This window comes from Artibeus jamaicensis, unplaced genomic scaffold (genome assembly GCF_021234435.1).
Source record: "Artibeus jamaicensis isolate MK-2021 breed Jamaican fruit bat unplaced genomic scaffold, CSHL_Jam_final contig_415, whole genome shotgun sequence".
NCBI classification, from domain to species: domain Eukaryota; kingdom Metazoa; phylum Chordata; class Mammalia; order Chiroptera; family Phyllostomidae; genus Artibeus; species Artibeus jamaicensis.
In genome coordinates, this window is record NW_026521823.1 from 24,044,138 (window position 1) to 24,116,226 (window position 72,089).

A 72,089-nucleotide genomic window follows, 5' to 3' on the forward strand; every position below is an offset into this window, starting at 1 on the left:
TATGTGAGGCTAAATTGAATTTCAAGTCTACAAATGCTTAAAAGAGCCATATACATGGTAATAGAGATAAAACTTTGGAGCAAAGTTATGCTTATTCTTATTTACTAAAACAAATAATAGTTTCTTGCATTTTCTAAATTTACTGTATTTTGCTCTTTATAGTGCACTCTTGTTTATGATATGCACCCTCATTTTTGGCCCAAACTTTCAGGAAAAAAATCTTTCATTGAAAAATTTTAATTCATTTTTTTACTTATTTATATTTAGAAACAAAGCTGATTACCATATTCCAGGGTATTATTTTGCATACAGATATCATTATTGCTTTTTAGAATTATGCTTTTAATATATAAGCATAAATAAAAGAATTTAAAACATTTCTATAGTTATAAAATTAGTACTACCCATGTATAATATATATCCTTATTTTTCCCTCAAAAGTTCAGGCAAAAATGTGTGCATTATACATGGCAAAGTGTGGCACTTTGGAATTTAATGTATAAAACATAATGGATACTGAATTTTTATTAGGCAGATGTAAAAATCTTCAGATACTGTAATTTTACCTTTTTTAATCATTCTAAGTATACAAAATCATAAATATTATGAATGCAATGAACTATTAAGATCTATGGCCACACTAACCATCAAGAACTACCAGAGTAGTAGTTCTATGTAGTATGTTTTATGTTGTATAGGAAGTAATAAAGAAATTAAAATCACTGAAAAAGGAAGGAAAATATGGAGCATTTGCCTGTGCTTTAGGCCTCTGTGGACAGCCATCTGCAGGGAGTGGCATCTAATGCTTTTAACTAATGAGAATCTCAACAAAGAATCCTGCTGCATGTATGTATACGTGGCTTAGCACATGTGGTTAGAAGAGGAGAATATGGAGGAAGATAAGAAATCAGTTTACATCCGAAGGGAATGACTGCTTGTAGGAAGGTAGGAGGGATTCCCAATGAGAAGTATGTCCCAAGCAAAGGGGACTTTATGAACTGATGACATCACTCTAGAGAACAACATCAAAGTTATCCTTAGTGGGAGGGTATAGATACATTATGTCCTCACGAGAAAATAATAACAGTGGAAGGTACTGAGAGTTATTCTGGAGATAAAACATCAATACATAAAAGAGCTACTACAAAAGTTATAGTCATTTAACACAATTTTGATAATATTACCAATGTTCTATCACTTTACATCTTGGAACTTATGTAGGTTGGGTCCTCCAGGAAGCAGATGCTGGAATAAAGTTACAAATTTAAGAGATTTATTGGTGGGGGGGTGGGGGTTAACATCTGTGAAAGCAGAAAGGTTTGGGCACGGAGAACTGTCACAATATACTGCAGAGCTGACAAAGTCTCTGCCAGTTCAGCAGGGACCTCTGAAGCAAAGATTACCCATTAATGGGGTCCAGTGTCAGGCAAAAGTGGCTAGACCTGTGTCCTCACCTGCTCAGTAAATGGCCAAGTGCCACCTGGAAAATAGCATGACCTCAGGTTGAAAGCTAAAGGAAACCCTTATAAAAAGGCTGGAGTTTGCTGATTACTCAGACTCCTTGTTGTTGGGTAGAGTGTGCTTTCTTGACAAGAAATCAGTCTGCCTATCTCCATGTCCGCCCCAGCACTGTAGTGTGGCACTCATAGAATTTGGGTGGCTGTGTATTTGGAGATGAAAACTAAGTAGGCCTGAACAGGAGGTGTTAGTGAAGTGCACTAAAATTCTAAAATTCCAGTTGAGGTAGTTTATAGTGGTACACCACCACCCATTCCTTAGGTAACTAGAGCGGTGGCCACCAACAGATTAGGGATTAAAACTATTGGATGTCGTGTGAGGAGTCTAAAATGGTAAGACTATTGTTATTCACATTTCATCCCACATAACTTGCTCCTAGTGGGAGAACTCAGGGCCTCACTTGTGATGGCCTGTTACTGGTCAAGCTGCCTTAATTGTGCAATGGGCGAAAGGAGTTCAGAATGGCTTTTTCAGGGGGAAGATGAGAAAGAATCATTTGTTAAACAAAGATCAAGAAGGTGGGATTTAAGAAAAGTTGGATTGGCTCTTTTTGATGCATCACTTTTTTCTGGTCTTCTGTACAAGCTCCCCAGTAGTGATGTACAGAAAGAAATGAGGGCGTTTGGGGAGTGGGGATGGAGGGGGGTGTATAATAGCATGGGGCTCAATACAGTGGAGGGTCTGGAGTGTCACCACTTTCTAGAGATTTGGCTTTGGACAGGTTCCTCAACCTTCAGTGCCATAGTTTCCCGATTCGTTAAACAAGAATTATAGTTGTGCCGATATTGTGGAGTTGCTGTGAGGATGAAACAATATAACGCATGCTGTCCCTGGCTTGAGAAGTGTTCAATACCTGTCAGGTGTCATTCTACTCCACTTTTGCTTTTTTTCTCTTCCTTCTCCACTGGGTGGGGAAATGCTTTCTTGTCCACTTTTTTTCACCTGTTCTCTAGATGAGCAAAATGTTCACAAAATTTGGGAGGAGGGTAAAATTGAAAGAGCCTATAACTCTAACAGGATTCAGCATGTCTGCTTTTGGTCAGGTCTTTGGTTTTCATTGCTGTATTCTCAGTACAGTTCTGGGTGAGCCGGGTGTAAAAAATGGCCTCTGTCCAGAGCAGCAGTCTATTTGAAAAGGAAATGGACATATAAATGATTAATGGAAATAAAAGCACATATTAAATTAAGCTCTAAATAACCCATACAGATCATAAGTGATGTAAAAATCTAATTTCACTCTGCTGACATTGGCTATGAGGTTTTTTCCAAAAGTGATTTACTCTCTTTTTATTTTTCTTAATAATGTTTTAATAAATCAGTGACTGTTGTTTTGATTACTGAAAGGTGATGTCATTTGGGTGAAATTATGAGGGTGAGCTCTTATATAGTAAAACAATAAAATGTCTTATGTTTATTTAAATATAAAATATATTAACTAAGCTAAAAAGAAAGCAAGTTTGAAGAAATTTAAATATATTATTACCTCTTAATATTGTTAGTCTATTAATGCTCTCTACCGCTATATATGGTAAATTGGCAAAGATAGGAAGAGCTGATGAACACTTTGAATAAAACTCTTAGGAGGGCATAATTTTTATTTGGTTGTTGATCTCAATAAGTTTGTCTTTGTCTTATTCCTTCTAATTTAAGTAAGTAATGAGGCTCATCCAATGGCTTTCTTCATTCCAGAAATCCCCTTTGGCAATTCAGGAGTTAAAAGTAAAAAAGATGGCTGGGCTAAATCACGTGGGATCTTAACGTAGCTTCAGCTTATAGAAGGCAGGTCTTTGGGTTAAAAGGTCCTTGATCTATGCTGCCCATCACATTCTTCTACTTCACAGAGAAACATGCTCTGTGCCCTGTGGGAGATACACGTACAGTAGGTGTGGATTTAAAAAAGAAAAGGGTTCTATGGAAAGTAACCTCACAGGGTGATCTGATCATAATTCCTAACCAGGCAGGTCATGGTGAGTACTCAACAACCAGGCCTATAACTTTAGTGAAAGGTTTTAAGGTAGCCCTGCCCATTGTTTCTATGCATCTAGGTTAACACACCTTTGAAACACCAGAAGTAACTAACACCCTTGAAATAGGGTATTAACCGTCTAGAGAGCACATAATCTTAACAGTAATCCAATCCCCACCTTGCTTTCTCTAATCTTCTTTAAGTCCCCTTGTTAATATCAAATGCATAAAAGAAGCAGCAAAACTATTACCTTCCCGAGTATTTGAGATCTTGCTAACTGGCGTATGTCATCAATTAGGCTCAGATGAAGTCTTCTAAAAATTGTCTACAAGTTTGGACATTTCTATGCTTACAGAGGTCACGTGTGGTTAACACACTGAGAGTGTTTTACAACGTTACACACAAAGTGATTCCTTGTTGTTAAACTCTTTCGGATTATTAATGTATAACCACAGAAATAGTTCCTATCACTTCATAATTTTCTTATATCCTCCCAGTAACCAAGGGCTCTAAAGGCCTCTTTCCATGGTGAGATATGAATACGGCTGAAGAGTCCTTTTTGGATTTACATCTTTTAGTATCGAGGAAAACAGCAACAAAAAATGTTTTCAAGGTACCTCTTATCTTACTGATGATGAGCGTTTTATAAATGTCATACACATGGATCTCCCCGCATTGTCCTAGGCCTGGTGAGTAATAAGAGGAAATGCTGGTTAATGGGTGGCAGGTCCCCAGGTGTTCTAGGAATGCGTTCCCTCCCTTCTCCACCTCTGCTTCTGCCTAGTGTGATGGTGCACCAGCCCGTGCCAGTGCGAAAACCGCACAACAGAACAGACCAATCAAGGACGGAGATCTCCGCCCCCCACCTTTTGCCACCGCCCACTCTCGGCCAGCTGACAACCTCCACAGCTCCCAGTGATTATTCTTACTTTTCCATCTCCTCCCACCCAACCAACGCCCCCTCCAGTCGCGCCGCGGATGGGACGCCGAAGGACCAAGCGGGCATGCGCGACCATCCCGAGCATGCTCAGTAGCGCGCGCGGTGCGCCCGAGCTTGAACAAGCTGCCGCTGACGCGGAGGTCTCCGCGGCTGCCGCGGGAGCGACAGGAAGTGAAGCGGCCCGTCCCTGTGACCGCGGAGGCAGAAACCGAGGCGGAAGGGACCCTGCGGCGACGTCGTCGTCGTCGGCGGGGGTGCCGGAGGGGGCTGAGCATCTAGGGGACTCGCCGGCTGCGAAGCCGGATCCCGAACCGGGCAGGATGGATTATCACCAGCCGGGGACCGGCCGCTACCAGGTGGTGAGTTTCTAGGCCCCGCCCCGGCCTCCTGAGCCTCTGGGGGACCCTCCACTGTCTCCCGCCGTGCCCCCTAAGAGTCCTTTTTCATGGATTATTTCCGGAAGGGACGTGCTGGCTTTTCTTTTCTTTTTCTTTCTTCTTCTCCTTTTTTTTTTGGTAGCTCTTCTGGTCGGACCTGCTTTCTTCACATCTTTGGAACCTGTTTCTGCACCTCTTGAAGACCCCTCCCGATCCGCCTTCTAGCTAGCTCCCCACCCACACCCTGTAGCCGTCTGTACAGCATCCACTTCTTTAAAACACATCTGTTTTATTTATCACTTTTTCTCGATCATTTTCTTCATTCCCTGATTCAGACACTTGTGAGACATTCCCCTGGATTGTCTGCTGGAAATGGTACAGAGTTCACACACCTGCTGGGAAGGTGATCGCCATCATAAATGGAGTGGGGGAAGGAGGAGGAGATGTAAGCATTACGCAGGGTCAGATGTGGACTTGGCGGAAAAAAAAAATAAAAAGGAGGGGGGGAATTAAAAATTGTAAAACGGTAGAGAGTAGCCGTGATGCTGATATGGTCTGTGAGCGCTACTTAACCTTGTCATTTTGTCCTTTTCCATTTTGTTGGTACATACTGAAAGTGACTACTCTTTTTTTTATCCCCACTATTTTTTTGCCCCTATGTGGGGAAATAGGATGTTTTTTACTAGAAAATGCTAATCTTGTTAGAAAAATAGTTTTCATTATGTACAGAATTTTCCAGTTTAACCGTATAAACCATTGTATGTTGAAATGAGTGAAAAGTGTACCTCTATTATTTTCATTGTCAAATTTTCTAATGTCCTCAGTCCAGCACAAATAAGGCTTGGTTGAGTCGTTGGTAGGGTGTTAATATGGGTATAATAATTTATAGTTTTAATGTAAACATTTCACTTAAAATGTCATATGGTGTGCTTTAATGTGAGAGTTATGTTACAGAATTAATTACATACTTATGATTTTGCAATAAAACGTTTTGTAATAAGAAGGGGCGTTATTTGTGCCGGACCTTGTTTCCCGCCCCCCCCCCCTTATTCTGGTGGTGTCATTGGAACCCAGATTTAAAAGATGGACTCAGCAATAGTTCAGTGTTTTGTTCCAGCTGATGGGCAGTTATTAGTATTGTTTGTAATATTTGTTCCAGCTGATGGGCAGTTATTAGTATTGTTTGTAATATTTTACAAATGTATACGCGTTAGTGGAGATTTCACCTTTCAAATCTATTTGCACATGTGAAACTTACTTCTAAACTAAGAATTTCAATTAATAAGTGCATTTTGACAAATGTGAAGACTACTGCAAGATGAAATCCCAATGTAAGTTTGAATTTTTCTATGACAAAAGCTGGTGATGCTTCCATTTCATCTGGTTTACATCCTGTAAAACCTCCGAGTGATCCATATTCTGAAATCTTTGGAAATTTATCAGGTTTTTTTTTTTCCAGGATAGTTTGGAAAACATTGCTGCCGATACGTAAGACATTTTTCGGGTTCTCAGGGTATATGGGTTTGGTGGTCTTATTTTTTTCAGGCATTCTTATTTTTGCAGACGTTAACAGAAACAAAATGCATTAAGGAAAATATTGAGTACTCTTACCATGGGAATAGTTCCTTTTTGTAATCCTTTTTCTTTCCTGTTCCAATTTGTTTTCCTGAATGGCATTGACTGGTTTGAATTTTTTCTCTTAGGGGATTTTGTTTATCAGAATTAACCATGTTCTCATACAGAAATCACTACTCAAAACATTTTTAACTGATGTAGCTGTGCCTTAAAATAATTTGTTATATTGTCACATTTTCTTTCAGTGGTTATGACTGTTTAACATTTAATTATTAGTTTAAAAAATTTCTAATACCAAAATATTGAAATTTGCTTTCTTAATTTTAAGGTTCCCCCCTCTAAAATTCATTTCAAAATAAGTGAACAACATCATATTTATTATTTTTTTCAAACTGGAAATGAGTTCCCATCTTTGAATGGGTGGAGGCATTCCTTGGGGGCAGAGATCGAAATCAGTTCTTCTGAAGATAACTACTCACTTTAAGTAGGTAGGACATCAGTTTGTTTTCTTTGGAAGGCAACATGTTTGTCAATCTTAGCATCATTTAAATTTGGATTTTAATTCTCGTTACTACATAGTAATTTCATCTGGCTTTGTTGAAATGGCCTGATCAATAACTGTAGGTATATGCAGAGAAGCAGCTGAATGGGTTTCCGGTAAAGTATTTATCTAAGGACCAATCTGCAACTGTGGCGAATACAGTGATCACAGCTTGTATGGTTTCCTTTAGCTCAGTTAAAAAAAAATAAAAATGTAAAAACTCTGGAAAGATTAATAACCTTGAGCAATTAGGAATTTCATTTGTAAAGTTGGGGACAGGCAAGCATGCTTAGGGGTGAAATGGTATGCAGTATTAATTTGTCACATTGAGAGAATTTAAATTTAGCTTTCCATACTGGAAAGTTATTACTGATGCTCAAGACCATTAGGTAGACTTACTACCATTAACTAATGCACAGGTTTTTTTGTGGAAAATTGCTTTTTCTGTGGTCTCTTCCAATGTTAAATGGGCCTGAATTTTGTTAAGTAAAGCAGTGGCTAACTACAAAAAGCCTTGATTGTCACCTAATTCCGGAAAAAGCCAGTGCCATAGGTAGTTTCATTGTGTTACCGGAAATTCAGTTTTGTTTGGTAGGAAATGAGCCACGTTGCTGAACTATGAAGTAGTTGACGTGGCTTGAAGCTGTTAGGCTACATTCTAACTTTGATGTTCTGTATTTTAAAGGATTATGTGCCTGTAACAAGCTGACTACTAAGATTTCAAAGGAATTATTTTATGTAAAAGTTAAATTGGCACTGTATATTTTTGTAGTAGTTTCCCAAACTGTATTCCAGAATGATGGTAATAGTCTTAGAAGATTTGTGACATATTAGCATAATAAAGCACATTTTTGTATTGAAACCATGAGAAATTCTGAAGATGATGGTTTGAATTTGTTTAACCTAGCTCTCCTTACACCTTTGCCAGATTTTTAAAGAAAATTTTAAGATTATGTTAACATTTCTAAATGTTAGTTGAAGATCTAGATACTTGGCTGTTTTTTTTTTTTAATTGATTTGAGAGGAAGGGAGAAAGAGAGACATCACTTTGTTTTTCCATTTATTGATGCATTCATTGGTTGATTCTTGTATGTGTCTTGACTGGGGATGAAACTTTGCTCTTTTATCTGGAGAATTAGAGTTACTCTTGATAAATCAGCTGGGAAGGAGGTTGACTATTAATTAAAAAATGTGTTAAAGCCCTGGCTGGTGTGGCTCAGTAGATTGTGTACCAGACTGGAAACCAAATGGTCGGTGGTTCACTTCCCAGCCAGGGCATGTGCTTGGGTTGTCGGGCCAGGTACCCAGTAGAGGGTGCGTGAGAGGCAACCACACATTGATGTTTCTCTCCTGCTCTTCCTCCCTTCCCCTGTCAAAAATAAATACATAAAATCTGTTTTAAAAATAAAATAAAAAATAAAAATAAAATAAAAAGTAAAAATAAAACAAATGTTAATAAACTATTCAGTATTTATAAAAATAAAAAATATGTTAAAGTCATCTGGGCTTATATTTAGGATGTGCTGTTTACAATTTGGCTTAGTTATTTAAAGTCTTAAAGCCTCAGTTTTCTCATATTAGTAGTACCTACTTCATTAGTAGTATTATGACAATTATATAATGTAACATGTAAAAGATACACTATAGAGACTAGTATATGAAAAATAAATAATGTAAATTATAAAACATTGAAAATATTTTAATTTTTGCTGATGACCACTTTTGTGTCTCTTGTTTTATTTACAACCTGAGTATCAACTAGCTTTTTGTTTTCCATGTCAAGAACCGTGAAGTCTTTAAGATTTTATTTTACCATATTTACGAGGTAATAAATTAGTATGTCACTATTTCATGATTGCTGGCAGAGAACAGGAGACTCCCAGGTCAGAGGCAGATGACGGGATTATTACTCAGAGTGTAGCAAGCTGCATGATCATCAGCATTTTTGTGTAGGTTTTCCTTGTAACCAGGACCCAGGAGGGTGACAGGTCTAGATGGATGTGCCAGTGGGTCACAGCTGAGGAACTCAGGGCCCTTGCCCTGTACTTTTTAGCAGGCAGAAAACAATGTAGCAAACAAACAAGCTAGTTACCTTTCCCTGGGAGGGCAGTTAACATATGGTAACCTTGACCTTCTGTGTTGCCTATGTGTTTTATTACAAGAATTCACTCAGTTTCGGGAAATAGATAAGCTTTGTAGACTGTCACACTCAACAAGAATGTACAGGGACACTCAGGCCCATGGTGGACTGCCTTGCCCAGTAGAACATGTTCTGGATGAGATAATAAATGGTGATTTTTAAGTGCAGTGTAATTTACTTTTGTTTTCCCTTTTAAAGAAGTTTTGTAGTCTTTCACTGTATGTCGTTCTCTAGTTATGGCCTTCTTTTCTTGGCACAGCTCAGTTCCTTTGATCTTCACTTGTTTGTCTCCTTTGAACGTATCAATATTCTTTATCTGGTTTATATTCTTACCACACTGCTTTTACATCATCAAGGTTGTCCATTGCTTAATACACTAGATACTTTTCAGTTCTTGTTTTGCTTCATTTTTTGTTACATGACACTAAACTTTTTCCTTAAAACTTCTTCCTTATTTCTGATATGAAGAAACTTTCTACTCTTCTTTGACTTCTCTTGGTGAACTTATTTTGTGCTTCTTAAATGTTGATGCTTATTATGGCAAACACTATTGCAATAGCCTGTTGACTGCTTTTTTCCTTCATCTGACCATCTTCCAGTGTATCTTTCACTTGCAGCGCACGAGTCATGTCAGTGACCTCTTATTGAATTCCCCCTTCCTCTACTTTAATATTAATCTTTCAAATAGAAAAGTTGAAAGATTTTATAGTTACCAAGTAGGGTCTAGAGTTACTAATGGTTCTGTATTTGTATTACTGTATATCTGTCAAATCTTATTTTTTGATATTTTCAAAGAAAGTTGCAGATATATGTGTATGTCACTATAAACTGCATGCTTATATGTAGTTTAATCACTAGCCTACAGTTTAATATTTCACTTTATAGTGAAATGCATCAGTCTTATCTGCCTGTTGAGTTTTGATAAATGCATACACCTGTGTATCCTACATGACTTTCAAATAGAAAAGGAATCAGCAAACTAAGTTCTACCTTCTGTTTTATAAACAAAATTTTATTGTGACATGGCCATGCCCATTCATTTACCGTGGCAGGACTGAGTGTTTGAGGCACAGTCCATAGAGCTTGAATCAGTATTTGCTATTCTGCCCCTTAGAGAAGAATTTTACTGACCTGCCGTATAGAACATTACTACTGTCACCCTAGAAAGTTTCCTCATGGCCCCTCCCTCTCAGTTCCTACCTACCACATGACTGTGATTTTGATTTTTTTCACTTCAAATTAGTTTTGTCTATGCTAGAATCATATAAATAGCATATTATCTCCAAAATCTCTTTCACTCTACATCAGGGGTGTCAAACTCATTTTCACTGGGGGCCATGTATGCCTTGCATTTGCCTTCAAAGGGCCGAATGTAATTTCAACTCCTTAACAGTCCAGGAGTAGTTACATTTATCCAGTCCTAAAATTATTTTTGCCCTTTGAAGGCAACCGCAAGGCTGGTGTGGCCACCGGTGAAAATGAGTTTGACACCCATGCTCTACATGAAGTTTTGGATATTGATTCATGTCATTGTATATATTAATAGCTCATCTCTTTATTGCTGGATATTATTGTATAAATTGTATGAATGTGGTACAGTTTGTTTATACATTGCTCTGTGGGTTTCAATTATTGGCTATTATGGATAAAAATATTAGGAATATTCTTACACAATTTTTAAAAAAGATTTATTTAGTTTTAGACAGAGGGGAAGGGAGGGAGAAACACTAATGTATGGTTGCCTCTTATGTGCCCCCTACTGGGGACCTGGCCCACAACCTAGGCATGTGCCCTGACTGGGAATCAACTGGAGACCCTTTGGTTTTCAGGCCGGCACTGAATCCATTGACCCAAACCAGCCAGGGCTTATACAGGTGGGGGTGAGGGGTGGGGTGGGGTGTGTGTGTGTGTGTGTGTGTGTGTGTATGTGTATGTACATGTTTTCATTTCTCTTGTGTAGAATTAGTGGGCAATAAGGTTGGAGTATATTTAATTTTACAAGAAACCACTAGACTTTTCCCCAGAATAGTTATATCATTTTGTACTTCTGCCAACACTGAATGAAAATTTTGGTTGCTCCACCACCTTTCCAAAACTTTGGTATAATCAGTCTTTTTAATTTTAGCCATTCTTGTGGGCTTATTGGATTTTTGAGGTGTAAATTTCTGTACTAAACATACATGTTCCTTTAATTGACCTTCCTGTATTTTATAGTGCCTTATCTTAGCAATGTCCGCCCCCCCTCCTTAATTTTTAGGCACTAACTGATAGAGTCCAGGACCTACTTATTATAAGTTATTCAACCATAATGTATTCTGTCTTTCCAGTTTAATTTTTTCCAGTTTATTTCTTGTCTAAGATTCAGTACCACATCCTTCTGGTTCATTTTCTTCATACAATCCTGTTCTTTAATGTAAACACTTCCAAACTGTAAGTGGAAGAAGGAGGTGTGGTGAGTTTCTTGCATTTGTCATCATATCAAGGCAGAGGAAAAATTGATAATCACAATATTAGAGAACTTATTATATTGAATTATGTTTTTGTGTGTCTCTGTACTTCTAAACTGGTGCTTTTTCTCACAGTTGCATCAGGGTTCTAAGTACCTCTTGTGAGATTTAATCTTAAGTTAATATATGGGAGAAGTTTTTAAGGTATCATTGATTAACTACAGGACAAAGGTCCTACAACTCATGTATTCACTTAATAAATAATTATGCAGTATTTCTACCAAATTCTGTTTTAGGTGCTGGTGAACAAGACAGTGGAGTTCATGTCTCATGGCTCATACAGTGGTGGATGAGAGGCAGATAAATAAATAAGCATACTTTCAGATAGTGGTAGGAGGTATAAAGAAAATGAAGCAGTTTGATGGAATAAGTAATACATTTTATCAATACTAGTGTAGCAGTAATAGAACAGTAATGACTTTGCATGATGTCAGCAATATGCTGAGAACACTGCCAAGTGCTTTATACACAAGCACATTTAACCTTACGTTTAAATAACTGGGATACATTCTGCTTACTTTTATTAAGTGTGAATTTACTGACAAGATCATGGTAATTGAGACTAGGCTATGTACCATGTGATTGTAAATCATCCTGTGTCTGTGTTTTCATGCCATGTCGTTATGGTTTCTTCAAAAGTGTGATCACTTAACTGGAATTAAGGTGTGGGTAAATGTAAGGACATGCCAAATGCAGGTTGGGAAATGCAGTAGTCTAAGATTGCTCTCAGATTATTTCAGGATTTTGACTTGCTTGTTTTTGAGATTTGTTTGAACATGAGCAATTTGATATTTTAAAAGTTGAGGAATGTGCTGTGGTTTAGATGGTCTATGATGTTTCTCCAGAATCACCTGTTACATTATATAAAGAAATTGTGCTGATCGGCAGAGGCTTTGAGAATAAGAAAAGAAACTGAAAGGTTTTTACCTCATTCATCACTAATTTCGAAGCTCTAAGGATTTGTCTCCTGTTGGATCTTGGAGTGAAGAAATCCAGTAGTGACAGTTTTTATAGAAATTTATTCTCACTTGGGTGGAGCTTTCATTTATATCAGTGTGAGTGTTTTTTGTGTGTGTGTGTGTGTGTGTGTGTGATTCCCCCCAAAAGGGAGGGGTCTTGAAATAACCTAGAGACCGTTTTAAGTTTTTGTTTGTAACTTTTAGAAACAAAACAAGCCTCTGCTTACCTCATCCCTTGCTTGATTTATACTGCACTGCACATGAGCTATAAATATTTGAACTATAATACTTTCTGCTTTTTGCCCCACCCTTCTTAATCTACCCCTTCAAACCACGGTTCTCTGGCCTTCTGTCTTTTTAACATATTCTTCCCATTTTCTCTTTTCTTCTTCAGGACTAATATCTGTTCTTTATCCAGATCTTTTTAAATGTTCTTTTCAGAAAACTTTTCCTTACCTTCTGCTTCTCTACCTCCATTTCCCACCCTTCAGTGGCAAGTTCTGGGTTCTTTTAACACTGTGCTTTTAAACCTGTCATAGTCCTTACTCCATGGTATGTATTTGGTAAACTCGGTGGGAAGTAGAGTTTAGTTCTGTCTTTTATGTAATAGTATATAGTACAGTTTTAGGCCCACTATAGGTGCCTAGTAAATAGTACTTATTGAAGAAATAAATGAATACCTTTGCTGAATGATTTCAAGAGTATGCATGAGGTTACTGGTATACTATGTTTATAAAGTGAACAGTTCTCTAGAGTTCTATTATGTAAGAGTAGCAGTGTCTTGGCTTATTCACACAGTGTTGATATTCTTGATATCTACAATTAGGGTATGCATTTTGCTTTTAGAGTAGTGCCAAGGAATCTGTTTAGATGAATTCTGGTATTATGTAATTCCTTATCTGATTGGTCACTTGCAATTGCTAGATATTTAACCATGGTTAGGTTACTTGGTCTACCTACAGAAAGAAGGAAAACCTGTTTCCAGATGTTATAGAAATATAGTTATCATTTTTTTAGCCTTCTAATTTTATAGCAGATTGTCCAAAAGAGAATCTGCTTAAGGACATGCAGCAGACCTTAAAGGTCAAATTTTATTTTGTTACTGGTAAAGCTGTCAGCTGAGTTAAAGTCAGAGATCCTGGGACATAGAACTTTCCTTACAGTTAACTTCTTTTCTTCATGGTGACATCAGACCTGGAGATCATGGGTGGGACAGCATGGTCTGGTAGTCACCTGGCTAGTAAGTGAGCCCTGCTGATTGTCCAGAATCCCAGCTCATCATAACTAACTCAGTGGGCTGAATTCAGCTTTTGGACAAGTTTTCTTTCGCGTGTGTGTGTGTGTGTGTGTGTGTGTGTGTGTGTGTGTTTTAAATCAAAGTAATGCAGGTACACTTTCAAAAGTTTGAGTACCAAAAGACAAGTAATGAGAGATAGCAGTTTCCTTTTCCATCCCTGTTGTCCTTTAAGCCTTTCTCCTCAGAAGAAAGCAATCTTTAACTCTTTTTAACCGCTTTAGTTCTGTATTTTTTTCAAAGATCTTCATCGGGAGATACGTGTATTGACTTTTAGAGAGAGAGGAAGGGAAAGAAAAACATCGATTGGTTGCCTGTGTAAGTGCCCTGACCTGGGGTTAAATCCGCGATTTAGGCGTGTGCCCTGACTGGGGATTGAACCTGAAGGCTGTTGGTGAATGAGCCGATGTTCCAGTCAACTGAGCCACCCAGCCAGGGCTTAACTCTGTATTTTTAACATATGTATATATGTATCTTCAGCTACTTGCCGATTTATTAATTTTACTTTTGTTTCTTACATGTCCTGCTTTCCCTTTTCAGGTCATGTTCTTCATAGTCTCACCTCCTGGGTTCAAATCATGGCTAGTCACTCATAAGCTCTATAACCTTGGGTCAGTTACTTACCCTCTCTGTGATGTACCTTCCTCATCTATAAAGTAAGGCTAGGATAGATACTTACACCTCATTGTGTTACTGTGAGGATTGAATATATGAAAAGCATCTAATTTTTAGTTACATGAGAAATTAGGGTTTACATTTTATGACTATGAAAATACTGTTCATGACTGAGTCAGGTAGTATATTTTGTATAACTTTAAATTTTTCATGGAGTTGCCTAATTTTTAAGTCTTTATTTTTCTGTTTATCTGTTCATTCTTTGCATATCCTTCGGTGGTTTTTCAAAATGTACTCTTCACAGCTGTATTTTTGCATGGTCAAATACATCAGATAATTGTAAGTTACTTGATTTTGTTCTTTGAAGACAGTGTTCCTAGAGCCCTCCATCCTCAGTTTCCGTTTGTACTGTTTGTTCTGCAGGCCTGATGTACCTGCCTTCATCACTTTGCTATATGGAGCCTCTATTTCTTGAATTCTCAGTCTTTCTCTGCTTTTGGTTTACTCCCTAATATTAGTTGGACTTATTTCCTGTAGATTTCTTAAGAAAAGATGCCTGGGGGTTAAAAAAATAAAATTAAATTAAGGTATTGAATTTGTTGGCATCAAATTCATAATCTCTTGTTACCATTTTAATGTTTGTAAGGTCTGGTGGTGACCCCTTTTTCATTTAGGGATTTGCTTTCTCATTTTTTTCTTTGATAGTCTAGCTGTAGTTTTTGTCAGTTTTGTTTATTTTTTCCAAAGGATAGCTTTTGTCTTTGTTAAATGTCTATTTTATTTTACTGATTTCTGCTTTTATCACATTTATTTACAATTTCCTTTTTTTGTGGTTTACTTAACTTTTTATTTTCTAGCTTCTAGTGGTGGAACCTTGGTCATTGATTTTAGACTTTTTCCCCTGACATAATCATTTTTCCCTAATATAAACATTCATGTAACAGTTTTTTTTTGCTATGTCTTGCAGAGTTTGATATCTTGTGTTTTTGCTTTCAGTACAGATTTTTTTTAATTTTTCTTATTTCTTTTTTGGACCATACATTATTTAGACATATGTTGAATTTCCATTTACTTGGGATTTTTTAAGATAATCTTTTTAACATTTCAAATTTAATTTTTTTGTGGTAGGATAATATATTCACTGTACTCTCATTCCTTTTAAATTTATTTAGTCTTGTTTTATAATCCATTATATTTATCTTGGTGATGTACTGTGTGCATGTGAAATTGATATACTCTTCCATTGTTGGATATAGTATTCTAGACATGTCAGGTCAAGTTGATTCATAGCATTGTTCTTAGCTTTGTCTTCACTGATACTTGTTTTTACAGTAGTCTATTAGTTGCTGAGTAAGGGCTGTTAAAATCTGCTACATTGTGGAGTTACCTGCCTTTAAATATCTCAGTTTCTTTTTCAGTTCTCTATTTCAGTGTCTTTGTGTTTTATTCTGCTTGCTTGTTCAGAAGGGGAAGGGGAGGGAATTTAAGGGGAAAAAAAGGGGAGGAATTTGGAGGAACAAGTATGAAGGACACAGGGACAAGAACTAAGGGGGGTGGAAATGGGAGGGAGGTGGGGAGCACGGAGCAGGGTGGGCTGGGATGGGAGAAATAGAAAACTGTCCTTGACAAATAACTAAATAAAAATTTTAAAAAAGAAAAAATAAATAAATATCTCAATTTCTTGATTCCTAAGTTTCGAGGCACTCTTTATAAAATGCTTCCTCTTTATCTGTGGTAGTGCTCTTTGTCTTTACGTCTGTTTTGTTTAATATCAAAATAGCCATTCCAGCCTTATTTTTGCATGCCATGTCTGTCTGTTTATTACTTCCAGCCTGTCTGAATCCTTTAAGTGTGTCTTTCTTGGGAGCATGTAGTTAGGTTTGCTTTGTTTTTTTGTGGTTTTTTTTTTTCATTCTGATATCCCTCCCTGCCTTTTAATTGGAATGTTTATATTTAATGCAGTTGTTGATATGGTTGGTTCTGCCATTGTATTATTTGTTTTCTGGGCTTTTCCCCCCTCTTTTTTTTACTCTTCTGTGGCCTTTTGGATCATTTGATTTAAAATTTGTTTTTCAGTTGTCCTTGCCCTATTTCCATTGCCATTTTTCTCTTTACATTATTTTTTGCTTGCTAAGATGACAATAAAGAGTGCAAAGTTAGGTTTGTATATTTAACGTTGATGCCATCACTTCATATAAAATGCAGAACCTGGTAACTGTGTAGGTCTCTGCACCCTCTGTATACATTCATTCAAAACCCCAGCAGTGTTACAGTTTTGTTTTAAATAGTAACACATTTTTAAATACTTAAGAGGAATATTTTTCTAATATACTCAACTTTTATCACTCCCTATGTTGTCTTCGTTTCTGAAGAAACATTTCTCTTTATTAAATAATTTCAGCCACAAGACCTTCTTTTACTGTTTCTTAAAGTACAGATCAGCTGTTAATTCTCTTATCTTACTTTTATCTGAAATGTCTTTATTTTGCCTTTATTTCTCCAGTATATAGATACATACTGTGAATGTAGAATTTTTGGCTCAGTTATTCTGTCAGCTTTTTTTGTTTCATTTGTTCTGTTTTAGCCTCACTGAGGTTGAATTTATAAATTTGTTTCCTTTACTCCTTTGAAGAATTAATGGACATTATTTCTTCAGCTTTTTTCCTGTTTTAGTCTCCTTTTTTGTTTCCTTTGAGCCTCAAATTACATGTTTCTTTTTTAGATTCTTTAAATTTTTAAAAAGTCCATGTAGCTCTTTGTTTACTTATTTAATTTTCAATCTTTTTTGTTCTTTAGAACTTAGAACTGGCATCTCTTGATTGTCTTTTCCCTGGTGAGTGATTTATATTTCCTAGTATTTTGTATTTCTGGTAATTTTGGATTTTATCCTGCATCTTCTGAGTGTTGTGCTGTAATGCTCTGGAGAATATAGATATTTTGTTTTAGAGGCTGCCAACTTAGCTTTAGATTCTATGTACTACCACACATATTGTTCAGTGGTTCAAGTCTAAGCTTAATTCTTGGGTCATTACCAATCTACTTTGGGTAAATCCTACACATGCATCGTTCAAGGGTTAGTGATTGCCCTTGGCTTTCTGTCCTGTCCAGGCTCCATCTCATGCTTCCTTGGACTAGAAATAGCAAGGCTTTTATTGGGGTTTTAGCAACCTGAGCTGTGGTCTCACTCCTTAGCTATGGTTGTACATCAGAGCAAAGCTGAAAAATGAAAAGAAATAATAAAGGAGAAACTCTTATCTGTGCAAGTTGCTTTTCTTAAGGTTTTTAAACTTCCTTCTACATCCCTGTTTTCTTTAAAAGTTCAGAATGCTTTAGATAGTCATTTTTGTGTATTTTGTTAAAGGTTTATATTTGCCGTCAGTGAGAGGACTGGCCTGCAGGGGCCTACACTGTCCTCCTGGAACTTGAGCTAATTGTAGATTTTGAGATTTTTGTTTTTCTACTCCCTGCATTAACTTTCCTCCTAATATTTTTGTTTTGTCTTTCTTTCCTGTTGGAGATGTTTTTATTTTTATTTTTCAAGTTGGGTTTCTTCTCTGCCTTTTTAGGTGCTCTGAGTTGTGCTTTTGACTTGTAGACTGGTGGGCTTTGGTGTTATGTTATTTGTTGGTAATCCAGCCTTTTCTTGGAGGGCCTCCCAGATGTCAGTGTTTGTAGTTTAGTTAGGAAGCTATGACAGTAGTTTGGGCAAGGGATAATAATGGCTTAGATTCGAGTAGTAGCATTGAAGAAAAGTAGATGAATACATTCAAAGATGTGTGTTTGTGTGTAGTGCCCTGGCTGGTGTAGCTCAGTGGATTGAGCGTGGGCCCGTGAACCAGAGGATTGTGGTTTGATTCCCAGTCAGGGTACATTCCTAGGTTGCAGGCCAGTTCTTAGCAAGGGATGTGCAAGAGGCAACCATACACTGATATTTCTAACCCTCTCTCCTTCCCTTCCGCTCTAAAGATAAATACATTTTATAGAGAGAGAGAGATGTGTGTGTAGTATGCTTACAGCATCAGAAGTAATCATAAAGGTAATCTTGTGGCAGAGTAGATGACTACATGTACATTTTTATTGGAGGCATCTTGAAATAGAAAAAGCCAAATTTAGCTAGCTCGCCCATGCCCTTTCCTTTCCTATCTTCTTTCCCCACTTCTTTCCCCACAGGCGTGCATCTCCTAAACTCTCATGAGACTTGCAACCAGGGGAGCAGTGGGCAGCGGCATCCTGTCCTGGGCTAACCCCCTGAACCTGTCTCCTTTTCTCTGACTTCTCAGTGAGCTAAAAACAGCCCCACCTCAGCTGCTCTTTCCTATAACATTTAAAGAGCCAAACCAGCCCCACTTAGGCTGTCTCCTCTTGCTTCTCTCCTAAGCCCTTCCTTGTTTCACTGACACCAGCTTTAATAAATGTACTCTCAAAATTAAAAAAAAAAAAAAACAGAAAAGAAAGAGTCTGGACTTAGAGACAGTAAAACCTGATCTGAATATTTCTTTTCCCCCAACTAGGTGTGTCAATTCAGTTATTTCAAGTTTGTTCCATCCTACTCACCTCAGAGGGTTATTTAGGGACTAAAGTAGATGATACATATAAAATGATTAAAAAAAACTCTGACATTTTATTTATTGGGTTTTTACTATGTCAGGCATTCTGAGTATGTACAGGTGTTCATTTTTGTGCTCTTTATAAAAACTAAATGAGAAAATAGACCCTATTTTACAGATTATAAAAGTGAGGCTCTGGCAGGTTACAGTGTAAGTGCTGGAACCTGGGTTTGGATCTAGAATGTTTAAGTTCACAATGCTTGTGTACTTAACCAGTATGCTGCTTATTCTTAGTGTTAGTGATTGAATAGGCTCAGAAGTATTTGTGCCAATATTTTGGGTTTTTTTCCTTTATCTGTACATAATTCTACATAGTGCTTTTTTCATTGTCCTTCTTAAAAGGAAAGTTAATGTATAATGAAATACTTCCATGTCATTTTCAGAGTTTTAAGTATGCTAAATAAAGGTTTCTGTTCAAAGCAAAATTGTCTCTCAAAATGTGAAGTTAAAAACTTAGATTGCCAGGTTTTTTCCTCCTCCAAAAACTACTTGGTAAATTTCTTTATTTTATTTTATTTATTTTTAGAGAGAGGGGAAGGGCGGGAGAAAGGGAGAGAAAGAAATGTTGATTGGTTGCCTCTTGCACGCCCCCCACTGGGGACCCGGTCTGCAACCCAGGCATGTGCCCTGACTGGGAATTGAACCAGCGACCTCCCTGTTTGCAGGCCGGCACTCAATCCACTGAGCCACACCAGGCAGGGCTAAATTTGTTTTATTATGTGTGCTGACAGTTGGAATTCGAATTCCATCGTAAACTACTTACTCAGCTTCTCTGTGCATACTGTTTTTGCTGTGGTTTCTTCAGAGGCACAGGTTGTGTTTTTGTCTTGTGCATATTTACTTCTAGAGCAAATAAGTGCAGGAATGGAATTCACCTGTATACGTTTTTTTTGGAAAATGCCAGCCCTGTCAAATTTTATGGAAAATTTTGGTGTAACATTGTTTTTGTATTGACTAGTACCTTTAGAAATGTGGCATTATAGTGGTCATTGTAATACGAGAATTAGTATCATTTATACAGGAATAAAATATATATGGGCTTGTGATTGCTAACTTTTTGAGAGAGAAACAGAATGTGTGTGTGTTCTGTATTTCTTTCTGATGTCATGAACTTACTCAGCTTATGTGTACATGTTTATCAGCCAACTTTTGAGGGCTTGTTTTGGTGTATAACACTTTGATGGATGAGCCCTTCAACTGTTGCCTGCAATGGCATCTTGGCATTTGCTCTGCTTCCTGGATGAATCATCAACAGCAGCATGTCCTGGGAATTGATACTACTGTATTTAGTTTTGCTTAGGGCTTCTGTTCTTAGCATCTCTGTTTGCTGAGGGAAGAACAAAACTTTCTCTGAAGAAAGGTGTTATTTCAGGCCTGGTCCTTCTTGGATCCCTGGTTTACCTATAATAGAATATGTAAACTTTATTTTCCTTTATTCCCCATGCTGCGTCCCTTGCCTCTGAGCTCCTAGTCGTTAGAAGCTCGAAGTTCTAGGGCTTGATGGGTTGGGATTTGTATCTTATTTCCTGCACTGAATATAGTAGCTACAACATATTAGTGGTTTAGTAAAGTTGCTTGAGTGACTGATTGATAACTGACTGACTGAATGAAAATGAATGCATCACAGAAAGATCAAGGCTCAAAAACCCAATCAAGGTTATGCAGCTAGGAGGTGGTAGATCTGTATCTTAAATTAGATCTTCTGGCATCAAATTACCTTTTTTTTCTAGTCATGTACAGCAACTACTTGATCATCTAAAAGAATGAAACAAACAAGACAGTTCACCATGCTGATTTTTTAGATGAGAAATGAATGCTTGTAATTGTAACGTAAACAATATTATATGGAGTTAGTTGGCTTATGCTCTTGCAAATGAAACCAATTATACACCAATTAGTTGTCTCTGGTCTCCGTGTTGGAGGCAGTCTCCACAGCTCTGGATTGAGTTTTAGGTAAGAGTAAGGTTGTCAGAGGAAAATCCAGACCCCCCATAAAAGGAACAGGGTGAATAGTCAAAGGTAGGAGGAGAAGCAGAGGGGAGTAGTTCTGAGGAAGCTAAGGAAAAACCAGTTAGAACACTTAACTGCATTGACTATATTAAAGGTTTTTCGTAGAGTGAGGACTGAATAAAGGTTTTTGGACTTAACAATTAAGAAGGTCAATGTTCTTTGCAAGAGCTGTTGAAGTGAAAGCCAGATGGTAATGGATTAGGGAGGAAATGAGCATTGGGAGTGCACAGAATGATGATAGATGTATATATTTTTTCTCTTAGGATGTTTGTCACTGAAGGAAAGAGGGAGGGATGGAAATAGGTCGAAAAGTACTAAGAAAAGTTTTTTATTTTAGCTAGGGGGCAGGTTTTTTCTTTTTTTAAGTATGGTGTGAATAGAGTGTATGTGTGGGCACACAGAAGTCAGTGGAGAAAAAGGAGAGCTGTTATTTAAAGGAAAAGGGATCCTTTGGGAGGCAGGATCTTCTGTACAGTTGTCTGGCATTTAGGAGCAAAGACTATAAGTTAGGCTGGATGCCATCATGATAAATTTAGAGATGCAGGGGGAGATAAGTTGGAGGAATTTTTGCTTGAAAACCTGTTTTCCTCTGTGGAGTAGGAAAAGAGTTTCATGGTTGGGAGTGGGGAATAGGAGAACAGTGGAGCCAAAACACCTGCCATGGTGGTGACTGGTTTTGATGGCCCTGCTGGGATGGGAGGCTGAATTCATCTTGGCTCCAGTCTGCATGGGTCTGGATGTGTGTTCCTCCCGCTAGCAGGACATAGTAGGCTCGTCTCTAATTGGGCTTCATAGGGTAGATGGGGCGGAGGGTGTGGGAACCAGAAATGGAGGGAAAGTGTCCTGCAAGGTTTTCACTTAGCGGTCAGGCTACGTTGGCTAGAAAGTAACCAGGTGGCAGCGGGTGGAGGGCCCACAGAAGAGACGTAATGCAGGCAAGGGAGTGAGAAAGATAAAAGCCAGGAGGTTGTGACCGGGAAGGAAAATGTAGAAGTACAGTGTTTTCCGGTAGAAGCAGTTCTAGATCAGGTCAGGGAAGAACTGATGTAGTTACTGGACCCTTCAACTCTGGATATTATTACTACTTCCTGTCTTATAGTTGAGGTGTTTAGTTGGTCTTATCCATCTTGTATTATATATAGTAGGATTTAGATTAGAGGAGGTAATATTGGGGGTATGGAGCTGGCTCGTAGGTCTTCTTCACTGGGGATTGTTTGAACCCTTGCAAATAGTAATCAGATCAGGGTGAGAGTGGGTCTGGAAGGCTGTATAGACAGTGTGAACTAAAGGGAGGCTCTTGATCTAGAATCAGCAACTTCAAGAAAATCTTCCTTGTTTTCTTGTTCCCAGATAAGGGGGGCTTTCTGCAAGGATTAACATTCTTGTTTGAGAGGCATTTGTGGAGTGTAGTGAGCCATCCAAGGAAAACTGGATTTTGATTAAAAGTGGAAAAATCAACTTGAAAAGTGACTGAAGGTGTACAGGTTTTTAATGATCATGTTGGGCTTCCACTAAGCAATAGAGTGGAACTTGTTAGAAGCGGGATTGTAGCATTTTCAGTTATCCGCTTTTATACAATATATTTTTCTATTTCCTTACCATATATTTTATTTTTGCTTTAACTTTAAAATAATTTTAGACTTATAAAAAAGTGTGGGGAAAATAGTAAAGAATTCATATATAGTATTCACTCAGTTTCCTTAAATGTTGACATTTTATCACATTTGCTTTGTGATTCATTCTCTTTCCCCCACATACACTATATACATATGTAGTATATATACATGCATACATACTACATATATACTAAAATTTTTTTACCCTCACTTGAGGATATGTTTTTATTAATTTTAGAGAGGGAGTGGGGTGCAGAGACGAACACATACACATCGATGTCAGAGAGAAACATTAGTTGGTTGCCTCCTGCATGAGTCCCGACCCAGTATTGAACTCATAACTTAGGAATGTGCCCTGACGAGGAATCAGACCCTGGAGCCTGCAGCTGAGCCGGCTGAGCCACCTGGCCAAGGTCACACTTGATTTTTTTCTGAAACGTCTGAAAGTAAGTGGCAGACATGTTATCCCTTTACGTCTAAATATTTCAGTGTATGTTTTCTAAAAACAAAGACATTTTCTCAAAGTACAGTGCAGTTATCAAAGTAAATAACACGGACCATTGTAAACTAGAAACATATTTCGTCACTTTTTCTACTTATGCCTTTTATAGTAAAGAACCCTCCCTTTTAAGAGCAGAATCCAGTTCATAACTAGATACTGTACTAGATACTGCTTAATTATCATCTCTCTTAATATCTTTGGTTTTTTTTTTTTAAGATTTTATTTATTTTTAAAGAAAGCTGAGATGGGAGATCACATACCAGCTGGGAGAAGGAAGGTCCTGGCTCAGTCTCAAAGTGTCTGCTGATATTTGAAACAGGTCAGAATTCCCAGTGTTCTCTTGTCACCCCTGTAATTCCAGTTTAAAAAACAAGCATCGTTGCCCTGTTGTCAACATCAGTAGACTCGTCACCCTGGATTGCGTGTCACAGTGACTCATTAATCCTCTGACAATCGTGCCTCAGTATCCTCTGCTTTTCATCAGTTCATCTAGTTACGGTGCAAGCTGAAAGAGGAACACATGCCACCCTTTGAACTGTAGCCTGTCCTAAAAGTCTGCGACACATGTCCTTAGCATGAGGTAGGATCAACTCTTGACCAGTAGTGTAGGACTGCTTAGCTTTAGCGACATGGTTAACTAAGAATGGTGCTCTCTGTGCAGACGCATTTGGTGAAATGGCGGCCTTCAATAATTGCTTCTGTTCTTTATGTTCACGTTTGTTTGTTTGTTTTTTTAAAGTCCAAAGGCTTCTTTTTTATTGCAGGGTGCTTGGTTACCATGCGGTGAAGGAGTTTCATGGCTTTGATGGATAGCTGGTTGCCACATATTATAAATAGCATGCTTGGAGAATGTGAATCACCTGTTGCAATGATCCTGTAATTTAAGTAGAATTCTTAGTATTTTCTTTTAAGTACACCTTTCTTTTTGTGGCAGTCTTAGATTCTTCTGGTATCTCATCATTGGGTCTTTCCCCTTTGCAGAGAAGCTCTTCAGTGACATTTGTTTTTTACTCCTTTTGGCTGGCTAGGGTTGTCATGTGGGCTCACCAAAACAGTGACTGAGACAAGTGTGCAGGCAGAAGTGATAAGTAAAATAACGGGCAGGACACGTGCGGACTGAAATAAGTGTCAGATTCTGAGTTAAAGTCTGCCACCAGATGCAGCAGTACAGTTTAAGTGTATCAACTCACTTGCCACAATAAAGCCTGTCACCAGATGAGGCTTAATTGTCACTTGCCACTCACCGTATGAGTCTGTAAGCGATTGATTTACTAGGGTCTCTGTTCAGTTGAACCTCCCTGCTAATGATGATCTGCATTTGCAGCCGCTCCCCAGTGCCAGCATCACCGCCTCAGCCCCGCCTCAGATCATCAGCATTATTCTCATAAGGATCACGCACCCTAGGTCCCTCGCCTTGCAGTTCAGGCGGGTTCGAGGGTGAACTGCAAAGCGAACAGTAGGGTTCTCGCTCCTATGAGAATCTAATGTTGCCATTGATCTGATGGGAGGGAGGCGGAGCTCAGGCAGTAATGGGAGCCATGGGGAGCTCCTGGAAATACAGGTGAAGCTTTGCTTGCCTTCCCCACTCACCTCCTGCTGTGTGGCCCCAGTCCATGCGCAGGGGTTGGGGACTCCTGCTTTTGAGAATGAGAGGGGTGGAGAGAACGTTAAATTGAGGGGGCCCTGCAGCAGTATGTGTGAAGTGGGACTGTCCGGGGATACACAGGTGTGTGGTCCTCCTAGTTATACACTAGCCTTGCTAGATAATCGTCCAAGGTCTTCCTAAAGTATTGTTGTCCTACCCACACATACTAGCGTTCTAATTACGACAAAGTTCTAATTTAAAAATTAAAGAAGTTCTTTTGTTGAGCTTAAACAGATCTCTTTGCAAATATAACTTCCCAGTTATGTCCTTTGGTATTAAATAGAGTCAGAAAGTAAAGGGATTAGTCAGAGACCATATATGAAGGTCTGTCCAGAAAAATCCAGCCATTGTTAATGTAACGAGAATGGTTTGCATGACATCGATATAACCTGGCAGCCAAGGAGAGTAGATTGGAATGCACATGTGTGAACAGTGACAACTTCAATGTACTAGTCAGTGGGGGTGGTAGATGCTGTTGAGTGAGCATGTGTACTGTGTGGCTGTCACATTCAAGATGACTGAGTGAGCAGAGCAACAAATATGCATCAAATTTTGCATTAAGTTTGAATATTCCTCCATGGGAACTATTCGGATAATTCCAAAGGCTGCAGCTATCTATGGACAACTAGTGATTGGCCACTCCATCATGAAACATGCCCGCTCATGCATTATGTCTCCTACAGAGTTTTTTGATGAAACATCAAATCACCGAGGTGACTCAGCCCCCCTGCAGCCTAGATTTGGTGCCCTGTGACTTCTGGCTTTTCCCAAAATTAAAATCACCTTTGAAAGGGAAGTGATTTCTGACTATTAATGAGACTCAGGAAAATACAACAGGGCAACTGATGGTGATTGGGAGAAGTATGTGAGGTCCCAAGGAGCCTACTTTGAAGGGAACTGACGCATTGAAAGACAGTGAAACTTAACCATTTGTGATATAGCACAGATGGACTTGGAGGGAATTATGTTCAGTGAAATGTCAGCCAGAGAAGGACAAGTACCATATGATTTCACTTATATGTGGAACCTAAAGAACAATATAAACGCACAAACAAAACAGAAACAGACTCATAGATACGGAGAACATACTAATGCTTGCCAGAGGGGTGGGGTGGAGGTTGGGGCTAGGCAAAAAAGGTGAAGGGATGGAGAAGTACAGATTGGTAGTTTTAAAACAGTCACGGGATGTGAAGTACTGCATAGGGAGTATAGTCACTAATATTGTAATTTCTGTGTATGGTACCGGGGGGTACTAGAAATATTGGGGGAAATATTTGTAAGGTGATTGTCTAACCACAATGCTGTATACCTGACATTAATACAAAATAATACCGAATGAAGAGAATAAATACACTTTTGAGTGAATGAAAAAGTGAATATGGAAGGTCTGTGCTATAGTGCTGGAGACTGTTGACTTAGTTACTGGGTTTTACTGTTGGCATGTATCAAATGTTCACTATCAATTATAATTTTGTAAAAATGAAACTGAAGGTTTAGGTAGAGCAGTTGAAATAAATTGGTATGTTCTACTAGTTCCAGACCTTTGTTTCAGAGATCTTCTGCAAAAGTACCTGTAATTACTTTAGTTATTTGAATAAATCATGACAGGCTTTAAAAATGAGCAGGTCCTTCTGGGGAGCACATTCATGTATTAAGGACGTTAACGTGTGAGGAACTAGAAGAGAGCTGTTTGGTGATACAGGACTTTTCTCTTTAGCATAATTCATCTGCATTTGCAGCATTAATGGTAGTTTGGAAAAGCGCTTTACTCTTTTTGACACCTTTACTGTTACTTGTTTTAGTTGCTACTGCTTAGTGTCTATCTGTACGCTACTTTTATTTGCCTTTTCTTGCTCATCTAACATTTTCCTTCTAAAAGTATCACTATAGATGACTAAATCAGGACTTCTCCTGGGTCCCTTGTAGTGGGAAGCATGGGAGCCGCTTTGTGACACCAGGGCTGAGCACTGCCCGGTCAGGAGCCAGGGCATCTCGTGCCTACTTGGTATGGTGGTTGTATCATTAGGGTTTGACTTTGTGTAATAGACAGTGATTGATGTATGGTAGGCAGTATTTACTTGGGACTGACTTAATCAGAATCTATTGTAATTATGACTATTTTTTTCTTTATAAATTCTTAACAATTTGAACTTCACTTTGTAAAGAAACTAAAAATTCTAAAGTTCTTAGTGACTGATTAGGTCTCTCTAAAATTTTTTGTTCATCTTTTTAAATGCTGTTTTACTTTCTTTACAGCTAAAACATGATCCTTTGTCCGAAACAATCTTTAAAAATGAGTGTAAACTTTAAAAAAGTAGAACCACATGAATATTTCTTGTATCCTTGTCTCTTAGCTTCACAATGAAGAGGATAATTCAGAGTCACCTGCTGTGGAGCAGCCGTCGGCCTCGGCCCCGACGCCACAGACCGTGCGGACCGTCCCTGCGGCTCCGGTGCCCGAAACAGACTCCTCTCCGCCGCCCTACAGTAGCATCACCGTGGAAGTCCCGACGACTTCAGGTACTGGGTTTATTCTGAAACGGCCAGCAGGAGTTTTAGTAGTGCAGGCTTCTGCTCCTTTGTTTTTTACCAGCATGGTTTTGTGCACATGCACACATACATATATACGTGTGTGTATTTACTTACATAGTCACAAAATAAGGTGTTCTTGGTGGGTGTGAGAATGTGGTATAGGGTGCGAATGTGATATATCCCATACACATGGTAGTAATTCTTGGACACGAGGCAGTGATTCCTGCTTGCTACTTGCTCATCCTTCAGTCATTCCAAAGAGCTACCCTCATCTATTTCTCTAAAACACACTACTTTAATCACTATAGTGTTTTAATTCTGATCTTGTACACTATTTTAAATAACCTCTAAATGTTTTATTTGTTTATTATGAAATATTGTAAAAATCAGTTATTGGAAAACATTTTAATGTAAAAACTTCCATCACAGTGTATCATCTTTCTGATCTCTTGCTCTGGGGTGTCATCTTCCTCTCTCACACTCATGCTAGCTTTCTCTGGTCATCGTTTTTGCTTGTCCAGATTTCATCTGCCACATGGGATGTGTCAGAGACCCAGTATTTTTTACACCACATTTGTTTGGGTCTTCGTGTAATTAGTGAAGATGATCTTCACGTAGGTATTCTCACTAATTAAATTAATAAAGGCTCACTCCTGTTTGTGTATAATATTACTTGATTAATGTGCTTATTCAGCACCCAGTTTGATGCAGTTTTTATATTGATTTATATCAATTTTATTTGGCCATAAGATTTAACAGCTAGATTGGTGCTTTCTAAAATTTATTATGGGCTAACCCTTCTTCATTATTTTACAAGTTTCCAGTGTATATAGTACAGTGAATTTACTATCCTAGATTTTTTTAAAAATCTATTAAATCTTGATGTATATGAATGATGGAAGACACTAAAAGTGAAATCGTAGTCTCTTTGTTGTGACTACCATTGCTACGCTGTGTACCAAAACACCTCAGAGTTCCTGGAGTAAAATGACAATCATTTACTATTATTAATGCTCATGTTCTGAGGGTAGACTGGGCTCTATGCAGTTTTCTCTCAGGGTCCCATGTGATTTTCATCTGATGGCGCCCGGGTCTGGAGGTGTCCTGCAGGCTTTCCCATTCACGTGATTGACAGTTGACTGGGGCTTCGCCTCGGGCCCCCGATGAGGCTTCTCCCCTCACCTCTACCGGCCTTGTGTGCCTGGGCTTCCTCGCTGGGTAGAGTCTGGGCTCCAAGAACAAGCATTATGAGAGACAGCCCGATGGAAGCTAAATCACCTTTTATGACATTGCCTCAAGAGTCACAGTGTCACATTTGCCACATTTGGCTTGTTGGACATGAGTCCCTAAATTTATTCCTTATTCAAGACCCTTGAGAAATGTCTCCTCCTGTGTATGGAGGCGTTTCAGATGATAGGCTAATGTTTAAATGCACCACACCTGCCTGGGGCCTGTGCCTCCAGCACCAGAATTGTCCTCGATGGTCTTCCTCGTTTCAGTGAGTGTCTCCAGCAGGTCGGAAACCTTGGAGTTATTTTTTTTGGACCTTATCATAAAGTTGGACTTTTTCTCCTTCATTTTTGATGTAATGAAGTATGTTATTAATAGATTTCTTTTTTAATCCACCTCTGTATTCCTGGAGTAAATTCTTTTTGTCTTCATATTCTAGTCTCTTTTGGATATAGATTCATTAATGTTTTATTTAATGTTTTTGCAGCTTTGTTAGTGGGATCTGTAACTTTATGTACCATATGTATGATTTTTCTTTTAATATTATGGAAGCAACATAAAATGAATTCAGAAGGGTCTCATTTTTCTATTATCTGAAAATTTAGCATGACATTTGTAGTGTTAAATAAATTCTTACTGTAAAACAAGTTAAGCCTAGTACCTAGATGTTCAGTTATTCTTAGAATCTTCCCCGATTACTGCGTTATTTTCTACAACTGTGCTAACAGGCCATTTATAACTATAATGGAGTACAAGAACTGAGTATTTCTAGAATTTTGTATCTTTGTTTAGTGAAAACTGCTGGTGTAGATTTTTTTAGGGTCTGAGTCATTCTTTATTTATTTATTTAGGTATTTTTTCCATTACCATTTATTCCTCTTGTACCCACCCTCTTCTGCCTCTGACCCCTCCTTTCACTCCTTCCCCCCACAATCACCACACTGTTGTCCACGCCCGTGAGTCCTTTTCTTTTTTCCTTTTTTAAAGATTTATTTTTAGAGAGAGGGGAATGGAGGGAGAAAGAGAGGGAGAGAAACACCACTTTGGGGTTGCTTCCTGTGCACCCTCTACCAGGGGCCTGGCCCACCACCCAGGCATGTCTCTGAGTGGGAATCGAACCGGCAACCCTTTGGTTATCAGGCTGGCACTCAATCCACTGAGCCACAGCAGCCAGGGCTCTTTTTCTTTTTTGCTTGACCCACCACTGCCGACCCACCTCTAGAGCTGTGAGCCTGGTCTCTATCCATGCATCTCCTTATTTTGCTTGTTCATTCACTTTGTTCATTAGATTCCACATATGAGTGAAGTGATGTGGTATTCGTCTCTCTCTGGCTGACTTATTCCACTTAGCCTAATGCAGTGTGGGTTATGATTTCAGCACAAGGATCTTGGTAGCTGACTGACCCTCAGACCTCTCCCCAGAGCCACCAGGCCCAGACTCTCATGTGTCTCTAGTCCACTCTGCCCTCCCTTAACTGAAGCCCAGGGTAAATAGATGCAAGTGAAATTTTGTGTGTTGGTCCTTCATGGTGGTGTCTGATTCTCTAGTCATCTTTCCCTGGTGGACAGAAGCCCTGCTGCTTTCACAGCCGGATGTTATGTGGGCACCTTTCCTGGTTCTGGTGCTCCAGGCTGGGGAACCTGGGTTGGCATTTAGATCCCACACTCCTCAGGGGGAACCCCTGTGGCTGCTGAAATATCTCCCCGTAACTAACTGTCCCCGTGGGAGCCCAGCCAGCCCTCCCATACCTCCGCACTTCCTCCCAGTCTGAATGTGACATGGCTTCTTCCATAAGTTTCGTGGTTAGATGGCTTCTTTCAAGCTAGTCTTAAACTGGTTATTCAGGATGATTTTTTTCTGTAATTTGTTTGTAATTCTGGTTTGGTCTTAAGGAAGAGGTTAGTGTAGCTTCAGCCTACTTCACTGCCATCATGGATCCCCTCCTCGCTGTTACATCATACGCACGGGAGTGCAGTTTTCTGAGGGGATTATTCCCTTCTCATACATCTCAGAGCACTGTCAGTAACAGGTGACGTTTGTACAGTGCTTCGTAGTACACAGAGTCCTCTAGAATACCCGCGTGCTTCGTCCCATTATGGAAAGTAACAGCCTTGCTGAGTCAGTTGTATTGATTAGGAAGCGGATCCTCTTGGTGTTGAACTGATTTGTTGAGATGACATAATCTCGGAGGAGGAGGTGGGGCTGGAGCTCCCCAGCCTTTAAATCCCCTGGTTGAAAACCACCACCTTAAAAGAGGAAAAATAAGTAAAATTAACAAGTGAAAATGTGAGCTGTTGCAGTTTAATGTTTCTTCCCACCTTTCATTTATTTCTGGTGGGAATATTTTTTCTATCTTTGATGTTAAGACTTTTCAAAAACTTACATATCTGTTGTTAATATAAAAGCACTAATATCCTTATAATGGGTCTTCATTCCTGTTTCAGAAGTCATTTTACTATTACTGCCTTAAAATTCATAACTATTACTTTCACCTAAATTTTGCTTCTACTGTAGTTTTGGAACTAAAGAAATTTATTTACTTAACTATTTATTGTGTTCTTACATCCTAACAATTAGTCTTTTCTAAGAATTTGTGATTCTTGTGACTTTTGGTAGATAACATTCAGTATTATATTGTTACTCCTACTTTTTCTCATTAGATTAGAAATAACTTCAGATCCATTGCTCTTTTAAGTAACTAATTTAAAAAGCTTATTTTAAAACTTGTGTGCATAAAACACAATAGGAAAATTTTGCTAATGAAAAATGTGTTGTCATGTTGTAAATTCAAGAAATTCTGTTAAGGATAGAGAATATTATGAACCAAGGTAGAAAGTGTTAACACTGTAGTTAGAAGAAAGCACAGAAGTAGTGTCAAACACTGTGGTATGTACTATTTTTAGAATGTTCTTGTTTTTTCATGTCAGTAATTCTGGCCCAAATCTGATCAGCTGACTGACCTGTATCATTTTACTTATATGACTTATGTCGGCAATAAGTGATAACCGGTTTTTAAAAAAATATAAGCAGTCTCTGTTTACCATTATTGTGTATGTGGAGATCATAGTTTTAAAAGTTTAAAAAATCAGAGATCATTCATAAAAAGAAATAGGTCAATGTGGGAAAAATGGAAGGAGAAAGAGACAAGAGTACACAAGAGTTAAAACATCAATCTTTTAGCAAAGAGAAATACTGAGTTTGCTGATGAGATTAGGATGGTTACGAAAACTGACATGTGTAGACAATTAAACCTCTTATATGCAGAAAAATTGACCTCTTATATGAGCAGAGTTTTTGTAGTCAGGTAATCCCGGGTTCTGCCACCCATGGTTGTGTGATGCAGGCAAAATCACTTAACTTTTTGAACCTCCGAGTTGCCAACATTACGAAATGGCAAGTTAAATGGTTAATACTATATGTGTTTACTATTTGTGATATTTCTACTTTCTGATATTTCTGTCTTGAGATTATGGGCAAGTAAATTGAATTATTTGAGAATAGCACTGTTGCTTACCTCTTATCTTGCACTCCTTTCCAAAATCTTATTTTTAAGATGCTTGTTTTATGTATCAGCCTTTAGATAATATTTATCAGTCCCTTCTTTATAGTATCGGACTAAAATTATATATATGATTGTAATAATAATTTCTGTGTTATATTCCTTATAACATTGGACTACAACAGCAGTCATAGTCTTTAGTGGCCTGTTGTAAATTAAATTTTACTTTTGGCTATAAATACAATATCATATAGTTCCTTTTAATGGCTATCCTTTTTGATTCGTTTTCTTCAGATACAGAAGTTTACAGTGAATTTTATCCTGTGCCACCTCCCTACAGTGTTGCTACCTCTCTTCCTACATATGATGAAGCTGAGAAAGCAAAAGCTGCTGCAATGGCAGCTGCAGCAGCAGAAACATCTCAAAGAGTAAGAAAATTCTATTTTCTTTCGAGGGTATTCAGATATCAAAAAAGAAAAAAAAAAGTTCTGAGTAGCACTTGAATGTAGGCAGACCTTGGAGATAGTACAGTTTCTGTGCCAGACCACTGCAATAAAGCAAGTGTTGCAATTTAGCGAGTTATGATATTTCTGTTGGTGAAGGGTCTTGCCTTTATTTTTGTTAAAAAACCAAACAAATAGACAGACATCTGTGAAGCACTCAGTAAAGCAAAGTACAGTGAAAATGACAGGAGGCCATGTATTCATTTGGAAATGAATCTCATCTGGGTGAGCTGAAGCCTATTTCCTGAATCTGCTCTCATAGGAAAAGTAAGTGGCCAGACTTGGAGACATTATTTTTCTATTTTCTTCTATTTTTCATATATAGGGTTGGGTGTATATTTATGGGATAATTACATAGATTTGTGAAAATGAACTCATTTTTAATATTCATATGAAATATGAATTTCAAAGCACTTGATAAAACTTTTATGGCTTGTTTTTATCAGTTACATTTTATAACCTGGTAGTGGGTAGAATTCATGTTTTTGTAACTTGTTTTAAATTGTAACTTTTCTCTTGCCATAAAACTAGTATTTGATACATTGTGAGCAATTTGAGGACAAGGACATTTCCAGCACTTAGCTATTGTCTGGGACATACTGGTATTTAATAAATGACAGCTAACGATGCTTCTTTACATTGGCCAATGCGGGGAATTAAGAAGAAAATACCAGAGGCGCTCTGTTACAGCTTTCATTTTAAAATATCTTGGTGTGTTTCCCAATATTAGGACTTTTATTTTTTATTTATATATTTTTATTGTATTTTTTTATTATCCATTTGTAGGATTTTTAAATAAATCAGTATTTAATGTAGTTGAAATTACCATACAGACACCATTTTTATTTTTTAAACATTTTCTCTGAGTATCTTTCTGTCATTTTAATGGTTGCATAAAACTCCATGGAATCAATATACTGTAATTTAGTGGTCAGTTCTCTCTAGTGAACAGTTAGATTATTTTCAAGTGTATGTGTGTTTTCTGATTTAACCTTGAAAGGAACATCCTTGTGCATGTCTTCTTTTAAAAAAGGGTGTTCTATGATAAAATCTCTGCACTGGTGTTTCAAAAGAGTGTGAAATATTTATATCCTTGCCATCACATTGACAGGTTTATCAGGGGGCAGGGTTCATGCTACACTTTAATGTTTATTTCCTGAATTAACTTGGGATTATATAAAACTTTATTAATATGTGTTTAATTGTTGCCACTCATTGCATTTACTATAAGAGAATTGCCTTGGATATGAATGCAGAGTTTAAGGACTCTTTTTGCCCAAACACAAGCAATATGGTTTTAAAAACATTTTCTTTCAGGAAAGCAAAGTATGTAGTTAAACTACCATGATTAGATGAAAAGAACATCAGTTTCCTGGATTTAACTCTTGTCTTGACTTAAGTAATTATATGATCTTGGGCAGGGCCCTTAACTTCTCTGAGTAGGAACCCAAAACTGAACCATCAACCCCCAACTGAGGTTGTGTATATGTAACATGGAGATAATGCAGATGTGTACTGTCAGGTCATGCCACTTACTTGAGCAAAATCGGAGACTTCCCAGTTCACTTGGTAAAACAAAGTCCTGCAGTGGACTCCCTGACCCCATTTCCTCCTCTCTCTCACTGTAGTCGAATCACTCCACCACACCAGTTACGATCCTTAGGACCTTGTATGTACCGTCCTTGTGAGGCACTCGCTTATTCCTTATATCAGGGTAGCTAACTCTTACCTCTCCTGTAAGCCTGTGCTCAAATGTCATCTCAGTGAGGCCTCTTGACCACCAGGCTTAATACTGTCACCCGTAACCTCAAGCAAGCATTCCGAAACTGTCCCTTTTTTTTTGCAGAGCATTTACACCTTTTAATAACTCTTTAAAGAACTTATTTGTTATGTCTTTGTTGTCTCATTCCCGTTAGTGGAATATAGGTCCATGAAAGGCAGACATCTTTGTTTTATGTACACTCATGTATCCCACATACCAAGAAGTTTCATGTACAATGGGTATTTCGTCAGTGTTCATCGAATATTAGAGACAGTCAGTGGTGACAGGTTTTGTGTATACTTTCAGAGAAGTTCCCTACATTTTCAAGCAAATGTGTTAATATCTTAGTATATTTTTATAAACAAAAGGCATTGGGCTATACAAATGATTTTCATTTAATATATTTGGGAGATCATCGTGAGACCATTAAGAATGCTTATTCTTTTTTCTTTAAAACATTTTACATTACTTTTGAATTTCATCAGATATTCAGTAACTTTATTTTATTGGTCTCTCAAGAACTGTGGGTGATCTGACACTTTACCACTTTCAAGTTGCCTGATTAGCTTGTCGGTTTTGTGAATGTTGGGTCAGACACACAAACTTTATTATTTACATCAATAGTTGCAACCAGAGTATTAGCATCTTTTCATACCAGCTTCCTGAGCCTTGATTCCCACGGGGCAGCACAAAGACCACTGTGTGATGCCTCCACACAGTGCAGAACCCTGAGTCTAGTGAACCCAGTGTGTTCTAATGGCACGTAAGCACGCCCACACCTTTGCTCTGGACAGAGACACTGTCCCTCTCTTTCTGAGCAGTCCGCCATATAAACACCCTTGAAAAGATAGTACAGAGAAAAGGCACCCAGTGCCTCTACCTGGAACACATGCAGAAACGTGAAGAGACTCATGGAAAATTATCTCTTACAGTAGTCCGCTATGATAGGCATTTATGTTGCATCTAATCTTTTGCTTTTATTAATGTTGCTGCAGGGAATTATCTTTAGTACATTTCTTGTAAGTGGAGTGTGTGTGTGTGTATATATATATATATAGAGAGAGAGAGAGAGAGTGAGTGTGTGTGTGTGTGTTTACCTGGAAAAAGTCCAGCCATTGTTAATATAATGAAAATGGTTTGTGTGACATCCATGTAACCTGGCAGCTGAGGAGAGTGGACTGGGATGTGCATGTGTGAACAAGGACGACTTCACTGTGCTAGTCAGTGGGGGCAGTAGACACTGTGGAGTGACATTCAAAATAACTGAGCCATTAGAGCAATGAACGTGCATCAGATTTTGCATTAAGCTTGGACACTCCTCCATGGAAACCATTCAGATGATTGAGAAAGCTTTCAGGGACCATGCAAAGAGTGTAGAGATGCAGTACAACAAAAATGGCCAAAGCTGTGGGCAGCTGGTGATCAGCACCTTCATCATGACAGGGTGCCTGCTCGTGCATCATATCTTATGCCAAGGATTTTGGTGACACATCAAATTACCCAGGTCGCTTAGCTGCCCTATAGCTCAGATTTGGCTCCCTACAACTTCTGGCTTTTCCCAAAACTAAAATCACATTTGAAAATGAAGAGATTTCAGACTCTGGATGAGATTCAGGAAAATATAGCATGGCAACTGATACTGATTCCAACAGAGAATTTTGCAGAGTATTTTGAACAGTGGAAGAGATGCTCGGAGAACTGTATGAGGTCCCAAGGTGTCTATGTTGAAGGCCACTGTGAGACATCACTGTCCTGTGTATAATATTTCTTGCATCTTATACCTTCTTCAATAAATGTCTATTTTTCATATTACATGGATGGATACTTGCAGGACAGACCTTGTATATCTGTACAGTGTGTTCGGAGAGCTGGAATTGCTGGGTCAAAGGGTGCGTGTCCACTTTTATATTTGATAAGTATCTCCACCATTGATAATGAACTTTCTTGTTTTTCAATTGACACTAATGCAACAATGTCACGTCTACTTTTCTTGATATCATTTTCATTAATTCAGTATTACTCACCTTTTATCTTTTTTGTGTTTTACCTTTGAAGTTACTCTTTTCAAGGGTGCCCTTTAAAAATTAACACTCCCTACATGTTTGTACACATTATTGTATTTTGACTATACAACAAATTGAGGATATTAGATTTTATTTAAATTCTTATCTTGATATTTAAGGTATTAAGTTGTAATTTAGTGAGCTGTTCTAATGTCATGTGTTTTACAGATTCAGGAGGAAGAGTGTCCACCAAGAGATGACTTCAGTGATGCAGACCAGCTCAGAGTGGGTAATGATGGGATCTTCATGCTGGCATTTTTCAGTGAGTGGTCTTTCCTTTCCAAACTATCTGTATGTATTTGCATATGTTGGCTGTGTATATTACAACAGACAGTGAAGAAAGGCAAATATTGTTAGCATGGGTCTTCCTTACTTAAAAATGTAAATTGTTCCTAATTCTAGCTAGCTAAGTGTGATCATATGTTACAATACAAATCCCGGAATTTATTAAATACTTATCAGATAACTAAGTATTGTAGTCATCATGCTAGATTCTGATTGTATGGAGATATATAAGCATGTTTAAGCTTAATATGGTTTTGTATGAGAAATGCTACAGGTTTATTCAATATTGTAGGAGCATATAGAATGAAACTATAAATTCTGCTTTTGAGGCAGAAAACTTTCATTTGACTGTCTTTAAACCAGAAGAGAGGTGGGAAAAGCGAATATTCTCAGTAACTATAACAGTGATTTGAGACACTAAGTATGAAAGCGTATGTCTTTTTTTAAGAGAATGGTGAGTATTTAGAAGCCCAGAAACCCCTTACATTTTGTAACCTCTTGCCGAATTCTTAATTTAATATTTGACTTGTAAAGTAGACTTAAGGTATCTTAGTAAAGGCTGCATTGTAGTCATTATTTCGATTCCTAGTTGGCACATTGTAAACTCAGTAAATAATATTGTGAAACTCAACAAACTTTTAAATTGCTAAAATGTTTTGGAAACCTAATATTCATGTAAGTAAATTTATTAGTTTATGATACGGTTAATTTCTGCCCTTAGTTAAATTATCAAGTTTTCATACCTTCTTTGATAGAATGCTAATTTAATTCATTTTAATTTATGATTTATGTTGATAATAAAACCAAGGCATAATTTACTTATTTAAAGTACCACGTCCAACTTTAAAAATGAGAAATGCATTGAGTTACTTTTGAGTCTAGAAAATCACTAACTTCTTCCATTTTGAAATGGTTTCTTGCTTCCTTTGTTTTATCTTCTGAAGAATAGATGTAAGTAACCTCTCAGAAGTGGGTGGGTGAATGAGCAGGCAGTTAGATTTTTTCCTTCAAATTTACTAAATTATAATCATGTTGGCATGAGCTAATGTGGTGTAATATTTAAACCTTGTAGTTTTTGTAACAGTGTCTAGTTAAATACGATATTAGATACTATGTAAAGGAGACGAATGAACACTTTGGCTCCAAATAACTACTGTTAGTCTACTGAACCTTGCTTTAATGTAAATATGTTTGCCTTGGTTTTAGTTCAGCTGATAACCCTTTATATTGATAGCACACTTCCCACATATTTTTATTGTAAGAGTCACATAAACACTGATTCCTTAATTAGAAAAGAAAGACTTTAAATGTATTGTACTGTGTGTAGTATAAACAACTGTTTCTTAGGCACGAAAACATGTTATCTGACACCATCTAATTGTCTGACTCAGAGCTTCCTCATTTCTCCATTTCCGTAGTTCACTGAGCCCTACTGTCTTCTCTTTAATTCCTGGTTTTAGATTTGAAAACAGTTCACTGATGTCACAGTATTGCAGCTGCATGGGAAATAGACATTTGATTAGCTTTATTTTTGGCCAGTGGTGGCATATTAATGTGAACATAAGTTTCAGTTAATGTAATGTAAATTATCTGACTTATACTAAATTATGACTGAATTCTCCTATTACACTTTATATTTTTCATACTGTTACATAGGCTATAAATGTCGCACTAATATAAGAGTAAAATTATAAATAATTTTTAATCTTTATTTCCTTAACATTTGTTTTCTGGTGGGCTGTAGGCCAGAGCTTGAGAGTTTATTTGCTTTAATGAGCACAGATTTATTTGTTTTCACTGCCATCTAGTGGCTGTTATACAAATTGCAGCTTCCTATAACATGCAGCTTTCCATGCATCTTAAACTAGCAGGTGTCACCTCGACTCTGTTCTGGTGTGTGTTGCTAAGGTTCAGAAATGGATTTTCTTTGATGTGGTTTATAACTTAAGCACTTCTGGTTATATAAGTTGGACAAGTAAAACTGCAGTGAATATCAATTTTAATGTTTTATTTAAAACGTTTCGTAGACTTCTTGCTTTGTCTGTTTTCAATATCTACGTTTCTGTCTCTTTCCACATGTAACCCTAAAGTATGTCTACACCTAAATAGGGTAATAAAAAATAAAGATTTTGTTCACTGAATAGTTGACAATCTGTGAAAATGACCCTGAACTCCAGCACTTAAAAATGGCATGGACATATTTAATGTCGCAGGCTCCATCTAGAAACTATTTCTTCTGAGGTTGAGTCTTTTATGTCATGGATGAACCTTCCCTCAGCGATACAGTAATCATTGATCATCGCATCATTGCCATGTTAAACTAGAGGATCTCCTCATTAAAGAGATATTAGATTAATTGTACCTTTAAAAAGAATTAGAAGAGCCCTGGCTGGTGTAGCTCAATGGATTGAGTGTGGGCTGCAATCCAAAGGGTCACCGGTGTGATTCCCAGTCAGGGCACATGCCTGGGTTGCAGGCCAGGTCCCCAGTAGGAGGCGCTTGAGAGGCAACCACACACTGATGTTTTTCTTTCTCCCTCCCTAAAAATAAATAAATAAAATATTTTTTTAAAGAGTTAGAAAAGTGTTTAGAAATGTAAATTCTGACTTGTAAGCAGTGACCAGACTGACTGTCAAAGTGGCCAGACCATTTTGAGTGAGTGTGTCTGTTGCTCTGATCCTCATCAGCATTTGATGCTGACATTTTTTAAAAAGACATTCCAGTAGGTGTGTGGTAGTATGTCATAATGGTTTTAATTTGCATTTGTCTAACAGTGAATGATGTTGAGCATCTTTATTCAGTAAATTCTTTTGAGCACCTACCTGGACAAGTCATAAAAGTTTAGTTATTAAAGGAGTTGTCTTAGTAGTACCACACGTACTAAAAAAGAGTGTATTAATGATTTGTTCTGTGCATGCAAAGCTGTGTTTTTATATAGTTTTTAGATGGCATTACATATTGGAAGTGAATCAAGAAAGACATTTAAAAATTGTTAACTATATACCTAAAATTTCATATTTTTGAAGTATTAAATTTTACTGAGTTTATTTACAAGAAAAATAATTTTTATTTAATTCTCTAATTTAGTGGAGATGTCTTAAAACTAATACATTGTTAGCATCATGCCTTTCTTAATGGCTGATAGTTTAAACAAAGAGCCTAAGAATAAGACAGAGATTTACAATCCCTATGTAGCTCAGAATTAAGTATGGGGAAATTGATCTTTCTTTTGAGAACTTACTGTCCTAGAAACCTGGTGCATTTACATGTAATGAGAATTTTTTTGTGATTAAAAAATGAGTTCTCGGTGTTTGTATTATATGCATATTTCTCATCTATAATTTTCATTTGTTTTCAAAACAAATATCAAGATTTTTGAAGTTATTTTAAAATACTTTAAAACTTAGGAAAAAGTGGTAAAAATAATACAGCTTCCATATGACTTTATCCAGCTTTTCCAAGTCTCAACATTTTATGTAACTCAGTCCAATAATCAACATTTGGAAATTAATGTTAATGAAACACTAACCGGTTCACTGATCCTCTTCATTTTTTGCCAACTGTCTCACTAACGAACGCCCTTCTCAGTGCATGGTATCAGGGAGCGCCGCGAGCTCTCTCCACTCTAAAGTTACTTTTTTCCTCCTCATTTTTTATTTTTTATCTTCACTTCAGGACACACTTATTGATTTCAGAGAGGAAGGGAGGGAGAGAGAGAGAAGGAGAGAGAAAGACATCGATGTGAAAGAGAAACATCATTTGGTTCCCTTTCATACGGGCCCTGACTGGGGACCAAACCTGCAACCGAGGCATGTGCCCTGACCAGGAATTGAACCTGTGACCTTTCACTGTTCAGGATAATGCTCTAACTGAGCTACACTGGCCAGGGCTGTTTCCCCCCTTTTAATTAATAAGTATCTTGTAGCTACTGAAAATTTAAACATACAACCTGTCTATGTAAGGGGTAAACTATAGTGTACAAATTTTACTTTCTAGGCTATCCTGCTAACCATTGTGGGTAGGTGGGAGGTACAGATGGGTGAAAGACTGGGATGCTTCGATCCTGACTGTACCTTACTTGCTTTATGACTTTATGTGCAGCTTAACTGTTAATTCTCAACTGGTTCTTGTGTACCGTGAAATTAATTTGACCTTGCCCTTCTTAAAAAGCTAATGTGAGGAACAAATGAGTGAATATACATGAAAACAAAGTATAGAGTTCTGTTGAGTGAAGGTGGTGGTAGTGTTTTACTTCCTCATCCTTACCCAAGAATTCACCTTTTAGTTATAATAAGTAATGTGATTTTAAATGATTGGCAGCCTTCTTTCAAATGCATGAATCTGTCCGAACCTGCCTGATTTGCTTTCTTACAAAGAAGAGTACTCTGAAGGGGAATGTGCAGAAGTGGAAGGGGAGTAAAGCTAAGCTTGCTTTACCGACTTTTCTGAGTTGATGCCTAGCTTCCCAGCTGCTTGCTTCCCCAAATCTTACCTGGGGAATAGAGGCTGTGTACGCTTGTTGCTTCTGGGTGTCATCTTGGGCCTTCCTGTATGGGAAATAGGTGCCCTGTATTTTTTAAGCTTCCTTATTTACCCCAGGTGTCTAGGGGAACATAGCACGAATGAAGTAGGGTTGAAAGGAGAGTATTGTCTTCTTCCCTGGGCATATGTTTCCCTGCCTCTGCTACACGTTTCTTCTACACACAGTTCAGATTTACAGATTAGTGTACACTTACTCAGTTTTCTTTTTTGCCAACTCTGACATGTCATGGGGGGTCCAAAATTGAATCCAGAAATAATTCTACTCTTCAAGATCTGCCCAGCTTTACTTTCTGTCTTGTAAGTTAAGGGACATAAAATGTGAATTCACCTATGCTGAAGTGATCACCAGCTTCACTGTTTTGTTAGTGCTTAAACCAATTAAAGATGGTTATGTATTTTGTCTGTTTGGTCTGTCATAGCAAAGTACTGAAGAATGTCTGGCTTACAAATGGAAATTGATTTTCTCTGAGTTTTGGAGGGTAGAAGAAGTTCAAGATAAGGGTTCCAGAAAATTTGGTTTCTGGCAGAGGTTCTCTTTCTGGTTTGTAGATGGCTGCGTTCTTGATGTGTCCTCACGTGGCCTGTCCTCTCCACATTTGTGGAGAGAGACCTCTCTAGTGTCTCTTTCATCGTCCTTTGTGGACACCAAGCCTATTAGATTATCAGATTAGGGCTCTGCCCCACACCTGCCAAACACAAGGTCCTCAGGCCAAATCTGGCCCTCCTCTCTGTTTTATGTGGCCTGGCATCTACCCCAGGGCAGCACTGAGCTCCTTGCCCCTAGTTAAGGAGCAGTTATATTTACACAGTCCTAAAATTACATTCAGCCCTTTGAAGGCAACTGAGAGGCTGATGTGGCCCCATCAGCCCCAGTGAAAATGAGTTTGACACCCCTGCTCTACTCTTATAACCTCATTTAATCGTAATTTCCTCCCTGAAGCTCCTTTGTCTAAATGGAATCACACTGGGGGTTAGGGCTACAATCTATACATTTGGAAGGGGCACAGTTCAGTCCATACCAAGTTGTAGCACCTGAGCACAGCTTACAGGAACCCATACCACTGGTAGAGCAAGAAGGAGACGTGATGGCTCAGTGAATATTTTAGTGTTCTTTTGGGTTTTATTCCTAGTGTGGGTGCAGTGGTAGGTGTAATAGATTGGAAGAAATTAATTGGACATTGCTTGGATATATGCTCAAAGGTAAAAATGTGCTCTTGGAATATTTTGCTGTTTTGGATTTTCTTCATCAGAGCCTCCTGTGTTTAACAACTTGGCATACTTACGGAATGATAGCCCGCTCACAGCACACGGCGGTAAGGGCAGAAGGTGCTCAGGGCTGGTGACAGCCTCTGCTCTGCCCCAGACCGCGCCTGCCCGCCCACCCTGCGGTCTGAGGAGAGAAACATCTCCGCCCGTCACTGACACACATGTGGCATACCAGTGGGGGATCTCTCTCTGCTGCTCTACATCGGTGTGAATTCTGTATTTTAAGTAGATATAAAATTAGTTTTTGATTGGCTAAGTGTTTTGTTTTCTCCCACAGCTAAAAAGATATTAGCCAATTAGATATGGAGCAGTTACGTCTAATGTAATGTTCTGTGCTGGTGGGAATATTCTGAATCTCGCAGACCAGTACTGCGACAGCTACAGGCCACGTGTGACTCTTGAACACTTCACATGGAGGTGCTGTGATGGAGGAACTACGTTCTTCATTTTATTGGGTTTCAATTAATTTAAATTTCAGTGACCTCCTCTATAGAGAAGGATGAGTTCCTGGAGCACGAAGAAGAGGCAGGGTACGCAGTGGCGTTGGGTAGCACAGATACAGAGAACAGGGAAATACCGATCGGAATGTGGGTTCGAAAAAAGAAAAAAGTAGGAAGTTAAACATTATTTCCAATAATGTATCTTGTGATTTTTTTGGTACAGAAAAGATAGGACCTACTCTGTAAGGTAAAGAGATAATTTTGTGTGGGTAGTAATGATAGCTAACACTTAATTACCACGTGCTAGGTTCTGTCCTGTGCTAAGCTCTTTCTATTCATTGTCTCACTTAATCCTCTTACTGACTTGGTAAAGGGAGTACTTACAGGTCAGAGAACTCAGGGAAGTCAGCAGTGAGCCCAAGGTCACATGGCAGTGAGTGAGTACAGTGCCCCTCAAACACAAGTCTCTTATTTTAAAACTTACTCTATGTTTAAATTCAGCTTCCCACAAGTGATCAAGAAAGCTGAGACTTTTCAGAAGGCATGAGGAAGGGAGAAATTACTAGAATAGGGGAACTTTTAAAGAAGTAGCTCTTCCATTTAAACTTATCCTACAATGCTTCCTTTAGCTGCAGAATTCTGAAACATAAAAATTTCTGTAGGGAATTTACTTTGTGTCGTTTGGAGATATGTAGGGGAAGAGGATGGGCACTGAACAGACCCAAACCTAGGCTCAAATCTTTAGAAGCTTTATTACTATCATCATTGTTATTATATTGACAGTGCTGATATGTTGGACACAGGTAGGGCATTCTGATTATATCTCAGGGACCTACGTCAGTGTGGTTTCAGCTACACGTAGTAGAAACCCATTACTACAACCGTTTTTAAATAGTTAGGAGATTGTCTCACAAGGTAAGTCCTGCCTGAATGAGCGTCTGAAGGCCCCGAGAGTGTCAGTCTGTGGCTCTGCGCTCCTGTGCTTTTCTTCGCTCTGCCCCTTGGAGACAGGGTTCCTCCCTCGGGCTGACGGCAGGATTCCCGCAGCAGTTCTCGGTATTACGTCCAAACATCCAGAGGAAGAGGAGGGACCGTTTCTTCTTTTGTTTTTACCTAAAAGTAGGTTACTAGTATAATAAATTCTTCCACGTAGCCATTTCACAGCTTCAACAGTGATCACCTTAGAGCCACCGTTAATTACTTAACCTGTATTGCATCCTCCCTCCCTTTGGTGTGTTTCGCTCTGTTTTTAAGAATCAAGGAATGTTTTTGAGAGGTCCTGTTTTTAAAAATCACAGGAAAGGAATTTCGACCCCCTGAGATTTTCCCCGGACTACTTGGGACCTTTTGGGGCTTTAGTATGGGATCCAGCCTCCCCTGTAGAGTTTGTAGGGGTGGATTTTGTTAAAGAGGAGGAAGAGGCAGTGAACCATGTCTGATCTGGGAATTCCCTTTGTAATTCATTTGGCTCATTACTAATATTGGCAGATTGGTTGACTGGCCGAGGCTGGGCTTCTTGGGTGGGATCACATGGAGGCTGCATTGTGACCTGGTTTTTAACTGGTTTAAAAAATGTTCCACCCATTGGGGATGAGCTTTAAGGAATTGTTTCCTACCGATGAAGCTGACAAGAAAGCAAGTGTACACATTTGTTTATGTCTAGTAATGACTTATATTTGCAGAAGGTAAACTATAGTTTGTAAAAAAGGCTTCATTGGTCCAGAGTCAAAAAAGAAAAGGAAAATAGACAGAGGAAGGGAAGGAGAGAAACATCAGTGTGTGGTTGCCTCTCACAGGCCCCCAACTGGGGCCCCAGCCCACAACCCAGGCATATGACCTGACTGGGAATCAAACCAGCGACCCTCTGGTTCACAGGCCAGCACTCAGTCCACTGAGCCACCCCATCCAGGGCACAGTGAAGAATTATTAATATCAAGTCTCTGTTAATTTGTTTCCGAAGTATGGTTTTTTAAACATAATTGTTTCTCTTGCTTTTAGTGGCATTTATTTTCAACTGGCTCGGATTTTGTTTATCCTTCTGCATCACCAATACCATAGCTGGAAGGTATGGTGCCATCTGTGGCTTTGGCCTTTCATTGATCAAATGGATCCTTATCGTCAGGGTGAGTGTCCTGATAACCTCTCTCACTTTTATCTTTAAAATTAAAATATATGAAGTTTCCTGTGGGTTCATGGATGTTCATTTTATGCATATGAATTCAGTTATTTCGAGACTTTTCCTTAACTTCTGGACTTAATTACTTGAGTGATCTCTGGTGTGAGCATTTGTAACTGTGTTTATATGAGAGCTCGTTAGGACGATAGTCCCCCCTTATCTGCAGTTTTGTTTTCTGCAGTTGGTGTTACCTGTGGCCAGTCATGGTCCGAAAATACTCTGTTGGAAATTTCAGATTCTCTGAGAGAGAGACAGAAACATTCACATAACTTTTATTGTTAATGATCGTTCTATTTTATTGTTATCTCTTACTGTGCCTAATTTATAAATTAAACTTTATCATAGGTTGGTATTTAGGAAAAAACATAGTATACAGGGTCCAGTACAAATAATGCCCCTTTTTATTACAAAATCTTTTATTATAAAATCATAAGCCTGTAATTCTGTAACATGACAGTATCACACTCAAGCACACCGGAAGACATTTTAAGTGAAATGTTCGAATTAGAACTATAAATTATTGCACTCCTATTATTACCCTGCCAGCCACACTCAAGCAGGCTTTACATCTGCCGGACCCTGCACATAGGGTTCAGCACTACCCACCATTTCAGGCATGTTCCCTGACGGTGAGGGGGACTTTCCATGTATGTGGAAAGAGCTTTGAAAGCAGAAAACTTTTCCGGATCTCATCTTTTTTATATCAGTGTTCTAACTTTGTTTTTAAGTTCTTCTGAGCATTAGTACCTTCATAATAAGCTGATAAGAGCTGCCTTTGAAGATGTTTGTGAGGTATGGAAATAACATGATTAAGGTACCATGCCTAGTTGCAGCACACCTGGACACACGTGCGCGGGAAGTCATAGCTGCCACTGTTGTTGTCAAGCGCGGGCCTTTCCACATCAGTTAAACATGAAAATTCCCATTGCTCAGTAAAGTTATCACGGTCTGTGACATAGGAGCTCAGAAGTGAAGTGTGGGCCCTTGGTGGCTGTCAGAGCCCCTCTTCCCTTTCTGTCCTTCTGAGCCTTCTCGTTCTCCTGTCATCCTGGGTGTCACCTCTGTCCACCGCGTATGTACACGGTTGTGCAAGGAGACACCAGGACGAGGCCTTTTTCCTCCTATCTCAGGAATTTTTCCGGTACTATTAGTAGCATAATAGTCTCCCCCCGCTCTTGCCCTTTGCCTCTGGAAGGCCGTTTTTGACTTTTTATAAAGCTTTATCCCTAATTTCCCTAGGATAAGGCCTAGGAGAATGATTAAAAGTGCCTTTATTGTTTCAATAAGTCTTTTAAAAAGTTACCCACACATTTTAATGCTACATTGTACAATTAACAAAATACATACTTCCTATTAATCACATTTATTTAAACATTGATTTCTAATTGAATGTCAGATCCTCAGATTTTCAGTAGAATCACAAACCTAATATGTCAGCTTCTCTTTAGTGGTTGAGATACTTCAATTATGCACCTATATTATCTAATTGATTAAAACATTACTCATTACAAGAATACTTAATGTGTTTTTTTAAATTAAATTTATTGGGGTGACACTGGTTAGTAAGATCACGTAGTTTCAAATGTACGTTTCCGTGATATGTGCACCGTGTACTGCTTTGTGTGCCCGTCACCCAAAGGCAAATCCCCTGCTGTCGCCCTGTATTTGGCCCCTTTACCACCCTCCATCCCCTTCCTTCTGGTAACTACCATACTGTTGTCTGTGAGTTTCAGCTTTATATCCCATATCTGAGTGGAATCAAATGGTTCTTAGCTTTTTCTGACTTATTTTGTTTGGCTTGATATTCTCAAGATCCATCCATGTTGTCCCAAATGGCGGTGTTTCATCTCATCTTACAGCTGAGTAGTAGTCTGCTATTTCTATAAATATGTTTCTATAAATTCTGTAAATATGTTTCTTCATTATTTTAAAACTTATTTTATCACTTCAGGGTTTCAGTAATCTTATCATAGGTTTGGGTTATTAATCAGTTGGTTCTTGGCTGGGACCTATGGATTGGCTTCTTTGAGGATGATTAAAATTCAAGCCATTGTAAAAATTGCTGAGAGGTTCTCATTCTAAATTTATTTTTAAAAAATGTAAAGTGTGTTCCAACCATAAGCATAAATCTGATAGGTGTTATGGAGCATTCAGAGATAAAGAGAGAATCTCTTTCCTTGCAGAAGTTAGGGAAAAAACCCCAAAATATTTGGAGCTAAGTCCAACCTTGGTGATATCAGTAATAAATTCAGTTACCGTTACTCAAATGGTGTTTCTCATCTAAGTTAGAGAACTCAGAAAATAATTTGAAGACTGTTTTCTCAATTTCTCCTAAGGTAGATTCATATAAAAGAAACTAGTCCATTATATTCAGTCCATGCTGTGAAGCATTAGATCCTGATTCTCTCATAGAACCCTAGGTTAGACTGTCTAATAATCAACTGCACTTAATGTGATAAGATGGGGAACTTAAATTTAAAGACTGGAATTTCTCAAAGTTTTGATGGAGTCCTAGATATGGCATCTCGATGCCAGCTCCGTAGGAGAAAGGCTCGGAAAGGGAATGGTGGCCTCTGCCAGCACTTCTGTCTGGGAGAAAGCAGCCCCTCCAGCTCTCATCCTAATGCCAGACAGTTCAGTTTTTCCCAGTGTGTCCCTGGTGCCTTTCAAGCTGCTGCCCCAGTGCTGGAGCTCAGAGGGAGTGAGTGCACGTCAGTCTGTGTGCAAGCCCCTTAAGAGGAATTGCCAGGTACTCCAGCAGCCTCCCCCCCGCCCCCATTTCCCTCCGCCTTCAGTCTCCACTGGTTTTTACAGCCTGAAATTACGGGAACTTTTCCTGGTACTGGAACCCTGGGCAGGGGGCGGGGACGGACCCCTCACTTCTCAGGGAGGACTTCTGCAGTTGAGGTAGCCCTTCAGATATCTCAGAAGGTGTGGGGAAAGCCTGTTCATCTCTCCTGCACACCTACCAGTGTCAGTAGTGTGGCTTCTTTTTTATATCCTTGATTGTAGGATTCTGTGTAATTTCAGGTGGTTCTGAATGGTGGCTGTTCTGTCTTTGAGTTGTAATTTTGTTGTGGTTGTGGAGGGACACGAGTGCTGTGTTCTAGCTTGTTCTCAGTTCAGTGCTGGTTCTCCTAACTCTGCGCTGTCTCTGTACTTTGACCTCCATTAGAATGCTCCACACAGTAAATCTTCCTTGGAGGTCAGTACTGAGAGAGAGGTTTCTTCCGGAAAGCCTGGCTGTTTCCTTTATTAGACAGTAAGAAATTATAAATCATATTGCTGCTTTCTTTTTTGTTTGAGTTGCCATGAACCTCAGATTTAGTGTGAATATCTTTAGCCTAAGATTCTGATAGTATTTCTCCCTAAGGCTTTGATGTTTTTATTGTTTCTTTTAAAATGCATATGTGTTTTATTAAAAGTCTTTTTGAAAATTGACAGGAGGTAAATAATAAAATACTGGTGTTATATTAATAAAGTAAAATCGGATAAATTTTTGTTAGTTCACTTATTTTTTTCTACACCTTGATTTCTGATTGATTCACTTATTTCTTTTTTGAAACAATAACGTGACTCAGCCCTATAATTTTTAGTATTTTAAAACATTTTTGATAACTCAGTAATGACTAGAACCTTATTTATCTTTTTTACATAATGAGTCTTTCTTTTTGACTTCAGGGCAAAGGTAATTATATTTGTTACTTGGAAGTAAATCGAGAATGACTTTAGGTAAATATATTGGATGAAGAATGAAGAACCCAAACAATAAATACCTTTTTAACTGTCTAATTTTAAACCATTTAATGTATAATGTTACATTGTTGCCTCTTGCCATGTAACATTGTATATTAAATGTTTTAAAATTAAAAAGTTGAAAATGTATTGCTTTGCTCTTTATTTCTTTTTGTTTTATAGTCTGTAAAACCTATATGAAAACCTTTTATTTCTAATTATTAATCTCTTGAGTAAAAGTAGTATAGTTCAGTACTTACTACTTTACAAGCTATATTTTCCTAATTTCCTAGCTCTCCCTTCATTGTACAAATTTATAGATGTTGGCATATGAGCGATTTGCATTTTTTAAAAAAATACAACTCACCAGTGGATGCTCCCAAACACTTTATTATTTTTTTAAAGATTTTATTTACTTTATTTTTAGAGAGAAGGGAAGGGAAGGAGAAAGAGGATGAGAAACATCAATGTGTGGTTGCCTCTCACATGCCCCCTACTGGGGATCTGGCCTGCAACCCAGGCATATGCCCCAACTGGGAATCGAACCTGTGACCCTTTGCTTTGCAGGCCCGTGCTCAATCCACTGAGCTATACCAGCCAGGCCCAATTTGCATCTTTAATGGTACTAGAAAATTTTTAAGCTTTGGCTAAAACTGTGAGAATTTATACTATGGTTCATTTATAAATTATAAATACTTCTGGTTAAAATAATTAAAAGGCTTTAAAAAGCAGATTTAGATAATGTTTCATAGATATCTTTCCTCAATAGTATCATCATTTACAATTCATTAGCTTTTTTGATACTAAAAAAGCTGTAGGATTTTTAGGCTTTTATGGAAATTACCATTGAATAGTTGGAGGTAATGACCTATAAAGTTGGAAATGGATACTTTTAATTCATTTCAGTTTTGAGGACAAATCTGCATTGAACAAAATCATTTGTCATTAACTCAGACTCAGTTTGGAGACCAGTGAAAGCAGTAGATAAAGCAAGCCAAATTTTAGCAGTTTTAAAGTAGATTTTATAGTAAACATTTCAAAAAACATTATTTGAAGCATTGTTTTAATGCTAAAGGATAATAGGGAAGAATCATCTTACATACCTCTGAAGAAAATTAGATTGATTTTTTAAAAAACTGTAAAATAATAAATCTTGAGGACTAGAGCCTATCAAGGAGAAGTGCCTGTGTCCAGTCGCGTCCAGCCTTCCCTGCCTCCCATCTGCTTGTTCCCACCCTTACTTCACAGAGGACGGACCTGCCTACCTCGGCCGCAGATGAGAACTGTCGAAGGGCCGCAGCAGGGCTCATTCAGCTGCTCTCAGCACATGGCTGGGGACTGAATACTAGAGCATCAGTTTGGAAATAAAAAGGCACTAATGAGTTGGGGTCTTTATGTGCCTAGTGTTCTTGGCAGTGACTAACAGTAGAGGGTGTACAGAAGGTCAAAAGCTCTTCTTTTGGAGGTTTAGCTGAACAAACCCATCTGATAAGATTGAACTAACCTGGCTTTTGGTGTTCGTACCTCCAGTCGCTGCAGTGTATGTGGAGTGGTGGTCATGGCTTTGAGAGGTTATGAGAAAAGAACTGACGTGAACTTGTTACGAGAAAGTGTTGGGCTTACAGAAATATATATATATATAGCATTTCCCTTTTTTTCGTACAAGCAGGTAGAAAGTGAATTCTGTTTCCAAAATATTTTGTATATTATGTATAAAAGGTTTTTCCTCAAATAATTTTATATGTATGTCATGAAGTATTTTTTCCTTTTCTATTTATTCTTTTTGTGCTGTTTTTAAGTGCTAAACATTATTTGAGGTAGATTATTGTGAAACCGATGCTAATCTACAGTTTTTAAATTGAGATACACAGATATGATTAATATATTTGTGTTCATTCCATAGTTTTCTGATTATTTCACTGGCTATTTCAATGGACAGTATTGGCTTTGGTGGATATTTCTTGTACTTGGTAAGTTTATTCTTTATGCATTTCACTTTGATTAATTTGCATTTAGTTTAACTTTGGTATTTCCTAAAATTATAAGTAGTAAATACATTGTGTTACACCTTATGTGAAAATAAATACTCTGTTGTAAAGTTCTCATATCTAAACACTTACGTTTTCATCTCAGCTATTTGTCATTCTGCATAGTACTCCAGGTGTCTCAGGTTGAAAGTCCAGAGCCATTAATTTAAGCAGTCACTGGTTTAATGAGAATTGAATACTACAAAACCTAAAAATCTTAATATGATTAAAAAAATAATTATCTGTATTACTTATCCTGAAAATATCCATACCTAATTTCTTTTAATGATTTTAGAAAATGTTGAAAGTAGGATAATCTGATGTTCTAGTCATTCTGTTATTTTTGAGTTATGGAAACATTTTTTATACCTTTGAAATATGCCCTGCATTAATCATTAATCTGCTAAGCATAAGGAAAGGCTTTATGCCTAATGGTCACTGGACTTCTGTCATTGCCTTCTTACAAGGAATGTCTTTTTATTAATATTAATGAATATTAATTTTGGATATTCAGCTCTTGTTTTCTTGTGTTTTTTACTATAGATATATGACAATTAAGTTAATGTTAAAACCACTTCATACCCTTAACCCACATTTCAGATTTATTTACTGACAAAGTATACATTTTTTTTCTACATAGTTTTAAGAGCCCCCATTTTTCTAGTGGCATAATTGTACCAAGAAAGAACAGCATTTCAGTAGGTGGCAGTCTTCTCTTGAGTTTGCATTCTGTCCTGCTGTTGGACCTCTAGGATCTTTCGAGACACAAATTCGGTCAGTTAGGGTCACCAGTTAAGGTCACTGAAGATTCTGAATTCTTTCTCTAATAATTATAGTGAAGTTCTAGTGTGATTCTGTTGGGGAGTAAGGCTTATACAGGGTTCAGCCAGTTTTTTATATTGTTAGTTATATTCTGACTGCCTGAATTCCGTGTTTTTTAGTTGAGTTTCTTAAAAGTGAAAAAAACATAAAGCTTATTAGGTAGTTAAGCATGTTAATGGAGTACATTTGCTTACGTATAGTATTTAGAGATTGAGGAAGCGTAGGAAGGCAACTGTGGGGCACAGTGGAATGTAGAGGACAGTGCCGGGTTCATGTCAGAGCCACAGCCGAGCTCTCGGGAGTGTGGAAGTGTGACCCATGTAAAAGTGTCCCTCACGTATACTCAGGAATGTCGAGCACATTGTAAAATTCAGAAATAATAGCTGCTGAGTGATTGGTTTCTAGATACAGATTGACTTATTTTAGAAAATGTCTGAGCAGAACGAAATATGTCTTAGAAACAGCAGCTTCATAGACAAAAGAAGGGATTTTACAAGTCATTTTGGTTTATATGGTTCAATAATGGTTTTATATTTGGATCACAATGTCCATTATCTTTGAACAGCACCTGGAAGGACGTGGGGTGGAATTCAGAGTGAGAGACACTAAAGGAAGGAGTTGGGAAGCAGATGGCATCAGATTTCGGGGAAATTCGTACCACTTATTTAAGTCACTGTTTGTATAGCTCTTCTGTCTTCCCGTGTTTTAGTGCTGCGATTCCTTTGGGACTCTGCATCTTAGACCTGCAGCCGCTTCCTCCTGGTGAGGAAGGTTGCGAGCATATGTATCTCCTGGTTTGGTTTTTGCCCCCACAGTTATCTGGTTAAAAACTTTACTGGAGTTAATAAATGTTTTCCTTAGAATTGTATGCCTAAGTATGTCCAAGACTTAATTCTACTAATAATGTTACTGCTTTTTATACTTAGCTAATAATTATTAAAGATACCCGTGATATAAATGGCTGTTAGTTCCAAACACTGTTGTACTGAGGAGAGCACTGAGATAGATATGAGATATATCCCAGACCATTTAAGGAATTACTGTGTGGCTGTTCCCCAGTCTTCTTTCCTCATTCTTCTTAGTTTTTATTATAATTTAGTCTTCTATTACGTAGAAATACGAACTACTAACTAAAACTATTTACTGAATGTACGGATCTTCAAGCACAGATTTTACCGATGACAGGCACTCCATACTGCTCGGCAGGCTTACTGGGTTTATCCCACGGTCGTTAGCCTTAACTTGCACACACTCTGTCTTGAACACTAATTTCTAACAGTAAACATGTGTTAGTTTGCTTCGTGGCTATCTTAGTTGAAAATTTGGTAAAACGGGATTTCTAGGAGTTGAATCAGTGTAAGTGGATTAGGTAACTTTGCTATTTGAAGAAATCATTTAATGTATATTTTTGTGTCATTCTGGATTTTCATGGCTGGATTTAATTTTTACTTTAGTTATATCTAGGATTGATAAATAATTTTCAGGGGGCAGCAGAATTTTATCATCTTCCCTCATGATGGAGTTATCATTTTAGTATAAAATATACTATGGAATAAGTGGGATTCTACAGATAAATTTCTTAAGGCAAGAGGATCCTGGTTATAGTTGTCTACCTGAAATACATCATCCCCCTTGCTGTGTAAGAACAAAATCTGTATTATTTCAACCTTCACAGGCCTGCTCCTTTTCTTCAGAGGATTTGTTAATTACCTAAAAGTCAGGAACATGTCTGAAAGTATGGCAGCTGCTCATAGAACAAGGTATTTCTTCTTATTGTAGAGGTAAGCCATATTAATATATCACTCTTTTTATTCCCTTTATTCAGATTCCCCAGATACATATTAAATGTTTAATGTGTACTCAGATTGAGCAAATTTAACATTTGATACTGTGAGCAGTTTATTGAAATTTAATAAGTTGTGAACTGTTAAAGGTAACTTAGATTTGTAAAATTGAGTTTCATAAATTTAAATTTTTTAAATACGTTAGTGAACTGAAACTTTGACCACATGGTATATACAAAGTAACCGCAAGCACAAACTTTGAAGACTTTAAAACAAAACATGACAAAGCCCTTACACAGAAGGGATGAGCATGTTGCATAAAACGATGTGAAATCTTCATAGACATCTAGTTTAAAGGAGAAAAAATAAATCTGTGATTGAAAAACAATTTGCCGTGCACTGATCTTGACAAACTGGATCAAGGAATGAAAGTTGTAGGGAAAAATAGGAGTTGTTATTGTTTTCTTAGTGTGTGACAGTTTGTATCAACAGTGAAGGCTACAACTTGAATAAATTTTAGGGAAATATAAAGAAATGAGCAGAGGTTGTCTTTGTAGTTATCCAGTGAGTTTCCGGAGGCTTTGTATATAGTAATATCATTTATTTACTGTGCAGCTAGCAGTGTCTTCACACAGAGAGACCTCATATTTCTGCTTTATGTCCTAATTGTTAAAGCAAATCCCATACTCTTCATATGTATAAATGATTTGAACTTTTCAAGTATTGGAACAGCAAAATACCTGGTGAAACACTGCAGGATGTATCTACGAGTACAGTGTTTCAAGGTTGCCACATACTAAGTATATTCTTTTTAAAAATTGTATAGTTTGTGATTTGGTTGCTTCAATTTTATTTTTAACTTATATGAGTTTTATGGAAGCTCATAATTTGCTTATTTCTATATGATCTCCTAAACTGGAGGATATATTCTAATATATACTACTCTGGCATTTTTATTAAAATAAGATTGTATGCTTGATATAACACTGCTACAGAATAGCTTTTTATTGTATTATCATTTAGATAAATGCAACTGAATACATTTTAAGACTGATTCTTTTTTTGTCTCTAGACTACATCAACCAGACATTCCTTTCTTACACCAATGTGAAATTTCCAGATCATCTTGTAAACCTACAACTTTAATAGGATAGAAGACTACTAATAACAGAAGACAAATTAGTTAAGAAAAGATAGAGCTTCAAAATTGAATGGCAGAGTGGTTTATGCCTAAAAGCCATTTCTGTTCATTCTCTTAAATATTTATATTTCATTTGTTCCTGCATTTGCATATGTGTCCCTCTAAAAGGCTTGCATATACTTGAAAGACACCGTGAAGTTGCAGCAGTGAAATCCACTCACATTTGGTTGATCAGTGTTCAATATAAATGGAAGAGTTGAGTGATAAACAGTGTTCTAGCCTGTCAATGCCATGACTTCTGACCTGACCTTTAGTGTAATAAAATTGAGGTTATTAACCATGTCAAACGCTGTAGTTCCTGCCTCTTGAGATTCATCTGGTAACTGCACATGAAACATCCTGTGTTGGAAAGTTTTTCGGAAACTGCAGTGCTGATTGCTAGAAAAGCTTTGTCTGATGTTTGGACATGATTTTACATCGTCATTTAGCAAAGCTCTTTCTGTAAATAACCATGAATAAATTACTTTCTGCATTGTTTTCCTAGAAATCGTGTCTAGATATCTTCTCATTAATTTTAAAATAAGTAACTTAATATATACAGAACATTTGGGTGTTAAAGATAGTTTGTTTTAGGACAGATTTTAAGAAAATGTGGGTATTTCACATATCCTTTATAAGAAAAACATTTTTAAGGGACATGCCGGCGTCGGGGATCTTCACACGAGAAGCATGGTTTCTAGCCTTGCCTGTCTCAGAGATTCTGACTGGAAGCGACTGTATTAGATGTTGTATTTATTTCATTTATGACAGTTTTGAAAATTAATTTTTTGAATAAGATATTCTCATTTGCATTTGTCTTTTAAAAAGCCAATAAAAGTATCTTTTCAGTATCATCGTAGTAAGTTTTAGATATTTAGTTTGTTAAATTTAGCAAATAAGAACTTGTGCTATTAATAGCTCTAGCTTTGTGGTTGTAGGACTGACTTGTAGAAATCATATCATGATATGCAAAGTGTGTTTTCAAGTTCCGGAAATGTCTGTGGAGCGTGGGGCCTGGGGTGTGTCTGCGTGCTGCGAGAATGTATGTGCCACCGTCACTACAACTGGAATCTACGTTTCGTTCATAAGCTACTACATTTTGCAAATCATTTTACGTCTCGTTTACTTTTCTTTTCCGTTAATGTCTTTGCTTTTGAGTGCCAACATTAAAAACAATCAGAATTATCTCTCATCTTTTAAACTGAAAAATCATTTAATACAGCTAAATAGAACATACAAAATTGACTGTTTATTATTAGACACGGAGTACTACTAAAAGATACACCTAAAACTATTCAGGGACATTTTTCCATTGCTGGAAAAAAAATTATGCTTTATAGCTTCTTTTGTATTTATCTGTATTTTCTGATTTATTTCATTGTCTTTCATAATAAAACATACATTTTTGTTTTTGCTAATTGTGCCTCCTATTTTTTGTTTGCCCTTATGTAGTCTCCTCCCCTGTATAGAGTTTTATTGTTGATTCAAGTACCCGTGTTGCACCCCCTGAAGTAGAAACAATAGCATGAGTAAGAAAACAGTAAATACTTAATTTAGTTGCCCGACTTGGAAATTAATTAAAATTAGAATGTACTTACAAGAAATGTGAACTCATACTAGATCTCTTGTTCATCTCATATTAATTTTCTGTAGACCTATATTATGTTCTCTCAATAATTTTAACTGAATGAAGATATGCATGCTAATTAAAATGATTAGATCAGGTATTAAATATCAGTTTATTAAAATTACATTTAATTTTTGTGTTATTTATACTTGGTTTCTGAATATGGATATGTCACTTTTGGTCCAACATCAAAATTTCACTTTTTGTTTTGACATTTGTTCCTCCAAGTCTGTATGATTCAAGTGTATATGTTACCTAATTCTCTATAATTGGTATATTTCAAGAGTAGCCTTAAATCTCATCATCCAAGCCAGGGAATTGGAATATTATTTTTAAAAACTTAACACCTTCTTTCAGATTTATCAGATCCTGCAAATTTCCCTTCATTTCTTGTGAGCTTGGATAGAACAGCTGCTGGTGTCTTTTGGGGACACGCCCACCTTTGCACTCTGCCTTAAAGACTGAAAATCAAAGCCCTTGTTAGGGTATCTAAATTTTTGAATGAATGTGACCTTGGGCTTAGAAGTTAATGGGGGAAAAAAGCTTATTAAATTATTTCTATTATATTTGAATAAGCTAGTTATGGCCAGATAATCCATTTTTACGTGTTTATATAAACTGATGCTAAGATAAAAATATATTTTCTGTGTTAAGTAAGGGTAGACTTCAGAAATGTAAAAGTAAAGACAAATCTACTATATTCAGTAAAAATGAACATCTTTGTTTACTAGAAAAAATACTAAGCCCCCTCTTTGAGTCTGTAAAATATACCCCATGCCTCTGAGATTGTTCATGATTTTCTACCTGTTAAAACAGTAACCACTAATATTTCCAGTAAAACCTCTTCTGACAGTAAAAGTGGAGTCCAAAAAATTCAATTGCAGAAAAATTCAAGGTTCCCTAATTTTTTCCAAGTAATCTGTACTGTCCCCCTAAAACACAACAGTAATGGTACTGCATCTGACACTGTATTCCAGTAGATTGACACGTATCCTGAGCATGCTCAGAACAGTCTTGATTGTTTATTTTCTCAGCCTAACGGGGCATCTTCTCACTCTCAAGTTGCCTAATTTGGAGGATTAATTACATGATCACCATATGTGTAACTGCACTGGACTGAGAAGCGACTGCCTAACCCGCCTGCCCTTTGAGAAAAGGGCCTGGGGTTATCAGGGCAGGAGCGAGTTACCCCTGTCACAGCCTTTCCTGGCCGCATCATTTGTTTGGTCTGTGGGACGTGCGTAGTATCTTTTTTTAAAGATAGAAATTGTTGTGTTTGAGTGATGCTAGCTTATGATAGATAGCAAACAATGAGCTTTATATTTTTAAACTGCTGTTACATGTTATTTTAATTGCTTATTATTTAATCAAGCAGTCATATGGAATATTAGTGTATTATATTTTAAAACCTCATCTTGACAAAGTTCAACAGTTAGATGATGTTGTGCCATTTACTATTACAGGAATGTCCTTGCCCATATATAAAATATGCTGATGTGTTTTATTGTTAATAAAGTTCTATAGATGTGGAAACGTGAACCTGTGGATGCATCCTTTTGAAAATCAGTTGGATTCACGATATGTTATAACCACTTTGGCCTCCCTAAACTGTTTATGTGGCAAACCACTCCAGACCTGTGATGAACAGACTGGCATGTGACGAGCTGGGAACGTGCAGCATTAACTTGTCACTGTAATTTATGTGAGGGTTACAGACAAGATTAAATACAGGAAAGCCAGCCTCAAGAAAATAATTTATATTCATTTCTGCTTTTCAAAGGATCAGTGGTTACCATAGGTAGGACCTGCTTTTGGAGATTTGTACTCTTATTTGGGTTGTGTAAAACCCAAAAGTGTAAAAACTTCCAAGGATTTTTTTTTTTAGAAAGCAAAAATCTTATTTTATACTTTACAAGAGTTAAAAAGGTCATGTTTATCTTGAACTCAACATGTTTGTTTTTTTAGTAGTATATTTTTCATCATTTTTTAAAACTAATGTTTGAATACAGTTGTCTCCATTTTCCTACCACCACTCTCCCCCACCCCACCCTCAATCCTACCCCCCTTTGGCTTTGTCCATAGGTCCTTTACCTGATTGCTTGTTTTACCTTTACTCTCTTGATATTTTCAGGTTAGCTTTCATTCACAAAAACCATTAAAGTGTCCATTAGCTAAATAGAAAAGACGGTATTACTCTCTTCACAGCCAAGATTATAATAAACGGAAATCACACACTCCTGGTTCACAGGATTGTAGACGCTGTTTCCCCCTCTCTCAGCGCCTGTTAAACAATCATCTGGTTACTTCCCCATGCCTTTTGTGTGGTGGTTTTTTAAAATGAAATCAACACTTTAGCTCTGGTGAGATGAGAAGGGACATAGGTTATCGTTAGAACATACTATAGTTTTGTTTTTCTTTTAGCCTTAACAGAAGCCTAGCAAGATCAGCAAGTAAGCCAAAAGTTTGCTCAGAGCTCAGAAGAAATTTGGAGGGCAGCCCATTTGTCCCGAATAGGGTAAGTTGTAAATAACTTGTGTGGAAATATATTATCCCTTTTATATCAAATTCAGTGTCTCGGTCATTTGAATTCCTGCATAATGATTTGGTTTGGCTTTGCAGTCTGTGGTACTTGGCCTCTAAAACTTTAGTCCACGTGCTACTCATTGAGAGAGAGGACCTGACGGTTCCTCACTGCCAGCAAGCATTGGTGGCCACTGATCCGCATGTCGTAGGTGGTGATGAAATAAGTGAACTATCACTTCCTAAATCCAGAATCTTTAAAATCTATGTAGAGTGAGTTCATTGAGAGTTACAAACTTCTGAAAGATTTGAGTTTTGCATCTCCTCAATCCTATGGGATCTCCCGGGACAAGTCCTTGATTGAATGATTCTTAGGACTTCTCCAGAGCTGTGGCTGTCGTTCAGTATGGCGCGTCATCATCAGCTGGAGTTTGGGGAACATGAACATTCCAGCTCCAGTTTCCAGAGGTTCCAGTGCAACACACCTGCCCCATGACAGCCCATTTACCTCTCACAGCCTGAGGTTCTGGGATTTGGGTTTCAGCAGACCAGCGATTAGTTCCTCATCATCACATCCTCTTGAGATCTAGCTCCTGGCACACATGTGATGGAAAGTTACAGATGGTAGGATCCGTGTGTCAGTCACACTTCTTGCAGGGAAAGGAAAAGGCACACAAAGCAGATCTTACTGGAGTTAATGAGCATTTCTCGAGTGCTTTATGACCTACTGAGAGCTCTTCCAGTTCCATGTCTTTACACACATGACATGTCTCCACAGGGCTGTGTCAACAGTGTGCACACAATTGGGACAGAATGGAACTGCTTGCTCCGAGTCAGCTCTTCTCCCCACAATCCTGTAAAGCAAGTGGAGTTGGATTATTGCAGACGCGATTTTTCTTGCCTGAAAAAAAAAACACGTAGTTTCTTCCCACTAGCATCGTCCTTCTCTGTGCTTGAGGAGTCTGGATTCCTAAGAGGAAGCTCTGTGGAACAGAAAGACTGGGTTTTGGGGCCAGATTAGCCCTGGACTCAAATTTCAGTTTGTATGCAAGCTGAGGTGATGTGCTTAACCAAAGACTCCGTTTCCTCTCCTGTTTTGGGGGGGAAGCAAACGACGTACCTCAGGATTAGGGGAGATTCCCGCAACAGAAAAGGCTGGGCATTCTCATCAGGTCTCTGCTGAGCGTGTCTCCTGACCAGGCTGCCTGTGAGCTTGCACAGACGCCTCCAGGACCTGGACCTGACCTGACATGGGCCTTGTACCTGCCAGCCCCTCTGAAAAGCATGATTACAATAGGATCATGTGGACCTAGCCTCGGCTCCTTCACACCTGCTCTGCGGCAAGTGGAATTAAAGCAAAAGTTGCTTAGGTGACAATTGATTTTAAGGGACATAGTCATGCAGAGAGGAAGGGAGTTGCCTGTTTACCAAAGCAAGAAAGAAAGCACCTCAGCGGGTAGGAAGGGAGGAAGTTCACACGTCCCTTCTGGTTGAGAAAGTTGGAGGGCCAGTCCCTCATGGTTTAATCGTGAATTGATGGTTGGTGACTCATTGCTTTTGCTCAGGGCAGTAAAATTCTGGTTGGGAAGTGATCAGACAATAACCTGGCTGTCAGCCCTTGCCCGGTGGCTCAGTTGGTCGCAGCAGCATCCCATACACTGAAAGGCTGCGGGTGCGACCCCCAGCCAGGACATGTACCAGTCAACATTTCTCCCATTGTGGTTTCTCCCTCTCTCAAAGCAATAAACGTTTGTTTGTTTTTAAGTTGGTGGACTGGTGGTTTTCCGATTCTAGGATAAGTGACTTCACCAGCTTTCTCCTGTAATCATGGGGTCTTAATCTTGGATTTATTTTCAAAAATGTCTATTACCAGGACAGGGAAGTACCCTTGGACTCCACCTTGATCACAGTTTGGGTCAATGAAATGTTTGGCATGCTGGTTGAAGGGGAGACGCTGTTGCTTCCACATGGTACTCCCACCCTGTTTGTTTCTCCACCTTCTACAAGAGCTTAGGTTCCAAGTCTTTGCAGAAGCCTTTCTCACCTTGGATTCTGGTCTGTTTGGTTCCCAAAGCCCTGTGCATGGTTTCCGTCAGGCACCATCATTGACTTTGGTGTTGCTGTCCTCAGTGGTAGATTGATCTTACTCACCCTTGCGTGCCTCCCCAACACCGGACCCAGCACTGGAGGAGATGGGTGGACGGATGGATGGGTGGGTGGATGGGGTTGTTGCTAGTGACTGTCTCTGTGTGAACCAGGATAGGTAAAGTGCATCCTGCCCTTTCAAACCAAGTCTAATGGAGGAAGATCTATTTCGCCCACGGAAGCTAGCCACGGTGGCACTACCTGTGTAGGGTGGGTACTCTGGCCCGATTCTGGACTTCATTTTACTGAGCTGTATCTTCCAATCTTTTTATTAGTAATAAAGTCAGTGGCCTAGCTTTGCATGTGCCATTCTTTTGTTTTATTTCTCATGTGTACAGAACCCAGGTGCAGAAGGGAAGTACTTTGTTAGGATGCTCAGAAACTCACAATATACATTCCATTAGATCTGCTGTTGACTAGATGTCTCATTAGCTGTTGTTGATAATACATGACTCAGATGCAGGACTATCTGAATTCATATATTTGAAGTCTTTTAGAGGAGGATTTTTGGACAGTTCTAGTAGGCAGAAAATCATTAAGGACACAATTGAACTCAAGAACACCATTGATTAACTGGATATAGTTGATTTCCATAAAATAGTTTCTGGGCCACAGAGCACACCTCAAATGTCTGTTATCAGACCGCAATGAATTTAAACTAGAAATCAGTACAGAAAGGTAACTGGGAAAGCCCAAAATATGGGATTATGCAACACACTTCTAAATAACACAAATCAAGAGAAATATACAAATTTTTGAACCAAATGAAAATGAAAACAGTTTGTCAAAACTTGTGAAATTTTGATGCAGAATGTAACAAAAACAGGGTTTTTAGTTGTACTTAGGAACAGGAGTATGTTTATTCCATTTCCTGAAAACAGGAGTCCTCAGTTGAAATCCTTTAACCAATTTTGTTTTACCTACAACAAAGTCAGAATAAGCTCTACCATTATGAGATGACCATAATTTATGCTCAAAGTCCATTTAACATCAAGCCCAAATATTTTGCTTTCAGTGCAACTCTGACCAAATACGTGAAAGTCTGCCCTCGCTGGGATTGCGTTAAATCTATAGATCAAGTTGGGCAGAACCAGTATCTTAATATTGACTCATCCTATCCATGAACATGGGCCATCTCTCCAAAGATTTAGTTATTTAATTTTATTCATCACAATTTTCTTCACATAGATTTTGTACATATTTTGTTAGATTTATACCTGAACATTATATAAAACAGACTTCGAAAAAAAAAAAAAGTAAAACTAGCTAGGGATCCCTAGACTCAAAGAACATCATGGGGTGGATTCCCTGAGTTTCCTTTGATTTTGCACATCCCAGACATGGAACTGAAGAAGCCAGCAACTCGGAAACACCCACACAATTAGCCCCCAGCAAAACAGATCTTTCCACCAAAGGAACAGAAAAAGGGGTTACCTATTTAGACAGTAGCCACTCTACTGTAGCCAAATACACAAAAACTAGTCTCATTCCACTCTCCACTAACAATGTGCGGAGCCTAGAATTCCCATTCTCCAGGCTTTAACGAGGTCCCCTGCCCTTGGCTGGCTTGAGAGTCCCTGTTTGGAAGCATGCACTTGGATGTCAGAAGAGGCTCAGTGGGGAGTCAGGACTTCTGCCAGTGATAACAAGGCTACCGTCCTCAGCATCAGCCGGTACCGCGTGGGCGGAGCCAGGGCTCTTTCTCTCCTCAGCAGTAATGAGGAGGCCCCTGCTCAGGGTCCGTGCAGGCCAGGCGGGGAACGTGGGTGCGCTTCTGCTCCGCCTGGCAGTAACAAAGCGGCGATTCCTTGCCTCCATCACAGTTGTCCAGCTAAAATAGAAGGTTTAAGCAAGATCCAGGGTCTCTTAACATAATACGGAATGTACAGGCTTCATCCAAAAATCTCTTATCATAACCAGGATTTCAGTTGCACAGTTACTAAAATCTAAACCAGAAAAAAAAAGTCAAATGCTCATGTGCTTGTTCAAGTAAATATTTAATCTCACAAGTAATTTATGTTGAAGAAAAACCCAAATGATTGCAGTCATTGTTGGTTAGTCATCTTACTGTATTGCAAGAATGGTAATAGAAGCAGGTAAGGCTTTATGATTATTAAGTCCTGAGCTTGATGCTGTGCTGAAGATGTAAAATACAGAGCCTTGGTGATAAGAACATGGACAGAGAATAAAATGAAAGGAACAAGATAATCCAAAGAACCATGAAGTACTGCAATGTTCTTGAATTATCCAGATATATACAATGGGACCTGCATACTCCAGAATTTTTTAGAAATACCTTGAAAGTAAAGCTAGTAAGACTTTTGGAGGAAAAATATTTTTTAGCTTTTACAGAAAAGTGTTTTTCTAAGTAAACAATCTATTCAGTTTCCCTTGTTAGTAAAAATTTAAAATGCTCTTAAACATTTTTTTAAAATTTAAAAAATGGAAAAGATAACATTCCTAAATAAAGGAAAAAAGTACTACTGAAATTTCTTAAATAATTTATTTACATCATTCTCATCCCCCAGGTCTGTAATTCCTTAGCATTCCCATATCTGTAAAGAATAATGGAAAATAAATAACTTTAATTTTGTAGCCAAGTTTGTCTTCTTTCGATGGCTGAGAGGAGGAAAAATTGTTTAGATGTTTTTACTGAAGGGTCAGTAGGGACTGAATGGGTGTCTGACGGAGTAATGGTTTGTGCCATCTTTGGGGTCTGCGGCAGGCGCCTATGCACGGTGCCCCACGAACCTTCCCTCTTGCTCATCTCAGGATAAGCCTTCCTGAGTTCACTGTTCAAACTCATCATGAGTGACCCATTTGTAAAGCTCCTTTCCAGACTGGCAAATACAAGTTGACTGAGAACTTTTTCCTTGTAACTTCGCTGTGTTTGTATTTCCCCTTACCAAGATGGGAAAAAACAGGTGCCACAGAATAAACTCTCAGGCAAAAAACACACCACACACACTCACAAACCCACATTCATGGCAGCAGTCTGCAGCTGCTGACTGTTTTGTACAGTCGTTTCTTGGTATCCAGGGGTGACTGGTTCCAGGACCCGCCTCAGACACCAAAAGTTTGGGGATGCTCAAGTCCCTTACATAAAATGGCATTGTATTTCATTTAAGCTGTGCACATCCTCCCAAAAACTTTAATAATTTCTAGATTACTTATAACACCTAAAACAACATGATTTCTATGTAATAGTTGATGTATTGCTTAGGGAATAATGACAAGAAAGACTGTCTGTACATGTTCAGTACAGACACAACCATCATAGACCTAACGACATGGCCTCACTTGAGTAACACCCAAACATTTTTTTCCTGAATACCTCATTTTACTGCTCTTGGCTTCATTGTGTTTTACAGATGTTGCATTTCTTACAAATTGAAGGCAAGACCCTCCACCAGCAAAAAGATCACAACTCGCTTTATTGTGGTACTTGCTTTATTGTAGTACTTGCTTTGTTGTGGTGGTCTGGAACCCAGCCCTCAATGTCTCCAAAGTATGCCTTTATTTTCTATGTGCAAGCTGGTTGAATCCATGGGTGCGGAACCTGCAAATACAGAAGGCTGACTGTACAGTGATTTCAGAATGAACTAAATTAGGCACATGGATTTTAAAAAAAAAAAGAAAAACAGTATCTGCTTTGGCCTACATGGAAATTTTTAGACATAAAATGAAAACTTCTAGGAGCATATGACATCTTGCTCCCTAGCATGTTGTCAATTGGACTCAACGTCCTATAAAAATTTTCTAAAAATGAAACAAACAAAAAAGCTACTCACTCAGTGCTAGCACTTACCTAATCGTTGCAGTTGAGAACCAATAATACATTATGATACTTGGAAACAAAAGTAAGAAGGGATCAGAAGCGTGGTGGGCACAGGGTTGGGCAGAGAGGACTGTTTGCCCTGCAGTCTCACCGTTAAGACAAGAGAGACACAGAAACTGCAAAGGAGCTTAGACTGTGGACCAGATGGGACTATACAGGGCCATGGGACTACAGGACACAAGATGTCCCATACCAGGGACCAGTGTAAGTGAGAACCAGCAGAAAATGCCAGCATCGGTAGGTGACAACTGGGTCCCTATGGCTTCCTACCGCCCCCCCCCCCCAAACCCGGATGTTATAGATGGTTCTGAATCTCAGATGCGGTCTTGGAGAAATAGAGAAGGGATGGGGGAAAAAAGTTCCAAATTGGCTGTGGAAATTCTGCTTGATGAACATTAAATTTATGTAATGAATGAAATGACTCAAAAGTTTAGATATAGAAAAATAAAGTTTTTTTCACTCAAATTTACAGCCTATGAGATTCAATGTCTTTACATGGCTATTGGCATAAAGACCTAGTCAAGATTTTATATCAGAACATTACACATTCAAATAAAATGAAGTATCATAGAATACTCACATATAGAAGTTTACATACCAACCTCTGTAGAGAGGTTTTTGTCTTATAGATTAGCTTCATCAAGATTTAATACATTTGGAAGGCCTTCCCACTCAAAGTTTAGCAGCATTCCTGAGACAGAAATGTCAGCGCTGTCACCGTAGTTGCCTTTGTGGAGGAAAAAACAAACATTGCAACATAAAGCTAACTTTAAAGGAGGACCTTGGTTCGGAGGAACCAATAGGTTAGAACCATGCTTTTTCTCCCTTCGTGGTAAAATGAATGTTCCAACTACTGAATCTAAGAGCGGACCAGTCCACCGAAACTCGGGAGGCGCTAGTCCAGCCGTCCTGTTTCCACAGCCCTCTGGCCACAGCTCATTGGTCCAAAGGTGCACACCTGGACCCAGGCTGAGCCAATCAGATTCTCTCTCTCCAGAAATTCAGAGCTTAAAACACGTAGGCTAGGAGTTTTGGGAAACTGGCTCACTGTAAAGTCATTCGGTGAGGTTTCCAGAGCAGCCCTGACTGGAGTCTCGAAAGCTTTGGATTTTAGATGCTTTTCTAAAACCTTTCCATCATTTTTGCTGGATTGGTTTCTGGTGCTTAAAAGTAAAAGAGAGTTTTAACTTCTACCTGTAACGATATCTTCACTTAATGAAAATAAATCAATTGACTTTAGGCCACAAGGCCTTCCTATAGTATTCTGCATAGAAGTAGTGGGTCAGGACTGGGTGCTGGCCTCTCTTTCCCTGACTGAATATGCAAGGGTGTGCAAAACACACCCAGTAAAGTCACAGTGCGCTTCTGAAATCAGTTCACAAGGATTGTTGAGACACCCCTCCTCCCCGTTTTTTTTTCTAAGACAAAATAATTTAAATTTTTTAACCTAATACTTGGACACCACAATCACTCACCAATGACATGTGTCCATCTGTTGGATACTACACAACCTCTGAAACCTTGGAATCAGACTCAACACCACCATCCTTGTTTCCTGTTCCATATTGATTTCTCAGTGGTGCTTGCTTCTCTTCTTCTTTCCTTTCTTCCTCCCTCTCCTTTTCTTTCTTTCTTTCTTTCTTTCTTTCTTTCTTTCTTTCTTTCTTTCTTTCTTTCTTTCTTTCTTTCTTTCTTTCTTTCTTTCTTTCTTTCTTTCTTTCTTTCTTTCTCTTCCTCTTCCTTCCTTCCTTCCTTCCTTCCTTCCTTCCTTCCTTCCTTCCTTCCTTCCTTCCTTCCTTCCTTCCTTCCTTCTTTCCTTCCTTCCTTCCTCCTTCTCCCTCTCTCTTTATCTATCACAGAAATCACTGAAAACTCGGCTTCACCAAAATAAGGTGTTATGAAAACACACATAATGGGATCTAATGCAGAAGCTGTGCAACTACTTTGAATGCCTGGTTTGTGCATTGTCTCATAAATGTTGCTGTGTTTCTATCAAAAATTTAAACCAAACTGTGGCTTCCCCATGAGCTGGTTGCATGCAGTACCTGGGAATTTAGTTCTGCTAATTTTTTCTGCATACAGTTTGAAGCTAGGCCACTAGATATATAACATTATAACTGTTATGGTTGCTCATAGTGTGTCAGACACTTCAAAATTATGAAAAACCTGTCTCTAAAAGTGGTCCTTGCCTTAAAGTATATATTGTTTGGATGAGCATTTCCCAAGCCTGTACCTGTGTTTTAGTGAAACTGTTCTTGATAGCATTTTAAACCTGTTCTAGGGAATATTCATATTTTGCTAATGTATTTCTTTATAAGAAAACATTAGGACTACTTGAAAATAAAATTAAGATTCCTGGGTACTCTTATGGCTTATTCTGCCAAGTCTGAAGAAACGCTATTTAAATGAAATGAGACAGGGTTTGGAGACGCCTTCCGTGCACGGTGCATCCCCCAGCACAGGTGCGCCCTTTGGTCCCCTGCTCTGTTCCCTGGAGTGACCCGCCCGGGCCCAGTGGCCCAGTGGCCCAGTTCCTATCCTTTGGTGGAAACTCCTCACTGCAGTTCTGTTGCTTTTGATTTTGCCTTTCTCTCTTGTTCCCTGGAGACTGTAAGCATACTATTTAGGCAGGTAGAAAAAATTATTAATGTCTTACTTATAAAGTTCTATTTATAAAATTCGAGAGTTTGCAGAGTGAACTGTGAGCTGCCTGTTTCCCGGCCAGCACCTAAAGCACACAGGCTGGGGTTTCCGTAAGGAAATAGCTTTCCTGAAAGCATTATCAGATTATTTTAAAAGGTGACTTTGAGTTTTGATTTTTAACTTTGTTTGCACATATTGCCATGACATAAAAACTTGGATGACTGTATTCATCCATATGAAGTCTTCTAACCAATTAACATTGGTTAAATAATTTGAACAAGTCAAACATATTACACCTAGTGATTCTATAATTATGAATCAATAATCAAAATATCATTCTATTAAGTATAATAATTTTTCTAAATACTTATATTGTATGATATCTATTGGTAAAATTGGAGAGAACTTTAATTTTAATAAAGAGGTATGGTTTAAAGATTTAATTTATGTTACATATAAATATATGTTATATATCTACTGAGAGTGACTTTATATTGTGGCAAAAGACATTTTTCACAATTTCTTATATCTTGTACACAGAACTGGGCTTTTGGACTTGACAGTGTTATTGCCAATAAGTCCCCAAGACATACTTTTGATTTTTTAGAGAGAGAGGGGAAGGAGGGCAAGAGAGAGAAGCAGAGAGATAGGGGGAGAGAGAAACATCAATTTTTCCCCACTTATTATGCATTCATTGGCTGATTCTTGTATGTGCCCTGACCGGATTGGACTCAGAACCTTGATGTGTTGGGGCAATGCCCTAATCAGCTGAGCTCTCTGGCCAGGGCCTCCACAAGGCATTTTGATGCAAAAGTAAGGAATGAAACAGATATAAACAATTTATAATAGAGTGTTATAACAGAGTGTTGGCTGGGAATGTGGAGTTGTGGTAAAATTGAGCACACTTATATAACTTGTCCATGTGCTGTGTCCATTTAAAATTAAAGGTCATAAAAAGGAATAAATCCAACCATTATGTCCACAGGTGGTGATCTTCCTCCTCCTCCTCCTCCTCCCTTTCCCTCTCCTCCTCCTCCTCCTCCTCCATCTTCTTCTCCTTTTTCTTCTTCAATGGGGAGAAGAGGTAGAGAATTACAGAGAAAAGAGCCTGAGCAATAGTAAGTAGGTGAGAGAAAGCAACATTGGATATTTTAGTCACATGAACTTTTAACTGAACTGGATGTTTTAGTTAAATAAACTTGTAAGTTGCACACAGTTTTGCATTGACAGAAAAACTGCAGAGCACTCCCGTGGGCCTGGCACCCAGTTCCCGCCATTAGCACTGTGCACGGGTGGAGGGGGTACGTGTGTTACAATCACTGAACCGCTTGCTACATTATCCTTAACTACAGTCCATGCTTTTTTTCAGATTTTCTTAGATTTTACTTGGCGCCCTTTTTCTGTTCCAGGATTCCACCCAGAACATCACGTTCCCTTTGGTCATTGTGCCCCTCAGGCTCTTCTGGGCGGGGTGCCAGTTCCTCAGACTTTCCTTGTCTTTGATGAATGACCTGGACAGTTTGGAGGAATACCGCTCGGGTGTGTGTAGAACGTCTCTCAACTGCAGACTGTGATGTTTTTCTCATATTAGATTACGGCTGTGGGTTTGGGGAAGGAAGGCCACAGAGGTGAAGTGCCATGGTTGTCTCATGGAATCAAAGGCACACACTCTCACCAACACTCACCCTGGTTGATACGACCTTGCTTGCTGCCCAAGGTTGCGTTCACCAGATTCTTCTGCTGTGGAGCTTCCCCTGCTGTCCCAGGCCCTGCTCTTTGGAAGGCGGTCTGCTCCACCTGCTTGAGGGCAGAGCATCTCCATAAATTATTTGAAAATTTTCTGCATGACACATTTGGGTTTTTTCTCCCCTGTACAGTTTATCCGAATAACCAGCTTTGACCCTGGCTGGTGCAGCTCAGTGGATTGAGCGCCAGCCTGTGGACCAAAAAGTTGCTGGTTTGATTCCTAGTCAGGGCACAAGCCTGGGCTGTGGGCCAGGTCCCTGGTTGGGGGCGCACGAGAGGCAACCACACATGCGTGTTTCTCTCCCTCTTTCACTCTCCCTTCCCCTCTCTCTAAAAATAAATAAATAAAATATATTTTTTAAATAGCCAATGTTGTCATTGACTAGTCCTGTGACCTCTGCCAAGTCGCTTTACCCCGATGAGTTTGTTTTCTTATCTTTAAAATCTGTCTTCTTCACATATAATTTTGGAACATGGTGGACCAACATGCTTTGTGCTTTAGGAACCGGGACCGAATGAAGGTTTTCATAATCGTTTCTCTTAGCTCAGATTTCTTGTTGAGTGGTGTGTCCCTCCCCCAAGCCCGCCTCTCCTAGAGGTGATATTGGCCACCAGTGGGTTGGGGGGGGGGACTGTGGCCTCAGGGGGTGGTTGCTGGCTTAGGACAGACCCTGAAGCCCCAGTAGGGATTTCTGCATCACTTTAAATTCCTTCTCTTCCTGCCAGGAAACCTCCTCATCTGGGGAGATTGCTGCAGTTGAGATTACCCAATAGAGCCGTTTGGAGGCTATTAACCAGGTCAGAGGTATGAGGAAAAGAGTGGCTTTTTCTAATCAGGTAACATGAAGAGAGTCTGAAGCCAGGGGCATTTTGGTCTAAGGATTCCAGGTCTGTGGCCGCCTTCCCCTGCTCTTCGGGGCTCCCTCTCTCTCTGCTTCTCCCTCGGACTCTCTTCAGAGTATTTTTGGTTTCAGTTTTGTGCAAGTTCCTCAGGCAGTTGCAGGTTGTTATTAGGATGATTGTCTTTATAAAAGACACTCGAAAGTCAGGTTGGAACAAGGCACATGCACGTTCTTTGCAGAGGATGTGAAGCTTGTTGACTGAAGGCCTGCCTGCCAGAACAGGACCCTTCTGCGTACACTGGAAACAATCTGCTATTGTCTCAGGGGAGAAAACGGTGCCAATAAAAAATGAAAACTCTGCGCCAGGAGGAGGAATATGGCATTAACTGCTTCACCACTAAAAGCAATTACGGGAAGGAGAGAGAGAGAGAGAGAGAGAGAGAGAGAGAGAGAGAGAAGAAACTCTGTTTTCAGCTTGAAAACACAGAGCACAGGCGTGGTGGCCGGACCACTCTCTCTTCTGGTCCTGGTACGATGGAGGGAACGATGGAGGAGGGAGCAGTTCACCCCCATGTGCACTGTGATGGGCAGAGCTCTCCCTTCATCTGGAGCAGGCTCGATGCTGCCGTGGGGAGAGCTTCACCCCCTTAGCTTCCTCCACACTGTTCTGGGTGCAGAAGCTGTGACCTCAGGCACAGCCCTGTGCCAGGACTTAGGGAAAGGGAGGGGCAGCATGGGTAGCTTTTGGAACACCTTAAGGGGAGAGGATAAAGTGCAGTATTGAGGGAGGGATCCCAGGAAGGAGAAATGAGAGAGAAAAGACCAAACACAGTACGCTGAATTAAGTAATGGGAAGCTTTTACTGATCCTTTAATTTGCAACTTCACGAACACGGGGGCATGAAAAGATAGAAGGGGGAACTAAAATCCTCAAAGCCCTCTGTCCTATGTTCTCCCTTAACCTCTGATTAGTAAAAATAAGGGGATAGGAATTAAATCTACGTAGGAACTCCATTATGTTTCTTCCCACACTCTTTATCAGTCTGACGCCAGCTGCCACTCACAGCAAACACTCAGGTCATGTCTTTGTTACTGGTCGGCTCCCAGTTGAAGCCCAAGGAGTCTCACCCCTGGCCGAGATGGAAGAAGGGAGAGTTGCTCCCACCCCTCCAGTACCAGACTGGGGGTGGGACCAGGGGGAGGCAGGCCCCTGCACCATAGAAGTCAAAATGGCCCAGGGGGAGGTGCTGGAGCAGAGAGGCCTGTCATTCCAACCGGGGAAAGAAGGGTATGGTTGGGAGGTGGACCCACCTGCAGCTCAAAATTTGGGAAGTTAACTGATCATTTTGGGAGAGCACCTGGTCTGCCCCAAATCCAAAACGAATATCATCCCAGGGGAACAAGAAAACTCTCTCTTGACTGTGGCTGGCTGCTCAGAGCCTGCACTCAGATGGTGCACTGGCCTGTCCTCTCCATGGGCCCAGTGGCCCATGGCCTCCAGGAGCTAGTCTCTATCTTTCCAACCTTGTGAAGCACTCACGTGTTCACATGCTCTGTAGCCCAGGAGTATGTCCCTTTGTTTCCTTAGTGGCCACAGGTGTCCATGGGGACACCTGAGCCTAAAATGGCAGCAGCTGGGAATGAGCTAAACTACCTGCATGACCTGCTTAGCAGCTGTCCGCAGGCTCCAAAGGATGGTACTTTGAAATGGAGCAGGAGCTCTGGGCACTGTCTTTTGTCTTGGTCCTACTGAAGACAGTCAGACTTGGTCTGGGTTTTGCAGAGCAGATGCGCTTTGAGACGGGGAGTCCACCATTCTCCCAGATCATGCAGCATCTGAATAAAACCTCTTTCCCACCAGCTGCCTAATGAGTTTGGCTTTTGTTGCAGTAGGCAGACAAAACCCTGTTTTTTGTTTGGTAACATTTTGAGCCTCCTGTTCTTTACCTGACCACTAACTCAGCCTACCCTATATTCTATCCTGACACCATTCAGCTTGACTGTTTACAAAAATTCAAGTACTGTGCAACAATTCAAGACTTCAGGAGTTTTAGGAGGCACTGGTTTCAT

General features: G+C 38.8%; 1 protein-coding gene and 1 long non-coding RNA gene across 2 annotated transcripts; one reads left to right on the top strand and one right to left on the bottom strand.

Annotated features, from left to right (window-relative positions):
* Positions 1-688: 688 nt before the first annotated feature.
* LOC119049221 (uncharacterized) lies at positions 689-4,472 on the bottom strand. The gene is made up of 3 exons (XR_008391665.1): positions 4,414-4,472; positions 3,735-4,170; positions 689-2,643 (listed from the first exon to the last, which is right to left on the bottom strand). It is a non-coding gene; the product is annotated as an uncharacterized LOC119049221 (long non-coding RNA).
* Positions 4,431-55,510, top strand: NDFIP2 (Nedd4 family interacting protein 2). Its single transcript, XM_037145172.2, has 8 exons — positions 4,431-4,783; positions 27,167-27,332; positions 32,369-32,502; positions 36,571-36,664; positions 44,934-45,058; positions 50,750-50,816; positions 53,371-53,476; positions 54,552-55,510. The coding sequence occupies exons 1-7, from the start codon at positions 4,463-4,465 to the stop codon at positions 53,472-53,474; spliced, it is 1,011 nt and encodes a 336-aa protein (XP_037001067.2). The 5' UTR covers positions 4,431-4,462; the 3' UTR covers positions 53,475-53,476; positions 54,552-55,510.
* The last annotated feature ends 16,579 nt before the right edge of the window (positions 55,511-72,089 follow it).

Coding starts and splice junctions, on each gene's coding strand:
- NDFIP2 (XM_037145172.2), top strand. CDS start 4,463: ATGGGACGCCGAAGGACCAAGCGGGCATGCGCGACCATCCCGAGCATG. Junction 27,333..32,368: donor GGAAGTCCCGACGACTTCAG/GTACTGGGTTTA, acceptor CGTTTTCTTCAG/ATACAGAAGTTTACAGTGAA. Junction 45,059..50,749: donor AATGGATCCTTATCGTCAGG/GTGAGTGTCCTG, acceptor TTCATTCCATAG/TTTTCTGATTATTTCACTGG.